Source organism: Rutidosis leptorrhynchoides, chromosome 6, assembly GCF_046630445.1.
Source record: "Rutidosis leptorrhynchoides isolate AG116_Rl617_1_P2 chromosome 6, CSIRO_AGI_Rlap_v1, whole genome shotgun sequence".
NCBI lineage: Eukaryota > Viridiplantae > Streptophyta > Magnoliopsida > Asterales > Asteraceae > Rutidosis > Rutidosis leptorrhynchoides.
The window spans coordinates 116,932,355-117,004,443 of record NC_092338.1 but is presented as its reverse complement, the minus strand read 5'-3'; the positions used below and the strand labels follow the sequence as shown (position 1 = coordinate 117,004,443).

Here is a 72,089-nt window from a genome sequence, read left to right as displayed (position 1 = left end):
TAATCAACTGTTGTGAATCATTTATAATCGATATGGACTTCGTTTGGATGGATTAGGACGGGTCTTCACAGTTGGTATCAGAGCGGTGGTCTTAGCGAACCAGGTCTTGCATTAGTGAGTCTAACTGATAGTCGTTAGAATGCATTAATGAGTCTAGACTTCGACCGTGTTTGCATGTCAAAAGTTTTGCTTATCATTTAGTATCGAAAAATTATTTGCTTATCATCCTTAAAGTCTAAGACACGTCTTACTGCCTTTATTGCATAGACAGTGTATAGTTAAATTCATATCTTAGCGTATCTGTTATTGTTACCTTTGCCTGACAGCTTCCGTAGATTCCTCCGTAGCTTATGGGATTTTAGTATTATATATGCATATGTAAATTATGTATTGCAGGATACTAATCTACATCCTATAATCTATTTCTTATCGAAAATCCTTCATCTGATCGTACGAGATGAATCCCTCAACCAGTTCGAGTCCATCAGATTTCGATAGCTATTTCGATAGTTATTCCGACAGCTATTTCGATATGGATTTCCACTCGAGCTCCGAAAGCAGAGTAATCGGAATGAATCGATCAATTAGCCATCATCTATTCTGAATGAATTGGAGATGGGTTCGTAGTCGACTTAATCAATGGAAACGCGAAGAAGGCGATCATTTCCACTAACCAAATTCACCTCTTGACAATGAACCTAAAACGTTTACCGGCGAACCTGTTCGAGACACCATTTTCTCTCTCATTTCCAAAGTATCTCATCACGATCATATACTATCTCAGATTCTAAACCTCATTCATCCGCTCGTCCGAACCGACAATCATCCCGGTGTAATAGAAGAAGTTAACGAACTTCGCGCATAAGTTGTAGTCTTGGAAAATATTGTGCAAAATGTACCAGCTTCATCCAAATCACCGGCACCAACAGTACCACCAACAACCCAAATTTCAATATCACATGCCTCAACATCTCAATCTATACCTCGAGTATAATCATCATTCTACATGACATTCTACATCAGTTATCTTCGTTCGACATGGTGATTATGTAATCTCTAATGTTTTAGAGATTATTTATTCTAGTTCCAACTGAAAACTAAATGAGTTTAATATCATGTTAACTCATTAAATTCATGATTACATTTGAAGAAAATATATATGTATATATGTTTTCATAAAGATTGTAATTAAAAATTCTTTTGTACAAACTGTTAATAATAAAAAATATTTTAACGGGTAGGTAATACCCGAGGAATATTTAAATTTCACAATAATAAGTTACACTGTATATTCTTCGAATCTGATTCAACAGTTATTCACTATCCTATTTACAACCACCGGGATACTTATCCATTCACCAAAGAATAACTATTTTCATTCAAATTCAATTTCATATTTGAATTTTGACCTATCAGAATCCAACAAGTGGCATAATGAAGAAATAATGGACACAATAAAAATTGATTAGAAACAGACTAATTAACAATATTAAATTTTATTAAGAAACCACGCTAACAAAATCCTAGCTAACTGTTCCTAGCTAACTGTTAATTCCGTATTACATTTTATTTATCGCAATTTATTTATCGCAATTTATATTCTCGCAATTTTATTTATTGTCATTTAATTTCTGTTATTTACTTTACGCACTTTATTTATCGTCATTTAATTTCTGTTATTTATTTTACGCACTTTAAATATCGGGACACGTATACAAGGTTTTGACATATCATATCGACACATCTATATATATTATTTGGAATCACCATAGACACTCTATATGCAGTAATGATCGAGTTCTCTATACAGGGTTGAGGTTGATTCTATAATAATATATATACTTTGAGTTGTGATCGAGTCTGAGACATGTACACGGGTCACGATACGTATTAATTAATTCAAATATTATATATTAAACTATATATGAATGATTGCACTGTCAACTGTGGACTATCGACTGTGGACTAATAACATTGGACAATTAAAATGAATTAAAATATTGAATATAACATATGAAACTAAACAATTCTTCAAGTTTGTCACTTGATTTCGTCTTAAACATCATTTGTATCTTAACGATTACAATCTGCGTTCAAACCTTTCATGATTCTTGAAAACACCTTAATCGATAGGATGAATCAACCGCACATCATCTACGGGAGAAAAGATTGATGCATTTAGTTATGCATCTGAAAAATTCTCGAAAACTGAGTAAACGTTTAACACATAGTTGTGCTAATTCCTTAGTGTTATTATTACCCAAAATAACTTGGTAATCCCTTTCAAAGTAGCAAATTTTGTCACAGCTCCAGCAAGATAACTTCGACTTTTCGTACGAAATAACCTTATCATAACGTTGATATATACGAGTGCTCTTTTATTGTTACCAGGGAACCTTTCATATTCCACCATATTACCATCAGCGTTTAATCATCTAAAAACACAATTTTCCTAAAATCACCTCGGATTAATAACCGATGATTCAGATATCATAGCATTAAATGCAGAGGAAACAGAAAAATGGTAGATGGTCTAAATGACCAAAAGTTTGACGATAAAGAAAGGAGTGTTAGGAACGCTCGATAGAAAATTGGGTATTAAAAAAAAACAGATTGAGCTAACCATGAAGGAGACCAAGGACAAATACAAGGACCAAACTCTATATTCAAAGAATCCAGGTAATTCTAGATCCGATGAAATCTTTAGAGAATATCCTACTCCGAAGTCATGTTAAAATCTTGCGAAAAATCTTTCTCCATCAACCATCGAACTTAGAAATTCCAAAATATCATCATCAATATCTTCGATATTTCTGAGGATAGTTTCATAAATATTCTCTTCCGAAATTATATACCTCCTCGTGCTCCCTGTGTATCATTATATTGGAAATATTCAATAGAAAATTTAGTACCGAAAAGCAGATTATGCGAAACTATGAAGAAAGCTGTGGATAAATCACAAGGACTGAATCTACCTTCAAAGAATTCAAATGATTCAGTGTCTGCGGAAATAGTTAGCAAACACATTACCCCTTAGTTTAAACCTTCACAGACAGATATTCTTCATCATCATCTTACCTTAAATATTATAAGGTATCTTCGTATCTTCCATTATACATATTCTCCATATTTCTGGAAATATTATCACAACTATTCTTATATGAGATCATTTATCTCTCCGTAATATCTGCAACATAAAAGAAACTGTGTTAGTTGCTAAATTCTGAAAAATTCAAATATGAATGTTTTTGAAGTAGTGTTGGGAACTGATGCATAGGTTAGTATAATATAATGACACTTGATCAACGTCATTATATTACGGTAATTCATGCTAAGTTTCTAATGGACGTGATGATTCACAGAATATACCGTCATCATGTACCATTTACACGATTCTTACATTCTACTTAATCTCTAAACATATCAAGGAACTATTTCTTGATGATTCGGTCTTTTTCAGGGTATTCTGGTAATTTAACAAAATCAGGATTTACCATTGCCCTTTCTTTCTTAGAACAATTACTATATTCCTTCTGAAATCCATACATACGAATTCCGGACCATTACGAGAGCTATTTAATCGCAAGAAGAAGAAACGAAAGGACAAAGCTCCGAAATAGAAATTCGGGGTATAAACCGCAGCAAATAGAAGAGAGCATTAACTATGGATGACGATGACTATAGAAGACAGAAGCAGGGACATCGAAATATAAGGGAAGGTATAAAATCTAACAACAACCCGGAAATTACAACCCGTATATATCGATGCATATAGCAATGTAAAGACATGAGAGAACTAGAAACACTATAAACCCAAGAGTATAGTAGAAGTAAATAGATTCTTCTGGTGGCAGATTAAAAAGAAGGATGACAGATATGCAAGTTAAGAGGATATCAAGGATCAGGATGGGATGAAGCATATTAACGAATACTTTAAAGTAGGAATTGAGAAAGAAAGAATAGAAGGTGTGAGTTGTAAGGAAAAGGAGAGGGTGGATTTATAGGAAAATTTTCGACAGAGCAATCGAAGCAGATTATCGCGTTTAATCAGAGAAGATCTGAATCTCCTTAATTACCGAAGAATCAAATCTTAATATGAAGATTTCTTCTAAATTCCTTAGATTTCGGAAATCAATCTTGACTACGCCACCTGTTAGGTCAAACCTGCATTTATTCATTTTCACTCTTAGGTGATAGCTTCATTCGTGCTCTTCACAAAAACAAATCGTTTTATCTATATCACTCAATTATGATAAAACTCTATTATCGATTCATATTCGTCATGAAAACATTTTATTAGTTAGCCATGACGACCTCGATCAAATTTCGGGACGAAATTTCTTTTAACGGGTAGGTAATGTGATGACCCGGAAATTTCCGATCAAATTTAAACTTTAATCTTTATATATATCCGACACGATAAGCAAAATCTGTAATGTTGAGTCTCGAAAGTTTTGAAACTATATTTCTGTAATCAAATATCCTTTAACCATGCCTAACGATTCACGAACAATTATGTGTAAATAAATATATATACATATACATGTGTGATTATTAAATGGAGATATATTAATAAAACATTGAATGGATTAGTTAATATGAATATAAGCTATGAGATCTATTTTATGAACTTGGAAATGTTATCAAGGTATTGAATAAATAATACTTTACATGAACGTATTTGTTTGATGTAAGTTTATCAACGAGATTAAAAGATAATATCAAATGATTGAATTATCAGATACATTGAATTATGATTTCGAGTCTCTGTTATGAGGTCCACTTTGAATTAGAAAACTCTTACTTTTAACGGTATTCGGAATAAATGGTAAAGTGATTTACAAGTAAGAACAAAGTATCACTTATTGGGAGTTAGACAAAAGTTAGTGGAGAATTGAATTTCATAATACTCGATTTATCATATAGAAAGAATAATTGGGATAAGATTCATTGACTAGATAAACCCATTTGATATGTTATATTAAGATATATTATTTAGAAAGTTAAGAAAATTAAACTAAACATTTACGCATAAAAGAATGAAAACAAATTAAGTTTTAAAGCATAAACGTTATAGGATTTTTGATAATGTAAATGATCTTAAAATATATAATTAGTTTTGAAAGGATAACTAGTATGTTATAAGATAAATATTTCAAAAATGTGTATAAGATTATAAAATTTTAATTTAAACTAGTCATAAAACGTTTTGATTTTAAACTAATATTAATAAATAGGCTTTGATAATTAACAAGTTTATGAATTATAAAAGGAAATGATCAAAACACTCAAAAGATTAAGTTACACTTTGAGTGAGTTAGTTTTTAATTAATTTAAGTCTAGTTATTAATAAAGGTACATGTCACAAAACGTTTAATTTAAAATAAAATATTTTGACGAACAACGAGACTTTGATTTATGGAAGTAAATGACCACAACACTCAATTTTATAAGTTATATTTTTATAAAGGTAATTTATTGATGAGTAAGTCTAATTTTTGTAAAAGGTACACGTCGCGTAACGTAAAAGGCTAGTTTTCTAAATGTACGAAAGTGCGCCCGAAAAACCGAAAGTGGTACATGAGTCGTGAGACCACGACTGTGTCATTTTTGTAAAAATTATATTTTTACCATGAGCGTAAATATAATATAATATTTAATTAATTCTAAAGATTAAATATATTATATATTAATTAATATATATAAAATTACATATCATATGTCTTAAACGAGTGATATGTAGTAGGTGAAATGAAGTGTCGGTAGTCCTTAATGGATATGTGCTGTAAAGATCGCATAGTGAAAAGTTGGTGACTACATGCTATAAAAACTGAACACATCTCACTCTGGTTCATTTGCATCTTCTTTCTATTACCGAGTATTATGTATATTAATTAAATTATTATTATTATTATTATTATTATTATTATTATTATTATTATTATTATTATTATTATTATTATTATTATTATTATTAGTAAATATACACATACATAAAATATTACGACGAGGTCATGAGCGGGTCATTTCAAGACAAGTTTTATGAGTAGGATAGGGCTAGGGAAATTATGAGTTATGGCTATGGAGGTGATGGGTATGGTTCATGGGTATGCTAGTGAGGTCAAATTTAGTGTTTGTCATCTCCGTTGCGTCTACGTACCTTTCATGCAATATTGAACCTCAATATTGATACGTGAGTACTCATAATTTAATTTTTACATACTAATAGTGTATCCCTGACTAGTGCTCGAGAATATAGGATTGTGCATGCTTGTATATTTGTTATTGCCCTTAGATAAGTTATGTTGAATCTTAAAGGTTGTTATACTAGGGATGAAATAAGGTATAAAATATGCATGTCTTTGGAAAGCTAGCGAAAAATTAAGAACTTTTCATTTAGATATCAAATGGATTCGATGAACGGTTAGAAAGTTATGAAATAAACGAATTGTATAATTAATTTCGTAATTAAAATTGCTGATGTTAATTAGTGAACTAATTTTCTGGGTAATAAAAAGTGGTTATTTGGATTCTACTCGTCGAGTAGATGAATTTTCATATAAAGCACGTCTCGTTTCGTTGAACGGTTGTCAAGTTATGGATAAAAGAAGTTTTGTAAATTTTGATGAAACGTCAATACGGAAACTGAAATTCTCGCTGATCTGCGTTTTTTCAGATTAAAACAAAAATACCACTGAATTCTTTGTTGTAAGGTCTAACAAACGACTCTGGCCGTTTGTCAATTCGAGTCTCGACGATTTTTTCTAAAAATCGTCAAAGTTGACTGTTTGGTCACATTTTAAAATTCTAAAAAGAGTTGAAACTTTTTATTAAAAATATCAGTTTTGTATCAGTTGTCATGGTCGGCCTGATGTGTGTTTACTTTTGCCAAAAATCATGTTATATCTTTGTGGTAACGAGAATTTGAAGGCTTTGACCGTTTGTCAATCCGAGTTTCGAGGAATTTTCTAAAAATCTCCAAAGTAGGCTACTCGGTCACTTTTGTAAATTTATTAAAGCTGAAAAATTAACTTTGAAACGCCGAAACCGCGTTGGCAACTACGAGTTGTCTAGGTTTAGTTTACTTCTGTAAAATTTATGCTTAATCCTTTTTGGTAATGTGTAACTTTTATCTTTGGCCGTTTATCAATCGGAGTTCCGATAATTTTTCTAAAAATCGCTGAAGTGGCCGTTTAGTCATGTTTGACCGAAAAATCTTTTTTTGTATAAGTTATTGTGTTTTTGCATGCGACCTCGTTTTTACTTTAACCTTTGACTTTTGACCTTGAACTTTGACTTTTCCGTTAACTTTTCAGTTAATATTTTTGTGTTGACTTTCTCTAAAAACTAAAATACTATTTTATGATTATGAAACCATTTGTGATACGTTGTTTCACACGTCACCTTTTACTAAAATTTTAACTAAACATGAGTAATATAACATGTTACTATACTGTTGAGTCAGACTCGAGCATTAGGATTGTGGTACACTATGACTTAACCTAATTTGTTAGACAAATATTGATCAACATAAATATATATATAATTAATATAGGTTCGTGAATCCGAGGCCAACCCTACACATATTCAATGATGATATATGTATTTTTACTACAAAATACAGTATGGTGAGTTTCATTTGCCTTTTTACCCTTTATATTTTTGGGCTGAGAATACATGCGCAACTTTTATAACTGTTTTACGAAATTGACACAAGTACGTGAAACTACATTCTATGGTTGGATTATCGAAGTCGAATATGCCCCTTTTTATTAAGTCTGGTAATCTAAGAATTAGGGAACAGACGCCCTAATTGACGCGAATCCTAAAGATAGATCTATCGGGCCCAACAAGCCCCATCCAAAGTACCGGATGTTTTAGTACTTCGAAATTTATATCATGTCCGAAGGAGGATCCCGGAATGATGGGGATATTCTTATATATGCATATTGTTAATGTCGGTTACCAGGTGTTCAATCCATATGAATGATATTTTTGTCTCTATGCATGGGACGTATGTTTATGAGAAATGGAAATCTGAAATCTTGTGGTCTATTAAAATGATGGAAACGATTGTTTAAGTTAAACTAATGAACTCACCAACCTTTTGGTTGACACTTTAAAGCATGTTTATTCTCAGGTACGAAAGAAATCTTTCGCTGTGTATTTGCTCATTTTATAGATATTACTTGGAGTCATTCATGGCATATTTCAAAAGACGTTGCATTCGAGTCGTCGAGTTCATCAAGATTATTATCAAGTCAATTATAGTTGGATATATTATGAAATGGTATGCATGCCTGTCAACTTTCGATGTAATGAAAGTTTGTCTTTTCAAAAACGAATGCAATGTTTGTAAAATGTATCATATAGAGGTCAAGTACCTCGCGATGTAATCAACTGTTGTGAATCGTTTATAATCGATATGGACTTCGTTCGGATGGATTAGGACGGGTCTTCACAAATAATGCATAACCGCCAATAAGTCTAAGACTAGGCACCTATTCCAAGGTCACCTAATTCCCTTAGACTATGCTCTGATACCACTTGTAACGACCCAACTTCGTTTTACCAAAAACACGACTTAATTTATTTATTTTTATATAGACCATCTGGACGGCGTCCAGTTATCTGGACGGCGTCCAGCAGAGAAGACCAGGACGGCGTCCAAGCCATTTGGACGGCGTCCAAATGAACTAAAAGTTCCTGATCAGTTTTACAAATTCACGCGGGCGGAAAACCCGCTTCCCGACACTTTTAAACGAAACGGTTTTCACAACATACTATAATAATTATAATTAAGAGATTTCCTCAATAGAATCGAGTTTTACATCACAAACGTTAATTAAAAGTGTTTACACCATAAATACGGGTTAAGACTCAATAACCCAACCCAATACCAAGAGCATAATCCCGGGGAATACCAAATCCCCAATCCGCGTCCATATCTCCAAAAGCTACCCCATCGAGCCCAAGCGCTCCTATGCATCTAGCCTAACAACTAGCTAGCTTCATAACACAATACCTGTAAAAAGGTAAACAACGAGAGGGGTAAGCATAAAGCTTAGTGAATGCAATAATTATATATATACATATATAATCTACTTACTTGCACACACTTACACAATTTCCTCATACACGCTAGCATTTTAATTAGCATACCATTGCAAAGTATAACGCTAAATTTCCGATAATACAAACTAGCACAACAATATCATATAACACGAGAAATACAATATGCTACACTACAACACATAAAACATTGATGTTCACAACATCTATTAGTATTCAAGTCCCAAGGCTAGCCCAACGAATGGTATCGTCAACATCGAACTTAATCCCCATTCGTCCTAATAAATGTGGTATCGTCAACATCGAACTTAAACCCACATATGAGGTATCGTCAACATCGAACTTAAACCCTCATCATACAAACGTCACTACAATAGTGGTATGGCTTCGTCAACATCGAACTTTAAATCCATACATGAGGTATCGTCAACATCGAACTTAAACCCTCATTAAAACGAACAAACAATATACTCTAGGATATGGTATCGTCAACATCGAACTTTAACCCATACCCCACAAGCAAATAAATCATGTACATAAATATATAATTATTCCACTCACCTTGGAATGCCCGCACAAGTCATGTATAACATGATCTCCGTCCTCAAATCCGAGCAAGTAACCACCTATATCACACATAGGCACAATATACACATAAATAGCCATTCTCTAAAAGAGAATCCGACACAAACATCCCTTAACCGAGGGATTACACCTTGCTCGCCAAAACCCGCCCATTTAACACATAATGGACACAAACCAACTACCACTTCGGGTGGTAATTTAAACCCACTCAACAAAGTACAATTTAACCTAAAATTATACTTGACACTAATTAGACCAACCTAGGTCTTAACACTAAATTACTACTTAGGTAGTAATCATTTCAAACGCCAATTACACCAAAAACCCCAACACGAGCAATATTGACCCATATTGCTTTTGATCACGTTTGACTTATGTTAAAATATCATTTAACACATGAACCAAGCATTTACATACTTGATTCTTCAAATCTTGACTCAAAACTTAGTTTGACAACAATTTGAGGTTAACACCCATTTTGACCAACTAACATGTTCTTATGAACATCTAATCACCAACACACATACAATCTAGTGATTAACACCCAAACCAATGAAAAATACTTATAAATCGTCATCAAACCCGAACCCACCAATAATCGGGTTCACTTACACTAACAATGCCAAAACCCCCAAATTTCACCATGAATGGGGTTTATAACCCTAACTAGCACAAACCCTAACTGTAACAACCCTGCTTTTTCCGTTACTTTCATTAACCTTTCGTTAGTTTATTTAACGGTGATTATTTAACTTTTATGCGTTTACGTGTAATAAATGCGTACTTGATCTTTGGAGGGTTATAATAATTAATATGGGTTGATATTAATTCAAATAAATATTTCGAATGATGAAATATGATTAAAACGATACGATTTTGATAACTGCTTTTTGAGCAACGAAACGCTCGGGTTTATTTTAATAATTAATTTTATTAATTATTAACTTTTTAAAATATTTAATTTATTGGGTTTTTAATAAATTAAACAATTAGTTGCGTTTAACGATCGGGTTAGGCGTTCCGGGCCTTCGGTACGACTAAACGACACTTAAAACGGACCACGATTACACGGAATTGCAAAACACGAGCCCGGAGTACCCCATGGGGCCCATTCGGCTGACCACCCCCTCCCCACCCTTTTATGTTGAATTTTGACAACTTGAGGGGCTTATGTGCTAATTGCTTAAACTAGGGTTATATAAATAGAAGTATTAACCTAAAATTAGATAAAACCCTTACAATTAAAAAGCTGCAGTCGATCCTTCTCTCCTCTCCCTCCTGGCCGTCGACCATCACCCACACACACACATTCAATTTTCAATTTTTGATCAAACCTCAAGAACAAACGTTGCAATTCTCGATCCCCTCTACGCGTTGGTATAATTCTTTTAGCGATCTAAGGTATATTTACATGAATCCTAATTTGTAAAATCTGATTTTTGATAGAGTTTCATAGTTATGTTGTCAATTGCTCCAGTCTATACGCGTACGTGTGAATTGTAATCGTTATATTGATTGTTTGATGCGCTAGGGTTTAAAAATAAATTTTTTTTGCATGATCAGAAAAATTAAGTTTTTCAAATGTTAATTACTATTTTATATTCAGATTCCTTGCGAAAAACTATTGAGTTTAGGCTTTGGATTCGCTTCGTTTCGTTTCCGTATGATTAAGTTATGTCAATTTGAATTATCGTTGTGTTTTTGTTGCTTGATCAGAAATCTTGTATTGATAGACAACAAATTGGCATGTGAGACTTATACCACTGGAAATATAATTTAAAAACACTCAATTTAGACTAGGATATCATGTCGTTTGCTTATGTATAGCCCGAGATATGATTGAATTAGTGTAAAAGTAGTTTTATACAGCACTTGCATGAAAATAACCTTGTATGATAAAATGTGGTAACTAATGTGATTAAATATTTGCATATTTGAAATGTAGACAAAAAGTACTTCACTTTTCATGTGGATATCATAGGCTAATTTGAAATATCCCGTTCTTAATGATTAAAAACGTTCCATATTAATTGATTTCGTTGCGAGGTTTTGACCTCTAAATGAGACGTTTTTTCAAAGACTGCATTCATTTTTAAAACAAACCATAACCTTTATTTCATAAATAAAGGTTTAAAAAGCTTTACGTAGATTATCAAATAATGATAATCTAAAATATCTTGTTTACACACGACCATTACATAATGGTTTACAATACAAATATGTTACATCGAAATCAGTTTCTTGAATGCAGTTTTTACACAATATCATACAAACATGGACTCCAAATCTTGTCCTTATTTTAATATGCAACAGCGGAAACTCTTAGTATTCACCTGAGAATAAACATGCTTTAAACGTCAACAAAAATGTTGGTGAGTTATAGGTTTAACCTATATATATCAAATCGTAACAATAGACCACAAGATTTCATATTTCAATACACATCCCATACATAGAGATAAAAATCATTCATATGGTGAACACCTGGTAACCGACATTAACAAGATGCATATATAAGAATATCCCCATCATTCCGGGACACCCTTCGAATATGATATAAATTTCGAAGTACTAAAGCATCCGGTACTTTGGATGGGGTTTGTTAGGCCCAATAGATCTATCTTTAGGATTCGCGTCAATTAGTAGATCGGTTTACTAATTCTTAGGTTACCAAGTAAAAAGGGGCATATTCGGCTTCTATCATTCAACCATATAATGTAGTTTTGATTACTTGTGTCTATTTCGTAAAACAGTTATAAAAGCAGCGCATGTATTCTCAGTCCCAAAAATATATATTGTCAAATGATGGTTCCCACATGTGTTAGGTGACTCACATGGGCTGCTAAGAGCTGATCATTGGAGTGTATATACCAATAGTACATACATCTAAAAGCTGTGTATTGTACGAGTACGAATACGGGTGCATACGAGTAGATTTGTTGATGAAACTGAACGAGGATGTAATTGTAAGCATTTTTGTTAAGTAGAAGTATTTTGATAAGTGTCTTGAAGTCTTTCAAAAGTGTATGAATACATATTAAAACACTACATGTATATACATTTTAACTGAGTCGTTAAGTCATCGTTAGTCGTTACATGTAAATGTTGTTTTGAAACCTTTAGGTTAACGATCTTGTTAAATGTTGTTAACCCAATGTTTATAATATCAAATGAGATTTTAAATTATTATATTATCATGATATTATGATGTACGAATATCTCTTAATATGATCTATATACATTAAATGTCGTTACAACGATAATCGTTACATATATGTCTCGTTTCAAAATCATTAAGTTAGTAGTCTTATTTTTACATATGTAGTTCATTGTTAATACACTTAATGATATATTTACTTATCATTTAATATAATTTACCAATTGTATCAATATCTTAATATGATTCATATGTACCTAGTAAAACGTTATAACGATAATCGTTATATATATCGTTTTCGAGTTTCTTAATTTAATAGTCTCATTTTTTATGTATATAACTCATTGTTAAAATACCTAATGAGATACATACTTATAATAAAATCATGTTAACTATATATATAACCATATATATGTCATCGTATAGTTTTTAAAAGTTTTAACGTTCGTGAATCACCGATCAACTTGGGTGGTCATTTGTCTATATGAAACCTATTCCAATTAATCAAGTCTTAATAAGTTTGATTGCTTAACATGTTGGAAACACTTAATCATGTAAATATCAATTTCATTTAATATATATAAACATGAAAAAGTTCGGGTCACTACAGTACTTACCCGTTAAATAAATTTTGTCCCAAAATTTTAAGCTGTTGAAAGTGTTGACGAATCTTTTAGAAATAGATGCGGGTATTTCTTCTTCATCTGATCATCACGCTACCAGGTGAACTCGGGTCCTCTACGAGCATTCCATCAAACCTTAACAATCGGTATCTTGTTTTGTTTAAGTCTCTTAACCTCACGATCCATTATTTCGACGGGTTCTTCAATGAATTGAAGTTTTTCATTGATTTGGATTTCGTCCAACGGAATAGTGAGATCTTCTTTAGCAAAACATTTCTTCAAATTTGAGACGTGGAAAGTGTTATGTACAGCCGCGAGTTGTTGAGGTAGCTCCAGTTGGTAAGCTACTGGTCCGACACGATCTATAATCTTGAATGGTCCAATGTACCTTGGATTTAGTTTCCCCCGTTTACCAAATCGAACAACGCCTTTCCAGGGTGAAACCTTAAGCATGACCATTTCTCCAATTTCAAACTCTATATCTTTTCTTTTACTGTCCGCGTAGCTCTTTTGTCGACTCTGGGCGGTTTTCAATCTTTGTTGAATTTGGATGATTTTCTCAGTAGTTTCTTGTATTATCTCCGGACCTGTAATCTGTCTATCCCCCACTTCATTCTAACAAATCGAAGACCTGCACTTTCTACCATAAAGCGCCTCAAACGGTGCCATCTCAATACTAGAATGATAATTGTTGTTGTAGGAAAATTCTGCTAATGGTAGGTGTCGATCCCAACTGTTTCCGAAATCAATAACACATGATCGTAGCATGTCTTCAAGCGTTTGTATCGTCCTTTTGCTCTGCCCATCAGTTTGTGAATGATAGGCAGTACTCATGTCTAGACGAGTTCCTAATGCTTGCTGTAATGTCTGCCAGAATCTTGAAATAAATCTGCCATCCCTATCAGAGATAATAGAGATTGGTATTCCATGTATGGAAACGACTTCCTTCAAATACAGTCGTGCTAACTTATCCATCTTGTCATCTTCTCTTATTGGCAGGAAGTGTGCTGATTTGGTGAGACGATCAACTATTACCCAAATAGTATCAAAACCACTTGCAGTCCTTGGCAATTTAGTGATGAAATCCATGGTAATGTTTTCCCATTTCCATTCCGGGATTTCGGGTTGTTGAAGTAGACCTGATGGTTTCTGATGCTCAGCTTTGACCTTAGAACACGTCAAACATTCTCCTACATATTTAGCAACATCGGCTTTCATACCCGGCCACCAAAAATGTTTCTTGAGATCCTTGTACATCTTCCCCGTTCCAGAATGTATTGAATATCTAGTTTTATGAGCTTCCCTAAGTACCATTTCTCTCATATCTCCAAATTTTGGTACCCAAATCCTTTCAGCCCTATACCGGGTTCCGTCTTCCCGAATATTAAGATGCTTCTCTGATCCTTTGGGTATTTCATCCTTTAAATTTTCCTCTTTTAAAACTCCTTGTTACGCCTCCTTTATTTGAGTAGTAAGGTTATTGTGAATCATTATATTCATAGATTTTACTTGAATGGGTTCTCTGTCCTTCCTGCTCAAGGCGTCGGCTACCACATTTGCCTTCCCCGGGTGGTAATGAATCTCAAAGTCGTAATCATTCAACAATTCAATCCACCTACGCTGCATCATATTCAGTTGTTTCTGATTAAATATGTGTTGAAGACTTTTGTGGTCGGTATATATAATACTTTTGACCCCATATAAGTAGTGCCTCCAAGTCTTTAATGCAAAAACAACCGCGCCTAATTCCAAATCATGCGTCGTATAATTTTGTTCGTGAATCTTCAATTGTCTAGACGCATAAGCAATCACCTTCGTTCGTTGCATTAATACATAACCGAGACCTTGCTTTGATGCATCACAATAAATCACAAAATCATCATTCCCTTCAGGCAATGACAATATAGGTGCCGTAGTTAGTTTTTTCTTCAATAACTGAAACGCTTTCTCTTGTTCATCCTTCCATTAAAATTTCTTCCCTTTATGCGTTAATGCAGTCAAGGGTTTTGCTATTCTGGAAAAGTCTTGGATGAACCTTCTGTAGTAACCAGCTAGTCCTAAAAACTGGCGTATGTGTTTCGGAGTTTTCATGGTTTCCCACTTTTCAACAGTTTCTATCTTTGCCGGATCCACCTTAATACCTTCTTTGTTCACTATGTGACCGAGGAATTGAACTTCTTCCAACCGAAATGCACACTTTGAAAATTTAGCGTACAATTCTTCCTTCCTCAATACTTCTAACACCTTTCTCAAATGTTCACCGTGTTCTTGGTCATTCTTTGAGTAAATAAGTATGTCATCAATGAAAAAAATGACAAACTTGTCAAGGTATGGTTCACACACTCGGTTCATAAGGTCCATGAACACAGCTGGTGCATTAGTTAAACCAAACGGCATGACCATAAACTCGTAATGACCGTAACGTGTTCTGAAAGCAGTCTTTGGAATATCATCTTCTTTCACCCGCATTTGATGATACCCGGAACGTAAGTCAATCTTTGAATAAACAGACGAGCCTTGTAGTTGATCAAATAAGTCGTCGATTCTCGGTAGTGGATAGCGGTTCTTGATGGTAAGTTTGTTCAACTCTCGGTAGTCGATACACAACCTGAATGTACCATCTTTCTTCTTGACAAACAAAACAGGAGCTCCCCACGGTGATGTGCTTGGTCGAATGAAACCACGCTCTAAAAGTTCTTGTAATTGGCTTTGCAGTTCTTTCATCTCGCTGGGTGCAAGTCTGTAAGGAGCACGAGCTATTGGTGCAGCTCCTGGTACAAGATCTATTTGAAATTCAACGGATCGATGTGGGGGTAATTCCGGTAATTCTTTCGGAAATACATCGGGAAATTCTTTTGCGACGGGAACATCATTGATGCTCTTTTCTTCAGTTTGTACTTTCTCGACGTGTGCTAGAACAGCATAGCAACCTTTTCTTATTAGTTTTTATGCCTTCAAATTACTAATAAGATGTAGCTTCGTGTTGCCCTTTTCTCCATACACCATTAAGGGTTTTCCTTTTTCTCGTATAATGCGAATTGCATTTTTGTAACAAACGATCTTTGCTTTCACTTCTTTCAACCAGTCCATACCGATTATCACATCAAAACTCCCTAACTCTACTGGTATCAAGTCAATCTTAAATGTTTCGCTAACCAGTTTAATTTCTCGATTCCGACATATATTATCTGCTGAAATTAATTTACCATTTGCTAATTCGAGTAAAAATTTACTATCCAAAGGCGTCAATGGACAACTTAATTTAGCACAAAAATCTCTACTCATATAGCTTCTATCCGCACCCGAATCAAATAAAACGTAAGCAGATTTATTGTCAATAAGAAACGTACCCGTAACAAGCTCCGGGTCTTCCTGTGCCTCTGCCGCATTAATATTGAAAACTCTTCCGCGGCCTTGTCCATTCGTGTTCTCCTGGTTTGGGCAATTTCTAATATTGTGGCCCGGTTTTCCACATTTATAACAAACTACATTGGCATAACTTGCTCCGACACTACTTGCTCCGCCATTACTCGTTCCGACACCATTTGTTCCTTTCGTTCTGTTAACCCCTGGTCCGTAGATCTCACACTTCGCCACGCTATGACCATTTCTTTTACACTTGTTGCAAAATTTGGTGCAGAACCCCGAGTGATACTTTTCACACCTTTGGCATAGCTGCTTCTGATTGTTGTTATTATTGCGGTTATTATTGTTGTTAAGATGATTGTTGTAGTTGATGTTGTTGTTGTTGTTGTTGTTGTTGTTGTTGTTGTTGTTGTTGGGCCGTTTGTTGTAGTTGTGATTGATGTTGCGATTGTTAGGATAGTTGTTGCGATTATTGTTGTAATTACTGTTGTTGTTGTATTGGTGATTCTTATCACCGTTTTCCTCACACTTTATTTTGACTTGCTTCACATTAGCCTCTTCAGCAGTCTGTTCTTTAATTCTTTCTTCAATCTGGTTCACTAGTTTGTGAGCCATTCTACATGCCTGTTGTATGGAGGCGGGCTCGTGTGAACTTATATCTTCTTGGATTCTTTCCGGTAATCCTTTCACAAACGCGTCGATCTTCTCTTCCTCATCTTCGAACACTCCCGGACATAATAGGCATAATTCTGTGAATCGTCTTTCGTACGTGGTAATATCAAATCCTTGGGTTCGTAACCCTCTAAGTTCTGCCTTGAGGTTATTGACCTCGGTTCTGGGACGGTACTTCTCGTTCATCAAGTGCTTGAATGCTGACCACGGTAGTGCGTAAGCATCATCTTGTCCTACTTGCTCTAGATAGGTATTCCACCATGTTAACGCAGAACCTGTGAAGGTATGCGTAGCATACTTCACTTTGTCCTCTTCAGTACACTTACTTATGGCAAACACCGATTCGACCTTCTCGGTCCACTGTTTCAATCCGATCGATCCTTCGGTTCCATCAAATTCCAAAGGTTTGCAGGCAGTGAATTCTTTGTAGGTGCATCCTACACGATTTCCTGTACTGCTAGATCCAAGGTTATTGTTGGTATGTAGCACGGCCTATACTGCGGCTATGTTTGAAGCAAGAAAGGCACGAAATTCCTCTTCACTCATATTCAAGGTGTGTCGAGTAGTCGGTGCCATTTCCTTCAAAATAGTCAAATGAAACGAGTTAATCATATAGAATATCAAGAGTAGTCAATAGTATTTCGTAGCGTAATATGAACTTATTTATAAAAGCTCTTTCTTCATATTAGCGTTTTATACTCTTTAATTCGGGTAATACATACCCGTTAAGTTCATACTTAGTAGCTAACATACCATTTCAACTACTACAATTCTATATGAAAAACTAATCACAAAAAATATATATCATATTCAAACCTTTATACAATAACTTGCAAACTTACAATACCGCTATTTTACATATAGCATGAAATATAGCACATAAAACTTTGATACAAAGTAGTTGCGAAGATAATTCTAGTTAATAAATAAGGCGTTCAGCAAAGGCAACAAAGACACGTAATTCATACGTCCAGAAACAAGTCATGCGTTCTGGTTTTACTAATACCACTTCCCATCCTTGGTCTTGTGGAACGTAACCGTTGTGACCGATAGTATGACAACGTGTTGTAACGTCGTCAAAAGGACGAAGGTTACGTAATGACCAACAGTCTCGTAATAACCTAAAAACCTCATTTCTTACCCCAATTACCGACTCCGTCACTTGTGGGAACATTTTGTTTAATAGTTGTAGCCCGATGTTCTTTTTCTCACTTTGGTGAGAAGCGAACATTACTAACCCGTAAGCATAACAAGCTTCTTTATGTTGCATGTTAGCCGCTTTTTCTAAATCATGAAGTCCTATATTCGGATACATTGAGTCAAAATAATTTCTTAACCCGTTGCGTAAAATAGCATTTGGGTTCCCCTCAATATATGCGTCAAAGTAAACACATCGTAACTTATGGGTTTCCCAATGTGATATCCCCCATCTTTCAAACGAAAGCCTTTTATAAACCAAGGCATTCTTGGAACGTTCTTCGAATGTCTTACAAACTGATTTTGCCATAAATAGTTGTGCTGAGGAATTCTGACCGACTCTAGACAAGATTTCATCAATCATGTCTCCGGGTAAGTCTTCTAAAATATTGGGTTGTCTATCCATTTTGTGTTTTTATACTGTAAAATAGAAAAGAGTTAGATTCATAAAAGATACTTATTAATACAAGCAATTTTTACATATATCGTAAAGCATAAGCACACTATATTACATATATTACACCGCACAAATACAACTATCTTATTCCGACTCACTCGTCTCTTCTTTTTCGAACTTGGTTCTTTTTGCTAAGTTTTTAGGGATATATAATGTTCCCCTAATACGAGCCGTCGTTTTCCACATTGGTCTAGAAAAACCTGGTGGTTTAGAGGTTCCCGGGTTATTGTTACAACTTAAGAAATACGGGTGTTGACGATACATATAAAGTTCATCGGGGTTGGAATCAGATTTCTCTATTTTTATGCCCTTTCCCTTATTGTTCTCTTTTGCCTTTTTAAATTCAGTTGGGGTAATTTCTATAACATCATCGGAATCCTCGTCGGGATCCGATTCATCGGAGAATTGGTAATCCTCCCAATATTTTGCTTCCTTGGCAGAAACACCGTTGACCATAATTAACCTTGGTCGGTTGGTTGAGGATTTTCTTTTACTTAAATGTTTTATTATTTCCCCCACCGGTTCTATTTCTTCTTCCGGTTCCTCCTCCTCCGGTTCCGATTCTTCTTCCGGTTCCGATTCTTCTTCCGGTTCCTCTTCGGGAACTTGTGAATCAGTCCACGAATCATTCCAAATTACATTTGACTCTTCATTATTATTAGGTGAGTCAATGGGACTTGTATTAGAGGTAGACATCTATCACATAATATCAAACACGTTAAGAGATTAATATATCACATAATATTCACATGTTAAAAATATATAGTTTCCAACAAAATTTGTTAAGCAATCATTTTTCAAGTAAACACGGTCGAAGTCCAGACTCACTAATGCATCCTAACAAACTCGATAAGACACACTAATGCAAAATTCTGGTTCTCTAAGACCAACGCTCGGATACCAACTGAAATGTCCCGTTCTTATTGATTAAAAACGTTCCATATTAATTGATTTCGTTGCGAGGTTTTGACCTCTATATGAGACGTTTTTTCAAAGACTGCATTCATTTTTAAAACAAACCATAACCTTTATTTCATAAATAAAGGTTTAAAAAGCTTTACGTAGATTATCAAATAATGATAATCTAAAATATCCTGTTTACACACGACCATTACATAATGGTTTACAATACAAATATGTTACATCGAAATCAGTTTCTTGAATGCAGTTTTTACACAATATCATACAAACATGGACTCCAAATCTTGTCCTTATTTTAGTATGCAACAGCGGAAGCTCTTAGTATTCATCTGAGAATAAACATGCTTTAAATGTCAACAAAAATGTTGGTGAGTTATAGGTTTAACCTATATATATCAAATTGTAGCAATAGACCACAAGATTTCATATTTCAATACACATCCCATACATAGAGATAAAAATCATTCATATGGTGAACACCTGGTAACCGACATTAACAAGATGCATATATAAGAATATCCCCATCATTCCGGGACACCCTTCGGATATAATATAAATTTCGAAGTACTAAAGCATCCGGTACTTTGGATGGGGTTTGTTAGGCCCAATAGATCTATCTTTAGGATTCGCGTCAATTAGTAGATCGGTTTACTAATTCTTAGGTTACCAAGTAAAAAGGGGCATATTCGGCTTCGATCATTCAACCATATAATGTAGTTTTGATTACTTGTGTCTATTTCGTAAAACAGTTATAAAAGCAGCGCATGTATTCTCAGTCCCAAAAATATATATTGCAAAAGCATTGAAAAAGGGAGCAAATGAAACTCACTTTCACAGATTTTTACTTCGTCGGGAAGTAAGACTTGGCCACTGGTTGATTCATGAACCTATAACAATATATACATATATATCAAAGTATGTTCAAAATATATTTACAACACTTTTAATATATTTTGATGTTTTAAGTTTATTAAGTCAGTTGTCCTCGTTAGTAACCTACAACTAGTTGTCCACAGTTATATGTACAGAAATAAATCGATAAATATTATCTTGAATCAATCCACGACCCAGTGTATACGTATCTCAGTATTGATCACAACTCAAACTATATATATATTTTGGAACCAACCTCAACCCTGTATAGCTAACTCCAACATTCACATATAGAGTGTCTATGGTTGTTCCGCAATATATATATATAGATGGGTCGACATGATAGGTCGAAACATTGTATACGTGTCTATGGTATCTCAAGATTACATAATATACAATATAAGTTGATTAGATTATGGATGGAAAAGATTTATTACTAACTTTCACGTAGGTAAAATGAGTAGTTTTTATCAATCTTGTTTTACTCGCCATTTCTTCGTTTCTAATCCGTTTTGAGTGATTCCAGTGGCCACGGTTTCGTATTGAACTTAACTTTATGAATCTAAATAGAAAAAGTATAAGTTTATAGTCGGAAATACAAGTTACAAGTCATTTTTGAAAGAGGTAGTCATTTCCGTCGAAAGAACGACATCTTGATGACCATTTTGAAAAACATACTTTCACTTTGAGTTTAACCATGATTTTTGGATATAGTTTCATGTTCATAAGAAAAATCATTTTTCCAGAAGTATAGCTTTTAAATCAAAGTTCTTCTTAGCTTTTAATTATCACAACCAAAACAGCCCCTGGTTTTACTACGACGGCGTATATCCAGTTTTATGGTGTTTATCGTGTTTTCGGGTTTTAAATCTTTAAGTTATCATATCATATAGATATAGAACATGTGTTTAGTTGATTTTAAAAGTTTAGTTAGAAGGATTAACTTTATTTGCGAACAAGTTTAGAATTAACTAAACTATGTTCTAGTGATTACAAGTTTATAACGTTGAATAAGACAGCTTTTTATGTATGAATCGAATGATGTTATGAACATCATTACTAACTCAAGTTCCTTGGATAAACCTACTGGAAATGAGAAAAATGGATCTAGCTTCAAAGGATCCTTGGATGGCTTGAAAGTTCTTGAAGCAGAATTATGACACGAAAACAATTTCAAGTAAGATTTCCACTCGAAATAAGATTGTTATAGTTATAGAAATTGAATTAAAGTTTGAATATGATTATTACCTTGTATTAGAAAGATAACCTACTGTAAGTAACAAAGGTTTCTTGATCTTGGATGATTACTTGGAATGGATTTAGAAAACTTGGAAGTAAACTTGCAATCTTGGAAGTATTCTTGATTTTATGAAACTAGAACTTTTGGAATTTATGAAGAACACTTAGAACTTGAAGATAGAACTTGAGAGAGATCAATTAGATGAAGAAAATTGAAGAATGAAAGTGTTTGTAGGTGTTTTTGGTCGTTGGTGTATGGATTAGATATAAAGGATATGAAATTTTGTTTTCATGTAAATAAGTCATGAATGATTACTCATATTTTTGTAATTTTATGAGATATTTCATGCTAGTTGTCAAATGATGGTTCCCACATGTGTTAGGTGACTCACATGGGCTGCTAAGAGCTGATCATTGGAGTGTATATACCAATAGTACATACATCTAAAAGCTGTGTATTGTACGAGTACGAATACGGGTGCATACGAGTAGATTTGTTGATGAAACTGAACGAGGATGTAATTGTAAGCATTTTTGTTAAGTAGAAGTATTTTGATAAATGTCTTGAAGTCTTTCAAAAGTGTATGAATACATATTAAAACACTACATGTATATACATTTTAACTGAGTCGTTAAGTCATCGTTAGTCGTTACATGTAAATGTTGTTTTGAAACCTTTAGGTTAACGATCTTGTTAAATGTTGTTAACCCAATGTTTATAATATCAAATGAGATTTTAAATTATTATATTATCATGATATTATGATGTACGAATATCTCTTAATATGATCTATATACATTAAATGTCGTTACAACGATAATCGTTACATATATGTCTCGTTTCAAAATCATTAAGTTAGTAGTCTTATTTTTACATATGTAGTTCATTGTTAATACACTTAATGATATATTTACTTATCATTTAACATAATTAACCAAGTGTATCAATATCTTAATATGATTCATATGTACCTAGTAAGATGTTATATATATCGTTTTCGAGTTTCTTAATTTAATAGTCTCATTTTTTATGTATATAACTCATTGTTAAAATACCTAATGAGATACATACTTATAATAAAATCATGTTAACTATATATATAACCATATATATGTCATCGTATAGTTTTTACAAGTTTTAACGTTCGTGAATCACCGGTCAACTTGGGTGGTCATTTGTCTATATGAAACCTATTCCAATTAATCAAGTCTTAATAAGTTTGATTGCTTAACATGTTGGAAACACTTAAGCATGTAAATATCAATTTCATTTAATATATATAAACATGAAAAAGTTCGGGTCACTACATAATTATATCTATATCTTCGGACAATCGCGTGCGAATGTGACTAACTAAATGGGAATCGAATCTGTAACTTGCTCACTGTTTTGTACTCTGTGGATTGTGTTTATTGCATAAGCATGTATGCTTCTGGAAAATAAAACTTAACATGATATGTGACTTATTGTTAGTTTATGTCAATCTCTGAAACCTTATGCATTGGGCACAATAGAGCCATACTTTATGTAAATTCTGATTTGAGCTGAAAACTGAATATTCAACTTGCACGAATAAACTGTACAAATTGGATAAACAAAAGTTTCTAGATTTTTTATATGTGTTACTATGACTTGTCTTTGAACTATGGCCACTGTTCTTGTATCAATTTCATGTTCCTAACTCCGGTTATAGCCGAAACGAAATCAGTGCGCGGTCAGAAACTGACTGAGCAAACCCCAAATGTACCCCTTCTGATTCCTGACTTTGAATTACCGTATGAGCCCCTGGTTGGACTTTTTGGAATTGATTTTAAGTATATTTATGATCTGGATTTTTCCATGTTTACTTGAATTTTGTGCTATGATATAATGTGCTAAGTATGCTACGTGTTCATGAACTTTGTGCACAACGATAAACTGAAATTGTGAAAATGATTATTCATGACCTGAAACGTATTGTTTGACTTAGGTTTGGCATGTTGACCAAAATTTGGCATGAACCTACTAATGTTGACTTTATTTGACCACATTGACCAAGTTTGACTTTCGGTTTGACTTTGGTTGACTTTGTTTGACTTGCATGATATAGTTGACTTTTACTTTAAAACGCGTCGAGTTGAGCAATAAGACAACGTATACTAAGAAACCACCCTTATTTAAGATACATATATTGACCAACCTAAATACGTATACTTAGGTTGCATTATTCAGCTGTAAACCGTACGAGTTTTTATCTGTTATCCAAGCTTATTCTAAGGTGAGTCTACAGTCCCGCTTTTTACATGTTTTCAGGGATGAGAATACACGCTGTTATACTTACATTATTAAATGTTTTTGTATTGACACGAGTACTATATATGTGTACTGAGTTTGTTCACAAAGCCTCTAGCTTGAATACTTTTAATATCATCGGTGTAAGCACGATTTAGATGGACGGATCCGTTAGGTTGACAACCTCACCCGCTATAAAAACTGTGGTGCATTTATTTTGAACATTAGATACACTCGAACAAGTGTATAACATTTTACGAGGTAAGGGCGGGTATAGTGGCTTCTATACTCGGGTCATTGCTAGTATTCAGGTGCTCAGATTATGCAAACGTTAAAATCTTGTGGTCAAGGAAACTAAACTATTTTTCTGATAACTGTATTTCAGATACTGCTACATTACTCTAAACCTGTAGATTCACCAACATTATTGTTGACCTGTTTTTGCGTGTTTTTATTCTCAGGTCCTTAAGAGGTAGGCTTCCGCTGTGTTTGCTGCATGTCTGGCCGTGGAGTCAGCATTTGATTTAATGAACATTATTTACTTTCGCATTTAAAACTTTTAATACTGTTTAAATACTGTTGGCTTGTGGTTACGATCACAACAGTGTTTCTATTTTGGGATTATTGACTTATGTATGTTTTTGAAAGTCAACTTTTAATAAAATTAAATGCGATTGCTTTAAACGTCTCATATAGAGGGCATAACTGACTGTGGGACCTGGATTAACGCGCCGTCAGATGGAAATTTGGCGGGGTGTTATACTAACCCCAAATCAAAATCAAAGTAATTAAATCGAATCTAGGGTTTACCTCAACTCCAAAACCGAGCTAGTAACAAGAAACATCAAGGAGAACCAAAACTCGCTTCCTATTTGGGCAAAAATCACCATCTTCATCACTAACTCAAGCTTCCTCTCTCTAGAAACTCCTCTCTCTCTCTCTCTCTCTCTCTCTCTAGAGTTTGGTTGGTGGAAAAGAGGATAAGAATGAGTTCTAGATCAGTTTTGGGGTATAAAACCCGTCCACAAGTGAAAAGACCGAAGTACCCCTTTTAATTTAGACAAATTACAACACCTGGCCCGTCAGACCATTTGGACGGCATCCAAAATGGCTGGACGGCGTCCCACCTTTTGTTAGTGGACGGCGTCCCAAATTCTGGATGGCGTACACTATAACTGAAACTGAAAACAACAACTTCTTTCAGGGACTGAAATTGTCTGAGTCTGATTCTGATGTAAATTCTGAAAATGCATAAGTGTTAGAAAGACTTTTAGTGGCGCTTTCTGATGCACACATTTACTGACACTTTCAGGAACATTTTCTGATGCACAAAACTCAAGATCTTACAATTCCACCCGAGGACGAACTGGAGGTGAGTTCGTACTAGCCATAAGTCTAAGTGCATAGCTCACTCCCAAAAGCTAACTTAGACCTTAATTAGTGCAGCGTTATCACCCCGATTTCACCACCATCACGCTTTGATGGGGCCGTAATGTAGCGCAATGGAACCCAAAATCGTCCGGCGCGATGTGAGCTTCACGGGGAAGAGCTTGGCGTGTTTGAAACGGACATCCAATAATAATGAGACACCTCACAATCAATTGAAAAGAAGAAGATAAAATCTAAATGAATTTGAGATCTGCAATTTTTTAATGAAGATGAAAAAAATGAAAATTGGGGATCAGGAAGATAAAGGAGGACGATGATATAGATTGATATATAGAAATTTTAATGTTAAGTCCCTAGCCTTCATAAATGTTTACAAATAAATCTTAAAATATTAAAATTAAAAATACATTCTAAAGTCAAAAATATATAAACATAAATAATATAAACTATAAAAATCTGTTATTATGATTTAATAAAATAATTTGAATTTAATTAATTAATAAAATAAAACTAAATAATATAATAACTTAACAAAAAAATGAAAAATAAAATAAAAATGTGGGATCAATTACCTCATCACACAACCATCACACCATACCACTACAAACTCCATCACGCTATCACCTTTGACAAATCACCACTATACCCCACAAAAACACCCATCACACCCCATCACGCCCGTCACCACTAAATAAGGTCTTAAGGGATGAGGGGACACCTTGACTTATAAGCCATCACCCAATCTCATACTTGAACGGTATGGTATCGTAAATGAAAGAGAAGGGAGTTGGATACTTCCAATTTAGAAAGAAAGAGTCGAAAGAAAAAAACACTAAAATAATCAATCCCTTTATTTTCTTTCGGGAGGTGATTCTCACACACCAATTTTTGATCAATTTACACTTTTATCTTATAAACTCACAATTATACCCTTAGATTAATTTAGGGAGGTGAACTTATATTATTATTTTTATAACTACAATTAAAGATATAATAAGTAATTAGGTGTAAATGAATAAAAAAATTACGTGTGATCATCACCTCCATTTTCTTTCCTCTCATGAACGGTCAGTTATTTTTAATTTTCCTTATTTTCACTCTTTTTTCTCCAAAACAAAAAAAAAATAAAATTAAATAAAAAATAAAAATAATGAAACAGGGGTAAAATTTTCTAGATTGTTTGCTAAACTTCCATTTACCTTCTCTTTTCAGAAACGGTATGTAACAGGATCTGTTTTAGTTGATCAACAATCATGAGCAACCACTAATATTATTACTGTATTATTACTACTGTTATTATTTGATTTGATTCGATTTGATTTGATTTGATTTGATGGAGAATGAGTATAAGCTTCTCCTTTCATGTCCATCTGGCCTCTCACCTTCACAGGTATACTTTCACACACTCACATTTATAACGTCAATTACTTTAATTAACTCTCTTATTTTCAGTCCTTAAAATCATCCATTAATTGTTACAGGTGTCAGTGATTTTGGACGAATCGTATGATAGAGTTCAACATCCGGATCTTGACTTAGAAAACTCCATTTCCGAGGTTAGTTTTCATATTGCTTTTGCTGCTTTATTGACTCATAATTTCGAATTCGATTGGTGCTAAATCTGTAGCTTTTAACCCTAATTTTGGGATCTGAATTAATGATTGTGATAGCATTCATGGTTTTTGTATTTATACAGTCATACATACCATCAATTAAATTGATAAATGATGACGCATAACCACTTTAAATCGAGTACTTTTCAGAATAATGTGAGAATTATCTTACTGTTTGAATAGCAAAACTTCGATGTTCTTGCTTCAACATATATATCGTGAGCATTACGGATTAGCAATGTTTCTTTTCCATGCTACGTCTTTCTGTTAATGCCAAATAAGATTGCATAAATTAAATTACTGCTAGTATCAATGCATCTGATGTTCTTCGGTTTTATCTTGTTTTTCCAGATATGGAATCAAAGGGTTCAACAAAGCCCATCATTGTTCAACGGGAAGAAGTTTAGGGTTCGTAGATTATCTTATAAGTCTATTTCTTATTGCACATTCAGCTGTTTTAAGTTATTGTGATTCATGCCGAGTTAATAGTTGAACCGATGATTTTGCCTAATGGAAAAGTTGATTTTTGAATGGTTTTCATAATTACGCACCCAAAGATGGTACCTGCACTGGCCCATTCATGATTGTTTTATTTTCTTATCAGAACGAGTTGGAGCCGAATGCAAACACTTAGATGCACAACAACAATCAAGCCTAAACTCTTATTAATTTATTACTTCTGACAAAAAATAATATTAAGAAGTAGCGCGGTTAAACTTGAGAACGCATATTTGTATTGTTGCATAGAGTGTTCTAACTGTTTAATGGTTGTTCTGATTTAGTATGGAGGAGTAAATGGTGGGGAGTCCCAGGTATGCCTTCACCTCGGTCTAACAGATTATAGGTACTCATTCTGTATAACCTAATGAATAATTATCATAGTTAGACTCGAAAAACAATGGCGTATCTAACTTTGTATGTCATTTTACTACTTCAGGACTTTTGTGGGGACAAACTTGAATCCTTTATGGGAAAGATTTCTGGTTCCATCTCAAGGTAAAAACTATTTGTACCACGTGCAGATAATACTCTGTATCCTATGTGGCCATGTGCTAAATTAATTTTAATAAACAGACTACATGTCAAGACTTAACTGCACAAAGTGGTATATTTACATCCTTAACATTATCTAATGACATAAGTATACATCTTCCCTTGTAATAATTTCATCGATACACATATTTAATCACATTTTGGTCAGTCTGCATCCATCTTGTTTTTATATTACATGTAATGTAATAGTCTACAGTCATTGTTTTAAGCAGAACTATATCTTACATTGTTTATGCAGATGATTGCAAACAGTGTCAACACACATCTAGTCCGTTGGGTAACGGTGCAATTGTAGAAACATCTGACAATAAGATACTCGTGCTCCAAAGAAGTAATAATGTTGGAGAGTTTCCTGGTTACCTTGTTTTTCCAGGTGGCCATCCTGAGGTGCATAATCAATGTAGTATATCTTAACTTCTGTCCGACCCAAATCACTTCTTTTTTTTGTTGAATTAATTAAATGGCAGTTGTGTAATTATAATAACAATATTGACCCTTTGTAGAAAAATCAGTGTATTTGAATTTTTGCTTCTTGCTAGTGATTAGGAAAACAGTTACTTAGATACTATATATGATGCCTGGGCCAATCATATCTTGTTTATAATTGATAGCCTGAAGAAGTTGGTATTATGTCCCATAAGTGTCAAGATGGGTTGCAGTACTCAGAAGTGAGCAATGTTTCAGTTTCTCAAGAGATGTTTGACAGCATTGTTCGTGAAGTTGTTGAAGAAATAGGAGTACCTGATGCATCCCTGGTGAGAAATAGTGCTTCAAATGTGATTATTAAAGTTATGATTTTCATAGAATCCGATTTTTTTAAGCAGTAAAAAATAATATCTTAGTTTACTTAAATGATAGTATATGAGGTTTTATGTATTAGTATTATTTTTGTAGTTTTTCGACCCAACTGACTAGTTTCCTTCTAAATGGGTCAATATTGCCACATGTAGACAAATTTCTCATGCAAGAAAAGCTCCATTCTCTTTCTAAAAGCATATAATAATTTAGAAATGGTCTACCATTATCATTCTCAAAGTTTTGAAATGAAATTTGGATATTTTATTATATGTTTTGTTGCAGAGTGACCCGTTATTGATTGGAATATCCAGAAGGGTATTGAATGTCAGACCAGCGGCTTTTTTCTTTATTAAGTGCAATCTTCAGTCAACACAAGTTCAACAATTATATTCCAGTGCACAAGATGGCTACGAGTCAACAAAACTTTATACTATCCAACCTGTGAGTAATTGTATATTATCTGCATCAAAACAAGATTTGGTTAATTAATTAAAATCACATAACTTGTTTTTACTGGCTGTAATGCTTTAGAAAATTGCTGTTTTATGTTGTTGATTAGTCTTTAATATTAATCAGAGTGAGTTGGAGTACATGGCATCCAAAATGCCTGGTTGCCACCGAGGAGGATTTGCACTTTACAAGTTTATGTTAGAAGCTGGGACGAAAGTTCACTGAATGCATTCAAGCTACCAAGTCCTGTTTATCTATTTGTTTTACTTTTTGATGTTTATCAAACTTTTATTTTGTGAAATCCTTGTAAATTACCGAAATCGTGTTAGAAAATTGCTTTCATCAAATTTAGAACATATAATACGAATGCGTGAAGAGTGAATAGCCCGCAGGGTTATAATAACTACTAACTTTATAAGGGAAGTTGCCAAGGCTTTTAGCCGGTGGTATCATGGTGGTCCTAACTACGATGTTAGGCTCAAGTCTTGAGGATGACGTCTTTGTACATATTTATGGTAATTGAGGGTGTGAGTTTTTGTTTTTCTAAAAGAATTTATAAGCAGTTGGTAAATACTGGTTACGAAAATAAATTAAAAATGTTAAAGTTTATTTACCTAGCCCGGTTTTACAAGTGATTGGTAGTCAAATAATGAGGGATATTTTTCATGAAAATTGGTTTTTAATCCAAATCTTAGATGCACATAATCCAAAGGTTTAATATAATCAATTTATATTTATATCATCTACTAAATGTGTAAATTGTTAATATCATTTTTGATGATTTGACACTTCCATATGTAGTGCTATGGTAATGTGTCACTTTGAGATCAAGTTTGATAATGACACACATTTGTCCTTAAAATCCTTTATACGTTAAGTTGAATTCTAGTTCTAATACTAATTAAATTAAATTTTATCAAATTAAAATAAAAATAATACTCGTAATACACTAACTGAATTAAGGGTATCGATGGAAATGGTCACTCGATATATCCACCCAATCCACCCGACTCATTACGGATATGGATGAATGTAAATGAATATGGACACGAATATGGATAAACCTTTATGGATATGGATGAACATGGATATATCCATTAACACCCGAAATACATATACATATACAAATACATAAATACATAAATATAGATATATGATAACACATTTACTATCACAAATGCATTTATCGTTACACGTACATTTTGTTTACCAACTATAATAAACAAGTAAAGCTAATAAAATAAACATACTAATTACATATTTGATTCTTCTTAATCTATGTTTAATGGTAACTTCAAAGAATTGTGAATAATTTTAGACAAAAATTACACGTTTTTTTTATAGATTTTAATTATGTCATGTTATATTTATTTTTGCTATATTACGTTTTCTTTTTCATCGAATATTCGAAAATATTATAACTTTTATTAAATATGCAATGAATATCATTAACCTGTTTGATCCAGTGGATATTGATATGGATTGATGACTTGAAATTAAATGGGTATTGATATGGATGAACAAAACCTAATGGGTATCATTATGGCATCACCCGATCCATATCCAATCTGTTGTCATCCCCGATTAAGGGTGTATTTGATTGCCTTTTAATAGAATAACTCAAAGTTGAATGCTGCATCGATGAACATTCAGCGTGTTTGTTGGTGACATTTGAATGACAAATGATGTTGAACCATTCATCAATCTGTGTTGAACTATTCAAAGTTTGATATGCTCTCTTAACCATTCAGCACCTCCATTTCTTTCATATCATTCTTAAACTATTTTTAGATTATGTATCAGACAGTTACCATTTATAAGATTAATAAATTGGTTTTACATTATTCATAATGATAATCAACCATGTTATTTTCGTTCATAACCTAGTTCATTCAAACATAAGAACGCGCAATCCCCACAAAACGAGAATGACTAACTTAATCAGAGCCAAAACGAGACCATAAAAAAACAAATACATATAAACATAAGAACGCACAATCTCGACAATCACAACACATCAAAAACAAACTAAACGAACCAAATACACAAAAACCAAAATAACCGAGATACAACTAGGAGGCTCCGGTACCATTCCTTTTATCCAGTCCTGACGTCATCCCCTTAACTTTGTCAATATGGATAGCTTTCCCAATTCGAGAAGAAAAATGATACCCACTAAGTTATAATGTTCGCCGAAGAACTACTAATGCGTGTACTCGAACAAGGTGCAACCCCCGATCCCCAATCTTGGAAAAAACCATTTTATTAGCAACCGAAGTACCCGCGTCATTAGCATCTGAGGTACCCGCTTTATTAGCATCTGAAGTAGTTGCTTCATCTTCGCCTCTTAAGACCAACTTTTCCTTAGACTTTTTAGCTTTCTTTTTCCTCTTTTTGGCTTCCGAATGCTTAGGACAAAATACAGAAGCAACATTAGTCGAATCTAATTTAAATCCTAGAGGTGGACAACTAACCAAATGTCCATTTGAATCCGAACATTCCACGGTGACATGATCCAAAACAGGAGGCACGTGTATTACCGAGTCTGAAGCAGGAAACATATGATTCAGAACTGAAATGAAAATTTTGTCTAAAGAAGTTGATGGGGGCAAACCCGATACATCAACCTCCCCTAAACTCGTGAATTGCAACCCGACTTTAAACCCGTTCGTATCTTCATCCACAACCTCAAGATATACATGAAGCGTAAATAGCTCCTAGAGTTATAATTTAATTACTACGATATTCAGAACTCACGTTAAGATGAAAAATAAACCCTCAATCCTTTACCGTAGCAACACAATTTCAATTTTAAACATAACTTTAGCGGTTAAAGGGTTAGATGGCATGCTTTTATGTTGGCCTTCAACTAGGGGTGTTCAATATCTAGTTTAAAACCGTTTAAACCGAATATGAAATTGAAACCAAATCGGAAAAAAATAAACCGAATATGAAAAAAGGTTTTTGAATCGAGCGAAACCGACACCGAATTTGAAATCAGTTTTTCGGCTCGGTTTACAATTTTGAAATTTTTGAATTTCGTTAATCGAAAATGAATATAAAATCCGATACAATTTTTACAATATTAAATAAATATATCAAGTTATTAATATTATTATATACACGTACGATATATGATTTGAGTAGATATCTTAATTTTTCAGGTCATATTATGTTTACCCGAATTTAAAATCCTATGTAAATCTCTAATTTCATATTTTTCCTAATTTCTTTCACTTTACATTTTTGAAACCGTAACAGTTTCAAGTAGACTTTATATTCAAGTCGATATAGGTGACTATTTATGTTGAATACCTAAAATTCATATGCAATTCTTTTGTAACATTTTATTATTAGAATAGTATATACCATTACTAAGACATCGATAGTTTTCATATTAATTATTGATTTGATTTATTTTATTGATATAATATGTATATTCTATTCTATTAATATAATATTCTATAAATGTATTATATATTAAAAATTGCATATATGTTAAATATTAGTTTAGTATGATACTATACAAAAGTTAATAATATAATGTTTGTTCATCTCATGAAAAAAAAATCGATTCGGAAGTTAGAATTCGATTTTAACCGAAACCAAAGCGAATTCAAATTCGATTTTTGGTTTGTTTTGGATTCGATTTTGATATTTAAATTTGACTTTAATTTGTTTAAGTTTAAAAATTTAAAAAACGGAATCAAATTAATCAAAAACCGAACCGATGAACACCCATACCTTCAACATATCAAACTAAAAACAACTCCCACAATTTTCAGATCATAATGAACACACTATTATTAGACACGGAATTGTAAAGAGAAAATTGGATCATTGGTCCCTGTGGTTTACATGAAATGGGGTGTTTGGTCCCTGAACTTCATTTTCGAGGTGTTTGGTCCCTATGGTTTACTAAACGCGTATGGGTGGTCCCTCCATCAAACTGACGTCAAATAAACCCGTTAAATTCAATCATGTGCAATGCACATGAGGGTATTTATGTCATTTTCAATTTGTTTATTAAATTACCAAAATATAAATGACCAATTATCTTTTATCTTCTTCTTCATCATCAAAATATTCAACTCTGCTCAAATTTTTCTTCATCTTACTTTTACAAAATCACAAAATAAACAAAACTAATTAATAAACTTAATCTTAATCTTCAAACACCCTTGCTCTTCAACACCATTGTTCGTCAACACAGAGCAGTAGATCCCAAACAAATGAGCATATCTACACATTAAAACTCTAAATTTAACATATATCGCAAATTAAAACACAAACTCTTAATGAATCAATTTTAATCATTAGTTAGTAACAAGACATCACAATAGATCTACATATAAAAAGATAGAGCTGTTTACGTACTTTGTAACTTTATTATATTAAATTGATAATTTAGGTTTACTTTATTAAAAAATGCATTTTGTTGACCTCTACATCTGATAGAGCAAAAATAAAAAATAAAAGAAGAAACAAAAATCAAGCTTTAATTAGTAGCAAAACGCAGCAAAAGCATCCTCACACTGTCATTTCAAGTGTGTTTATATATACGTACAAACAAAAATTAGTTATTGAGGTAAACAAAAAAAATACAATTAAAGGTTACCGTGATGCAAACGTACATGGTCGTCTTCTCCGGCGAGTAAACGAATTCGTTGACGTGGTGATGACTGAAGATGGCATAGATGCTTCGGGTATTTCATCAATTCATTGGTTGTTTCTTCGCAGTGGTCGTATTCTCCGAATGTTCATCACCACCAAGAACTGTAACATCGTCGTTGGATACGTATTCTTCAAGTTTTAAGTAATGGTTTTGAATTCTCATTTGGGGTTTAACGATTCCGTTAACACATCGACATGACTCGTGATATAGCCCCACAATTTTTACTTTCAAATTCAGGACTTGAAACTAAAATCACAAAATCACGAACACCCTTTTGTTCCTCTGGTGGTACCCATGACTAGAGCTGATACTCTTAAGAAGAAAGATGACGGTGGGAGTATGAACTGTGGATGGTGAGGGGAGGAGACAAGGATTCAGATTTGAAGTGACTAAATTTTTGATTTTGATTTTGATTATAGTTTTAGTTTTAGGTTTTAAATCTGATTTTGATTTTATTCGATTAGGATTAGGGATTAGGGATTTTAATGGGAAAAAAAGGTTGAATGATTGAAATAAATGAAGGGGAAAATTGGACCACGAAGTTCAGGCACCAAATGCCCCATTTCATGTAAATCACAGGGACCAATGGTTCAATTTTCTCTTAAAAGAAAAATGAAAAATGACGATTTTACCCATCATATGTTTGTCACGTGTTTTCATTTGACGAAAGAAATAAACGGCCGTCAGAAATAGGGACCATTCACCCCGGCCATATAAACCACAAGGACCAAGAACCCCGAAAATGAAGTTCAGGGACCAAATACCCCATCTCATGTAAATCACAGGGACCAATGATTCAATTTTCTCAATTGTAAAATATAAAAAAGTTCACCAAGAGTACAAAGACTCTTTTTTTATTGAACAGCCAAAACCAAGAGTACATAGACAAATTGTGCTTGGGGAATTAATCAAACAATTGAGCAAGTTTATATTCATTAGAAAATATCAAAAACCACTAAACCAGATGCATATGTTCTAAAATAACCAGATAATCTCTCCTCAAACAACCAAAAGACTCATGGTCTGTGATGTTGAAGCTTTTTCTTTGGCCTTAGCTGTAAACACATAAAAGCAAAGAAAATCAACAAATAATACAACCGGATATATAAAGAACATACAACAATGTTAAAAGCATGTCTAAAAATGAAAACTAGAAGTGATGTGGATATATAGAAAGATTACTTGGTTGGTGTGACCACACTTCTTCTTCCTGCAGTTTACAGCCCTTGGGTGTAGGCGAGCATAACACCTAAATCATCCCAAATCACTCAGAGAAGTGTAATCACAACCTAGATAGTGTGTGTGTTTGAGAGTTTTTAGAGTTTTGTAAATACTAGTGTAATCTATTCTTGTGAGTAATAGAGTTATTTTCTCTCAAATTTGTGTCTCCCAAGTCCAGGCGATCCTCTCTTCCTAACAAGTGGTATCAAGAGCTTGGTTAGAGACGTTGGTCGAGTTTTGGGTTTTCTGAAGTTTTCTCAAAATTCAATTTTGAGTGTACCATTGGATTCGTCTCGTCGAACCGAGTCCAACGTAAAAAAACGGCGACTTAAACGGAGTTATAACGAGCCCAGAAAACGCGGTCAAAGTTTGGTCAACTCGTCGGAATTTCACCGGAGAAGACGACCGGTGCCGGAATTTTCGCCGGAGAAGACGATCACTGTAGCAGTCATGTAGCAATTCATTGTAGCAGTCATGCAGCAATTCACTGTAGCAGCTGGCGGCAATGTAGCAAGTTCGTGTAGCAGTACTGTAGCAAGTTCCTGTAGCAGTACTGTAGCAATTCTGAAATTTTACAATTTAGTCCCTGAAATTTTCAGAAATTCATTTTTGGTCCCTAAAAGTTTAGAAAATTATAATTTTGCCCCATAAGTGAAATTTAAGCCGCGAAGTGTCTATTCCACCATTTTCAATCGTTCCGGACGTAACGGTGATATCTGTTTTCTAAAATTCAACCCCGTTAGTGTTGAAAAATCATTTGTAAGGTGATAATGTCCACAGAAGAGTCAACATCATCTTCCGGAGCTATGATTATGCTCACAGCCACAAACTACACGCTGTGGAAACCTCGAATGGAAGATCTCCTCAGCTGTAAGGATTTGTTCGATCCTATTGAATTGAAGGGTATAAACCCTGATTCTTCCAAAGAGAAAGAGTGGAAGAAATCAAACCGAAAAACTATTGGTCAGATCCGTCAATGGATTGATCATAGTGTCTTCCACCATGTTGCACAAGAGACAGACGCATATGTCCTCTGAAAAAAGTTGGAGGACATGTACCAGGCCAAGACTGCTCGGAATAAAGCCCTACTGATGAGGCGTTTAGTCAACATGAAGCTCAAAAGTGGAACGTCAGTTGCCGAGCATACCAGTGAGTTCCAGAGCTTGGTTAACCAGTTATCGTCTGTAGAGATGCCGTTTGGCGATGAAGTTCAGGCGCTACTGCTACTTAGTTCCCTTCCCGATAGTTAGGAAACGCTGGTAGTAACACTCAGCAACTCAGCCCCGAATGGCAAACTTACCATGTTAATGGTCAAGGATGCCCTCTTCAGTGAAGAGGCAAGGAGAAAAGATATGGGCACAGATCAGACTCATGCCTTTGTCACAGAGAATCGGGGGAGACAGTTAATGAGTAGCAAAAATAAATGGAGAGGCAGAAGCAAGAGCAGGGGCAGGTCAGCTGATGGCAGAAAATCAACATATAAATGCCATCATTGTGGATTAGAGGGACATATGAAGAAGAACTGCTATAGATTGAAAGAGGAATAAGGTCAAAGCAGTTCACAGCCGAAGAATAAGGGTGGAGAAACATTAGTGACTATCTCTGGTGATGTAGCTTATTGTTCAACCCATGATAAGACATGCCTTCACGTCTCACGGGAAGAAACAAAATGGGTGGTAGATACTGCAGCTTCCTACCACGTGACTCCATATAAGGAATACTTCACAACATACAAAGCTGGTGACTTTGGAGCTGTGAAGATGGGAAATTCCAGTTCCGCTGAGATTGTCGAAATTGGTGATGTCAAGATAAAGACAAGTTCCGGGAGCACAATCACTTTGAAGGATGTCCGCCATGTGCCGGATCTTCGGCTGAATTTACTTTCTGGGGTAGCTCTCGACAAACAGGGCTATGATAGTCATTTCAGTAGAGGCACATGGAAATTGTCAAGAGGCGCTATGATAGTCGCTCAAGGACACATTTGTGGCACACTATACAAAACTCATGTGAAGATCTGCACAGACAGCCTTAATGTTGCAGAAAAAGAGGCTTCACAAAATTTATGGCACCAGAGACTCAGTCACATGAGTGAGAAAGGGTTGTCTACCCTAATAAAGAAGGAGCTTATTAATGTAGACAAGGATGCTGCGCTAGATCCTTGCAATCATTGTTTGCTTGGTAAGCAGCATAGAGTCTCGTTTAATTCCTCTTCAACGAGAAAATCAGAGCTACTCAGTGTGGTACACTCTGATGTTTGCGGTCCCTTAGAGGTTGAATCAATTGGCAGCAATCGATACTTTCTGACGTTTATCGATGATACTTCTCGAAAGGTGTGGGTATATTTCTTGCGGACGAAGGACCAAGTGTTCGATTACTTCAAACAGTTCCATGTCATGGTAGAACGTGAGACAGGAAAGAAGTTAAAGGGTCTTCGATCCGACAACGGCGGTGAATACTCTTCCAGGCAGTTCGATGCCTATTGCAGATCATATGGCATACTACATGAGAAGACAGTTCCACGTACCCCTCAACACAATGGTATAGCAGAAAGAATGAACCGAACAATTGTGGAACGTGTTCGGAGCATGCTCAGTATGGCTAAGCTGCCAAAGCCATTCTGGGGAGAAGCAGTCAGAGTCGCATGTTACTTGATCAACCGATCTCCATCAGTACCACTTAATTTTGAAGTTCCGGAGAAACTTTGGTCTGGAAAGGATCCATCATACTCTCACTTAAGAGTATTTGGATGTTTGACGTACGCACATGTATCCAAGGAGCTCAGACATAAGCTGGATGCAAGGACCACTCCATACATATTCATAGGCTATGGAGATGAAGAATTTGGATACAGATTATGGGATCCAAAGGAGAAAAAGGTGATCAAAAGTAGGGACGTGGTGTTCCATGAAAGCCAGACAATAGAAGATATTGAAAAGCCCACAATATCTCAGAAGACAAATGTTGCTGCTCAGGTGCCAGAGGCAACACCGGAATCATTCATGAGAAATGAATTTTCAGTGCAAGAAGAAATGCCAGAAGTAGAAGATAATGAGTAAAATGACGGTGCTGAGCAGAGGGAGTCACAACCCCATCTGTCAGACGTTCCAGAACCATCACAAGGCCAAGATGATGGTGGATCTCCTCAGAATATTCTAGAAGTTTGTAGATCTGAACGAAGCCGGATTCCATCGAGTAGATATCCAGAATCCGAATACCTTCTACTTACTGAAGATGGAGAACCAGAGAGTTTTCATGAAGCATTAACTCATAAGGATAAAGAAAAATGGTTGCTCGCAATGCAGGATGAGATGAATTCTCTACAGAAAAATCAAACTTATGAGATTGTAGAACTTTCACGCGGAAAGAAGGCACTGAAAAACAAATGGGTGTTCAATCAAGAATAGAGATCGAAACAAAGGCTGACTTCATTCAGATGCTACTACCTCTATACAAATCGAAAAGATGCGTAGTCAGTGGCCATGGCTCCGTATGTGAGTCCTCCAACAACTGACCAATTTTCAGAACCAAACTCGTCTTCGTTTGATCGTGGCGACTGTTTAAGTGCGATTAGGTCAGAAATTTTAGCACAACGTTACAAAGACGTAGTGACTTTCGGAAGGCTATAAATCCTAAACCGTATATCGGATTAAGACGAGTCTTAAACGAAAAGTCATCTACTTGAACCGAAATATCTGGAAATAAACTTTTCCAGTAGCCCAGGTGACTGATCAGATCCAGAAAACAGTAAGCAAGTGCTCCGGTGGGATTCTTGGTGCTTGATGCTCATCACGGTTCTCATCCTTGATGCTTATAGCTTCAAGTGTACAACTCGTTGATGTGTTTGCATCACTTTTGACCAAGGTTCTACCATCAACACACAAAAATCAAGACTAAGAATTAAGACACAACTCATGTGAGAGTTTGAGCAAGGTGATGAACCAAAGTTGCATCACTTTTCTTAGTTTCAACACAAATACAAGTCTTATAAAGCTATAAACTTTGAATCAACTAAATAATCAAGACCTTAAGCTAGAGGGCTTAGATCTTAACTAGATGTAAAAAGTCTAGATCTCATGCTATTGGTGAAACCCTAATTCAAAACACTTAGACCTTCAACTTTACACAACCATAAGCTATGAAACTTAGATTTTGTAAAGTAAAGTGAACACAAATAAATGAATTCTTGTTTTAACAAGTTAGATGACCATAAGTTATATATCTTAGATCAATCTTACATGTGTGAAAGTTGTAAACTAGTAAGCTTAAACTTTCTTGTTCTTGAACTTTCAAAGTTAGACTTTGGTTACAAGATTTATGAGATCAAAGTTTAACAAGTAATCTTTGACCAAGCCACTTAAACAAATCGAAATCCATAAACATAAATGATAGATTTAAAGTCAAAAATAAACAAGTTCAAGTAAGGATTCTTTATATAAAAAGATATCAAGTCATAAACTTGAATCTTCATGAAATGAACTTTAAAGTTTCAATACTTGAACATGAAGAAGATCATAAAGTAATTTGATCTTAAAAGTTGTTACAAGTTCATGTAGAACCAAAAGCTACAAAGCTTTAATCATTGTTCTTGCTTCTTTATCATAAAAGAGATCAAAGATTGCAAGATAACATGAGGATTGAAGTTATAAAAACCAAAATCCAAAAATAACAATGATGATGATGATGCTACGGTTTTGAGAAGAAAAAGAAGAGAAAAAGAATCAAAACCTTCAAGTTTCTTCAAGAAAAGATGAGAGAAAAGTAGAGAGAAATTTGAGAGAATAAGTGTGTGTGTTTTTGAAATGAGAATGAGATGTTTAAAATGAAGTGGTGGTGTTGGTGGTGACCCTTAGGACGACTGTTAGCATGGGGGGTGGGGGGACCATTTGCTTGCTATTGGATGGTGGTACATGGTGGTGGTTGTACATGTTGGGTGGCATGGAACAAAAGACTAAAAAGTGTAAGTATATGGTACCAAGCATGCTTAATCTTGTCTAATTAACTAATTGGGTTTTGTCTTATGCTTAATGGGCTAAATTAGTCCATTAACTAGTCCATTAAGTGAGCCCATCAAGTAAGTAGGATGGGCCTTGGAAGTCCACTAAGATAAAGTCCATTAAGGTGACTAGTAAGCCATTAGTAAACACTAAGCTTAATTAAGGGACCATAAAACCAAGTAATTGCCATTAATAATTAACATTTACGTTTACGCAGTCATAATATTCCAATTATGACGAAAGTTTAACGTGTACCAAGTACGTATCTCATTTTAATCCTTAAGTGACACTAACGGTCGTAAATGCAATCAAGGATCACGTTAAGTAATTAAGTACTAAAAGCACGTTGCAAGGCATTAGCGAAAGTAATTAACATAATTAATGATCCCAGAATATAATCTATCACAGTACGCACAAATATGCAGTTTCGTGAAAGCAACAAGTAAAAACATAAGTCGAAAAAGGTCGGGTCGTTACAGGGTTTGAATCTCTTCACATGACTTGCGACAATTACTACCGAGACAAAGATAATTGATATTCGAGCCTGAGCTAGTTGACGCGCTTACCTTTGAAGAAAATGAGATATCATTGTTAGTAAAGGAAGGTATTTTTGGTGAAGATTTGGTTGAATTTTAGATGGGAAAGAAAGGCTTTTTTGGGGAGATTTGCTTAGGGTAGGATAATTTTTTTCATTAAAAGTAAAAGGTAATTCTTTGGGTGTGGGAGGGTCAACAGTCGAAAGTGATTGTTCCCCTATGTTAACTTTGTCACCAAGTTTATCCTTATCCTGGATTTGAAAAGTCTTTTTGATTTCCTCTACCATAAACTTGGCCCCTTGTACTTTTTCTTTTGAGGGAAAATAGCCTTTGTAACTTTTTCCATTGAAAAATGGACATCGATTGTTTTGGTTACCTTTATGGGCGTTTGGTATTTTAAATCTCCACCGGTAACGGTAACGTCACCTTCCTCCAATTGTAATTCTGGCGTAGATTGGTGGATATCAAGGATCGATGAAGCTCTCTGAGCTGATAATTCGTTTTGTTCTTCCAAAGCTTTGAGGGTAAGCTGCAGTAAGGAGTTATACTGGTCAATAACGTCATCATTCACAATCTCTAATGATTCATTATAATTAACTTCTTCAACCCATAAATTACACATTGAGATGTATGCAACATTTTCTTTTACCAATTTGTTAATAGGACCTGGGTTATAAACTTCGATCAAGGAAAACACGACGTCGGATCGTTTGAGATTATGTGATTTGTTGTCAAAATGTAAGACACTTCCGAAGCTTTTCGCTACTTCAATAGTACAATCGGGAGAGCAACAATCATGTGGATACCCGATATCGTCACTTTTACAATTCTAGAGAACTTGTTTTTCCTTTGGATCATCGGGATAACCTCAAGAAACTCAAACTCATTCATCGTAGGGCCCATTGTCATTCTCTTAAACTTGCTTTTTCTGAACATTGGACTATGTAGCCGAATAATCCCCACCCAGAAACCTATTTGATGGCGATGAATCGGATTTTAAGCCATTTAATCAGTTTCAGAGTTGTGATAGGGCATTTATCAACGATGAGTGCAGTTAGATCTAACGGATCACAAGTTTGTTGATTTTTGGGAAGATTGATGGTTGGGGTAGTGGAGGTTGAATTCTGGGGATAAAGGCGGGGTGTATATTTTGGAAGGTTTTTGATATTCAAATCATTTTTTGCATAATCAACGAAGTTTCTGCCGTTAATGATTTTACCATTCGTAGATCTCACAACATTAGTTGCGTGGGTTATATTGTCGAATTTAACGAATGTGGAAGACCGATCCTTCCGTCATGATAGACCTTGTATTGTGTCGTGTTCTTGTAGGAAATTGTTGATTGTTGTCCGGTTAGTGAAACGTGATAGATTACCTAAGAATATGGTGGATTTTTGTGGGAAAGAAGGATGATTTTTGAACTTGGTGTAATTGTTATGATAAGAGGGTTGAACTTTGTGAAGATGGTTTTGATTGGGATTGAGTTGGGGTAGGTGGGTTTGAAATTTTGAAAGTTTTTGGAAGCCATTGCTCCGCTTTTGTGAAGATGGATTTTATCAAGTTACACAGACAGCTACTGTTTTGGAGTTTTCTTGCCAATAATAATTAGATATCGACTCATTCAATATGTTCAACTTGGCTGATAATGTTTGTAGTTCCATTTGAAGTAATTAATTAATATTTAATTATAACCATGTTTCTAATATATATTTTTTTCCTGTTTTCGCGTTAAAGAATTGTTATAAAGTTTTCATTTTTTCAAAAAAAAATAAAATAAAAAGAAAATAATAATAATTATTAAAAATGTTTTATTTATTATTGTGAGTATTATCTATAATTTATTAACTTTTATACTATATATTACGATTATAATTATAATAATAATAATAATAATAATAATAATAATAATAATAATAATAATAATAATAATAATAATAATAATTTGGTTCAATAAATTAAGTTTCACGTTCCCGTTTATTTCGAAAAAAAAATTGTTTGTGATTTTACTTAATTAGATATCAAGTTGAAAAACAAGATATTAGTGATGCAATTGTTTAGGTATGAAGATCGTAAGGGATATTTTTGTTCGGCGTTTAGTTGATCTTTTTATTTTAGTACCGAAATATAACTTTCGTTCTCATTAGATCAATAATATTTATTTTATTTTGTGACACTAGTGATCGAAAATCCTCAAAAATCTTGCCTTCACCACTACCCATAATCCGTTTCAAGTTATACTTCAACCAACGTTGCAAAACTTGGTACTCGAGGAGTACTCGATCAGTACTTCTTAGGATGTACTTGGCCACTCGGAGAATACTAGTCGGGGAGTACTCATATGTTGATCAAGTTTGACTTTGACCAAATTTGACTGAGTATTGTTTGAATTTTGACCAAATATGACCGTGTATAAAATAATTTTCAAGTAATTCGAAGTATTGGACGAATTTTGACCGACTTTCTAGTAATCCCGAGTTATTTCATTCAAATTGGTGGCGTAGATAGCACTCACGGAATTGAGAATGTTATTTGCTCTTCTTTCGTGTACATGATATGTATGAAATTTGCTAAGTCAGTTTCAGCAGTATAACTTAGTTGTTGCTGTACTAGTTCTTCATAAACATTACGTCTGTTGATAAAGATTTTGTCTGTATGTTTTGTATTTCTATTCTTCGATATTCTAGTGAAAATGCTCAAACACTTCGATTTGGCCATCCTATTTCAGCAGCATAACTTAATACTATCCAACCTGTGAGTAATTTATATATTTTCCACCCCAAAACAACATTTGGATTTTTTTTATTATTAAGTTTATAACTTGATCCCACTGGCTGTTTAGAAAGTTGCTATGTTCGCTTTGTTGATTAGTCTTTTTTATATTAAATCAGAGCTGAGTGAGTTGGAGAACATGTCATTCAAAATGTCCGGCTGCCACCGAGGAGGATCTACATTTTACAAGTTAATGTTAGAAGCTGGGAAGAATTTTCATTGAATGCATTCAAGCTACCAAGTCCTGTTTATTTATTTGTTTTGCGTTTCGATGTTCCACATGTCATACCCCGTCCAAAATCTTCCTAAACGAATACAATAACATCTGATACCATTGCGATGAACAGACCTCTATATGCCATGAACGACTCCATGTAATATCTTTAAAATGAGCAAACGCACAGCGGAAGACTTCTTTCAAACCTGAGAATAAACATGCTTTAAAGTGTCAACCAAAAGGTTGGTGAGTTCATTAGTTTATCATAAATAATCATATCATAATTTTAATAGACCACAAGATTTCATATTTCCATTTCTCATAAACATACATCCCATGCATAGAGACAAAAATATCATTCATATGGATTGAACACCTGGTAACCGACATTCACAATATGCATATAAGAATATCCCCATCATTCCGGGATCCTCCTTCGGACATGATATAAATTTTGAAGTACTAAAGCATCCGGTACTTTGGATGGGGCTTGTTGGGCCCGATAGATCTATCTTTAGAGTTCGCGTCAATTAGGGTGTCTGTTCCCTAATTCTTAGATTACCAGACTAAAAAAGGGCATATTCGATTTCGATCATTCAACCATATAATGTAGTTTCAATTACTTGTGTCTATTTCGTAAAACAGTTATAAAAGCAGCGCATGTATTCTCAGTCCCAAAAATATATATTGCAAAAGCATTTAAAAAGGGATTAATGAAACTCACGCATATAAATATTGTAAAACAGTTAATAAAGAATTTGCATGTATTCTCAGCCCAAAAACTTAAAGAGTAAAAGGGGATCAAATGAAACTCACGCATATAATTATTGTAAAACAGTTAATAAAGCATTTGCATGTATTCTCAGTCCCAAAAATATAAAGAGTAAAAGGGAATCAAATAAACTCACCAAATGTATTTTGTAGTAAAAATACATATGACTATATTGAACAATGCAGGGTTGGCTTCGGATTCACGAACCTATATCAAGTATTTATATTAACACAAAGTAGTAATCGAACAAGTTTATATATGTTATTATTAATAATATACTTGTTATATTATAAGTTATATAGATAAATTTTTACTTAATCTATATATTTTACATAGCTAATACTTATCTCATTAAATTTAAAATATAGAAATTACTCATTTAAAATATTATTTAATATATAATATTGATATTAATGTAGTTAAGTCTTATGTCATAAATATATTTTTATATAAAAAATCTTTAGTTGATATATTAATAATACTAATAATAATAGTGATAAAGATAATACTAATTTTAACAAAAATGATAAAAAAAACAAATAATGATAATAATAATAATAATAACTATAAAATAATGATTTTTCTAATAACAATAATACTAATACTTATATTAATAACTATAATGATAATAATACTACTAATAATAATACTACTATTTATGATAATAATAATAAAACTAATGATGATAATAATATAATTCGTATTAATGATAATAATAATAATCATGTTATTAGTATTAGTAATAATAATAAGTAACTTAAAATAATAACAATATTAATAATTATTAATAATGATAATAATAAGAATAATAATACTACCTTATAAGTAAAGGCTTCAAAAAATTTTGAAACTGCCACTGCCGTGACTCGAACCCAAGACTTCTCGCTAACCCAATAACACCCAAACCATGTGCTCTATCCAGTTTTTTTTTTTTCTTTCTAAATTATATCTTAACTAAATCTATATATCTCTTTCTTCCTGATTCTAGCCTGCTAATAGCCCAACCAGAATTCGACCCAATTTTCAATAGAGTAATAATAGAAGCCCAATTTAAAGCCCATTTCGATTTTTAAATTTTGATAAAAATATATGCAGTTGCCTAGATTCGAACTCAGGACCTCTTGTTCAAAGACCACTCCCATAACCACTCATCCGTTCCCTTCATTTCTGTTTATCTCCTAACTAAAAATTTATATAACCCGTTTTTATTTTCTTCTTCTTCACAATCAATTCATCACCACTTGTCATTTTATCTTTATTAATATACATCATAATCATTACAATTATCACGTAATTTCCATCATCAAATCATCTTTATGCATCCTTTGCCATCATGTATCCATTTAAAAAAAAAATCAAGTGGGTTATATGTTTAAAAAGTGGTCGGCCATAAAGGAAAAAGTGTATGCACAATAACATCATCTTTTTAATCTCCACTTTACATCACCTTACTTAATATTAAGTCGGCATGTTCATTGTAACAGGAAGCCGAAGCAGCTGTAGCACATCAAGAAAAAAAATAACAATGGTGAATGTGTGTGGTTTTCGAAGGGAACCAGAACACATACGGTAGCAGCATTTTAATGATGATTTGGTGGTGATTTTTGATGGTAGTTTAAGATCCAAGTAGCGGTAGCAGCGACAAAATAATTGCCACATGGTTGTTGGTTTATTTGGACAGGAAACAGTAAACGCAAGCTGTAGGAGTAATAGTTTACGGGCTGTTTGGTTCGTTACTTGGGTCTGATTGAAACAGAAATAATAAAGAGTAGCAGCAGTTTTTGGTGGGCTGTTTTGGGTGGTTGTGGGTGACGGATAAAGATAGTGATGGATGTGGTTGTCGGTGTTGGAGGATGGTGATCCATGGAGAATTAGTGAGCGTGGTGTGTGTTCTATCAATCAAAGGTGTTGTTCGATGGTGGTTAATGGCATATGATATTCGAATGAAAACAGAAAAATTAAATGTGAAATGGTGAGGCGTGTTCATGGGTTCGGAGCAGGAGACAAACAACCGATGATGTAGTGGTCATGGGTAATGTGATGAAGGTGATGGCGAATATTAATGGTGTTTGGCCTTCGGCCATAGCATGGTGATAATGCTAAAAACGAACATATATTTCATAGCATTATTCCTCAAGAAAGACAAGCTTTTAGTTTCAATTGTTCTATTTACAAGTGATATTCGTTTAAATAATAAAAGGTGAAGACAAAAGACAGATTCGACGAATTGAAGACGCAAACGACCAAAAAGCTCAAAAGTACAAAATACAATCAAAGAGGTTCCAATTATTGATAAGAAACGTCTCGAAATTACAAGAGTACAAGATTCAAAACGCAAAGTACAAGATATTAAATTGTACGCAAGGACGTTCGAAAATCCGGAACCGGGACCAGAGTCAACTCTCAACGCTCGACGCAGCGGACTAAAAATTACAAGTCAACTATGCACATAAATATAATATAATATTTAAATAATTCTTATAATTATTTAATATATTATATTTATTTATAAAACCGTCGGTAAATAAAGGGCCAAACTTGTGTGAGCTGTATTTACAAACTCCGCGACTCGCTGAGTTTGAAGGCCAAAAGGGCCGCGAGTCGCGGAGGCCCAAATTCTGAAAGTCCCTATAAAGCCAACCGAATTCTGATCATTTTTCACACTCTTAATCTATCTCTCTTTCAATATATACGTAAAAATATATATATAATTTATATTTTAATTTTAATTTTAATTTTAAATCCTAATAATAAGGGTATGTTAGCAAATGTTGTAAGGGTGTAAGTCGAAATTCTGTCCGTGTAACGCTACGCTATTTTTAATCATTGTAAGTTATGTTCAACCTTTTTAATTTAATGTCTCGTAGCTAAGTTATTATTATGCTTATTTAAAACGAAGTAATCATGATGTTGGGCTAATTACTAAAATTGGGTAATTGGGCTTTGTACCATAATTGGGGTTTGGACAAAAGAACGACACTTGTGGAAATTAGACTATGAGCTATTAATGGGCTTTATATTTGTTTAACTAAATGATAGTTTGTTAATGTTAATATAAAGATTTACAATTGGGCGTCCCTATAAATTACCATATACACTCGATCGGACACGATGGGCGGGGTATTTATATGTACGAATAATCGTTCATTTAACCGGATACGGGAATGGATTAATAGCCACTAGAATAATTAAAACAGGAGTGAAATTATGTACAAGGACACTTGGTATAATTGATAACAAAATATTAAAACCTTGGGTTACATTCAGTCGACATCCTGGTGTAATTATTAAACAAAGTATTAAAATCTTGTTACAGTTTAAGTCCCCAATTAGTTGGAATATTTAACTTCGGGTATAAGAATAATTTGACGAGGACACTCGCACTTTATATTTATGACTGATGGACTGTTATGGACAAAAACCAGACGGACATATTAAATAATCCAGGACAAAGGACAATTAACCCATGGGCATAAAACTAAAATCAACACGTCAAACATCATGATTACGGAAGTTTAAATAAGCATAATTCTTTTATTTCATATTTAATTTCCTTTATTTTATATTTAATTGCACTTCTAATTATCGCATTTTTATTGTTATTGTATTTAATTGCACTTTTAATTATCGTACTTTTTAATTATCGCAAGTTTATTTTATCGCACTTTTATTATTTGCAATTTCATTATTGTTATTTACTTTACGCTTTAATTTAAGTCTTGTATTTATATTTATTATTTTACATTTGGTTTTAACTGCGACTAAAGTTTTAAAATCGACAAACCGGTCATTAAACGGTAAAACCCCCCCCTTTATAATAATAATATTACTTACATATATATTTGTATTTTTATAAAAGTAAACTAATATAACGTTAAGCTTTGATTAAAAGATTCCCTGTGGAACGAACCGGACTTACTAAAAACTACACTACTGTACGATTAGGTACACTGCCTATAAGTGTTGTAGCAAGGTTTAAGTATATCCATTCTCTAAATAAATAAATATCTTGTGTAAAATTGTATCGTATTTAATAGTTTTTCCTGTAAAAATATAAGCTATTTTATATACTACTCTGCTAAAACATCAAGTATTTTTGGCGCCGCTGCCGGGGAACAATCTAGCTTAAAAGCCGGAAGCGCAACGCTAATATAAAAAAAAAAATTTAGTTTACTTTTATTAAAATTCGTTTTTATAAAAATACGTTTTAAATATTCGAAAGTATAAAAAGAAAAACAAAAATTTATATTTTTAAGATTTTGTTAAATATTTAAGTTTTATAAAGTTTCTTTATTTTTATTTTGTAAAAATATAAGTTTTATTTAATTTATTTTATAAATATATTTTATAAATATAAAATTGAAAAAAAAAATTTAATATATATAAATCTATTTTAATCAACCAAAAATATGAGTATTCACCAGATTACAACTTTAGAAAATAAGAACTCACTCAAGAAACAATAACCGAAATCAAAACACTCTTGCACTACACAATAATCTGAACCACAATCTACACATCAAGATGATGATGCAGAAGAAGAAAATTAGATGAAAACCCTAATTGAGAATATTTGAGAGAGAATAATCGAATGAGGCTACAGTGTCTTAACCCTAACATGGAATTAGGAGCTTATATACCCACTCAACATAAGCCGGATCATATCATCAAGTGGAGTGGGCTGGATCAAAACTTAAGTAGGCTTGAAAAGCCCAATAATAATAGTTTAAAGAATAAATTAAGAAGCAGCCCAATAAGTCTTGAAGCCCAGTGAATCAGTCCAGTCCAATAGAAATATGACAATAGCACTCCAAACCCTTGAACTTTATCAACTCAGCTACAAAACCTGTAAAGTGCTAGAATTACCACAAATGAGTGTATAGGATATTAAAAGATAAACATTCCAAACTAAACTTGTGTTATGAATATAACCTTTTAACACCCCTCCTCAAGTTTAGTATGGAACAAATCTATAAGCCCTAAATCATCAGACAACAATTGATGCTGTTTTATTGAAAGACCTTTTGTTAAAATATCACTTAAATTGTTAAGTGATTGAACTTTTAAGACTTTTAACAATTCCAGTTGAGATTTTTTCCCTTAAATAATGTAAATCAATATCAAAATGTCTTGTTTTTTCATGAAACATAGGATTGGCACTAATTTGAATTGCAGAACTGTTATCACAAAAAAGTTCAACACGTAAATCAACTTTTATATTAAAATCAGATAACAAGTTCATAATCCATATTATTTCACAAGTTGCAACAGCCATAGCTCTAAATTCTGCTTCAGCAGAAGATCTAGAGACTACAGACTGTTTTTTGCTTTTCCATGAAACTAAAGAACCACATAAATAAACAAGATAGCCAGAAACAGATTTCCTATTCATTTTACATTTTGCCCAATCTGAGTCACAATAAGCATGAAGATTGAAATTATTACTTCTGACAAGATGAAGACCTTTACCTGGTTCCCTTTTCAAGTATATAAGAGTTCTAAAAGCTAAATTTAGATGTGAATGCAAAGGAGCATGCATATACTGACTCAAAACATGCACAGTAAATGAAATGTCTGGTCTTGTCAAAGTCAAGTAAATTAATCTTCCTACTAATTTCTGGTATTCAGTAACATTAACTAATAAAGGATCTTTATCAGTTGGATCACAATTGATAGACACATTAGGTTCAATTGGTGTGCTCATAGGTTTACAACCTAACAGACCATAATCATTTAAAAGTTCCAAACAATATTTCCTTTGAGATAAACATATTCCTTTATTAGTTTTAAGCACTTCAATTCCAAGAAAATATTTTAATTCACCCAAGTCTTTTATTAAAAACTTTGATATAAGAAAAACTTTAAACTCATTGATTTTATCAACATCATTTCCTGTAATAACAATATCATCAACATACACAAGCAAAGCTATAAACACACCATCTATATTTTTAATATAAAGAGAGTAGTCAGACCTACTCTGAACAAAACCATTTTCAACAAGAGCTTCATTAAGTTAAGCATTCCATTGCCTTGGAGCTTGTTTAAGACCATATAAAGATTTGATTAATTTACAAACTTTGTTATTTTCATATGCATCTTTATAGTAGCCTTCTGGAAAATTCATGTAAATTTATTCATTTAAGTCACCATAGAGAAATGCATTATTAATATCAAGTTGGAATAAAGGCAAGTTATATTGGACTGCAAGAGTTATAAAACATCTTACAGTAACATGTTTAACAACAGGACTAAAGGTTTCTTCATAGTCAATGCCTTCTTTTTTACTGTAACCCTTAGTCACAAGTCTGGCTTTAAACCATTCTATATCACCATTTGCTTTGTATTTTATTCTATAAATCCATTTACATCCAACAGGCTTTCTATCATCAGGTAAATCAGTGATTTCCCAAGTGTTATTTCTGTTTAAAGCCTCAATTTCAAGATTCATTGCTTCAACCCAAGTAGGGTCTTTACAAGCTTGTGGATAAGTTCTAGGTTCAAGAGTTTTATCCAAGTTGGAAACAAAACATAAGTTTTCATAACTTAAATTTGAATAGTTAACAACTCTTTCAATACCATATTTGACCTTTCCTTCTATAAAATAATCATCAAATTTTTTTGGAAGAACAGTACTTCTGGAAGTTCTCCTTACATTACTAGTGTGATCATTATTAGTAGATGACAAGGATTGCCCTCAGGGATTAAAGTTTGTTCTTCATTATGTGTTGCTGTAGGACTATTCTCATCTTGCGAATCATCACTACTGCCATCACATGTTTCATTCACTCTCCATTCATCATTGGGACTTGGAGCATTTACAGTGTGATTTTTAAAAATATCATCAAAAAATATTGTGTTTTATTAAAAACATTTTCTGAAAAATCATTTGAAGAATCATTTAAAATATTTTTGTTTAAGAATTGATTTGTAGCAGACTTTGGTTTTAAAGGGAAAACAGTTTCATAAAATTTTACATCTCTAGAATAAAAAATGCTTCTGTCTTCAAGACTAAGAAGTTTGTAACCCTTTTTGACACTTGAGAAGCCTATTAAAATACATTTGATTGATCTGCTACTAAATTTATCTTTTGGATTTAAATCAACAGAAAAACACAAACACCCAAAACACTTTAAATGGGAAAGATTTGGCTCAATTTTATACACCATTTCATAATGAGACTTTCCATCAAGCACAGCAGTTGGATTCCTATTGATCAAATAACAAACAGTTAAAATACATTCAGACCACATATTGAGAGGTAATCCCCCCTGAAACATAAGTGATCTTGCTACATTTAGCAAGTGCCCGTGTTTCCTTTCAACAATACCATTTTGTTGTGGTGTGTAAGCACAAGTGGTTTGATGTATGATTCCTTTACTGTTTATGAAGTTAGTAAGTTTATGATTTATAAATTCTGTCCCATTATCACTTCTAAAAACTTTAACCTTTTTGTGGAATTGAGTTTCAATAAGTTGAACAAAATATGTAATGTTATCATAAACCTCATCTTTTGTTTTAATTAAAAATACCCAAACAGCTCTTGAATAATCATCAACCACAGTAAAAAAAGATTTAAATCCTTCTCTGGTTTGAACTTTAAAAGGACCCCACAAATCTAAGTGAACAAGTTCACCTAAATCTGAGATTTTATGATCACTTAAAGGAAAAGAACTTCTGCTTTGTTTAGCTTTGTGAAAAATATCACAAGGCTCGTTATTAATTTTGTTCACAAGATTAAGTTTATTTTTAGAACATTTAAAACTTGATCAGAAGGATGGCCAAGCCTCATGTGCCACAAATTAGATGATGCAGCACAATTAACAGAATTGTCATTGATTTTATTCTTACACTCATTTTCAAAATTATTGAAGATGTATAAATTACCTTCTTCTTTACCAATACCTTTTATTTTCATGTCCCTCAAATCCTGAACAAAGCATTTTGAATCATCAAAACTGACAATTAATTTATTATGCTTGGATAGTTTGTTAACAGACATAAGACTCACATAGTATTCTACAACAACAAGAACATCAATTAATGTTATGAAATTGTTTAACACAAGATTTCCAGTTTCTTTTATCAAGGCTTTAGTGCCATTAGGATGTCCAACAGTTAAGTTCAAATTAGAGATGTCAACAACATTAACTAAACCCTTACTGGATGTAGTCAGGTGTTGATTTGCTCCAGAATCAATAATCCAACCATTATGAACATGTTTGGACTGTGTAAGATTATAATTGAAGAATTTGTTAAAGTGCAAATTAAATTTTGAACTGCCATTGAAGAAGATACCTTCCATGGAAGACATAGAGCTTGTAGGAGCAGAACTTGGAACATCATTGATCAAACTAAGAAGCTTAAGCATTTGTTCATTAGAGAAAGAAATGGGAGAAGTACCACTTGTGCTTGCTTCATTAGAAGCAGCATGGTTGTTAGACAAAGATTTAAAAATGTTTTGATTTTGGTTGAAGGTCTTATTCTGATTGTTGTTATTGAAGTTTCTTTTAAAATTAGGTGGATAACCAACAATTTCAAAACATCTTTCAATAGTATGACCAATTTTATTGCACTTTTTAAACTTTAAGTTTGGATTTGGACCTCTGTTATTATTGTTGTTAAAATTGGACATATTATTGTTGTGGTTATTATTGTTTAACTTGTTTGAAGCTTGAACTGCAAAAGCAGAAGTTTGAGTTTTATTATTAACATCTTTTAAAGAATTGAGTCTGTGTGATTCTTCTCTAGAAATAATAGCATATGCAACTTTTACATCAAGCAGTGGATCTCTTAAGAGTATATTACTTCTTATTGGCATATAAACATCATTTAATCCAATTAAAAATTGCATTAACTTTAACATTTTGTTATTACTTTCCATAGATACATCATTTAATCCAATTAAAAATTGCATTAACTTTAACATTTTGTTATTACTTTCCACAGATACAGATGCTGCACAAGTACAAGCATCTGCACCACAAGTGCAGGGTGGTGAGGACACCATTGAATCATATTGTTTCCACAAGCTGTTAAGATTATGATAATATTCAGATAGAGGACTATCATTTTTTTTGAAGAATTTATCTTATGATGCAAATTAAAAATAACAGAACCATCCTTTTTATCATAAGTTTCTTTCAGATCATTCTAAACATTCAAAGCAAGATTATTAAAAATTTGACCTGAATAAAGTTCATCAGTCAAAGTCCCCAAAATCCAAGATAATACAACTGTATTACACCTATCCCATTGTGCACTTAATGCATTATCTGTTGTACTTTTAACACATGTTCCATTAATAAAACCAATTTTATTTTTAATACCCAATGCAAGAAGCATTGATCTACTCCAGATATTGTAATTTTCAGTCCCTTTAAGCTTTACTGAAATAATAGGTGTACCAGAAATTGTATCACTTAGATGAAGATACAAAGGGTCACTAAAATCAAGTTTATTGATTAAGGTTACAGTCGAGGTAGCATCCCCACTATCCCCCATGATAACAATAAAGTCAAATAACAAACAAGATCAGATATGTAAATAGATAGCAGATAATACGAACAAATAGCAGATAATAACAAAACATATAGCAAATAATATGTAAACATATATGAATTAAAATCTACAACTTAAACCGTGCTTGATCAGATTTTCACCAATCTCAAAGGATTGGGATCAAGAATTAGGCACAGTGTTGTAAATCTTAACAAACTAACAGATTAAACACACAAATAAAAAATAAAAGAAAGGTTTAGATGTAACCAATCAGTCACAAGTGATTGATGATGCAGCGGAAGTCAGATGAAAAGTAGAAGAACACCAAACCCTAATTTGAGAGAAATTAGGGTTTTCAGTAACAACCAGTAGATCCAACGAATAATCACCCACACGATCACAATCGAACCCAAACAGACATAAACCAGTAGATAAAACCACCAAGAACCAGAAGAATCAGACGGATTGAAGAAACCCTAAATTTATTCTTCACCAACCGATCAACACGAGAATAATCAACACGAATCGAGCCTTACAGTTCTGATACCATGTGAAAATATGCAAGACAAACACCAATAACCTTCAATTACAGAAGTTAAACTACTTTAATCAACAAAAAATATGAGTATTCACCAGATTACAACTTTAGAAAATAAGAACTCTCTCAAGAAACAATAACAGAAATCAAAATACTCTTGCACTACACAATAATCTGAACCACAATCTACACATCAAGATGATGATGCAGAAGAAGAAAATTAGATGAAAACCCTAATTGAGAATATTTGAGAGAGAATAATCGAATGAGGCTACAATGTCTTAACCCTAACAAGGACTTAGGAGCTTATATACCCACTCAACATAAGCCGGATCATATCATCAAGTGGAGTGGGCTGGATCAAAACTTAAGTAGGCTTGAAAAGCCCAATAATAATAATTTAAAGAATAAATTAAGAAGCAGCTCAGTAAGTCTTGAAGCCCAGTGAATCAGTCCAGTCCAATAGAAATATGACAATAGCACTCCAAACCCTTGAACTTTATCAACTCAGCTACAAAACCTGCAAAGTGCTAGAATTACCACAAATGAGTGTATAGGATATTTAAAGATAAACATTCTAAACTAAACTTGTGTTATGAATATAACCTTTTAACATATTCTTGGTTTTAAAAAGTAGGAGTAAATTTGCTCTCTCTTGAAATATTTGGCTATGTAATCCTTTGTAAACTTTTGTAACTCAATCTAGTAATTACAGTTATGGTATCGTTTCTTTTGGCCTACGTATCCAGTGCCTCTTTCGGTGTTTCAACATCTCAAATATGTTCGAGCACATCTTATTCTAATGTTGTCTTTAATACGGTCATTGCTTTCCCTGCTTTCACCTTCCCCTTTCTAAGTCCACCACTGTTATCTTCTACCACATGTTGGCGAACTTCATTTCCATTCACCACATCCAACAAATCTCGTCCTTGCATAAATGGCATTATCCAAGTCGAAGCTGTATTATAGTTTTGATTGTTAATTTCTTGATCCCATCAGCAACTTGTAGGTCATAGTGGTTTGACTCTCATATCATATATTGAATGTAGAAATATATCACACACTTTGACAATGGTATGTTTTAGGTAGAAAGGAAATAACACATAGAGACGTGCACATAAAATTGTGCCTTTTTCTTATATTGAACTAAAGGAAACTAATGCCTAGCTTATATAAAGGCTTACAACGAAAAATAAAAGCGTAAGAATACGAACAACTTACTACCAACTTAACTATTCAAATTAAAGCATAAATAACGGATAGTGTGATGGGACTAATTTGTTGGGAAATTACGGTCTCAATAATTTCCACCACCCAGCCCAACAATAATAGTAAAGAAATAAAAATAATACACAACACAAGATTTAACGTGAAAACTCCAAAACAGGAGAAAAACCACCGGCCCCCAAAGAGAGAAATACACTATATCACAAATTGTTACAATGATATAGACGAGTCTCTTAAGCCAACTACACTATCCAAAATATTTAACTAATACATCTCTCAAACAATGGTAAGAAAGAAAGAAAGAAATAATCAAATACTTAAAGTGTATTGATTTGTGCAATTTGAAAATGAGGCTTAACACTCCTTTTATAACTAAGTCACCCCCTCCCACTTCTTCCTCCCACCTATGTGGGATAACATCCATTCACAAATACAAAGCAACCATATTCATTTCTTCTAACCAAAAGTTCCCAACACTCTAAACAGAATTATCATACTCCACCATAAAGAGTATAGCACTTAGAATATCACATTCCAAGCATTTTATATCGGCACATGTTGTATACCCAGCTGAACTGTTATGGTGCAACTTCCTGTTTGACTTTCCCTGGAAGTTTCATCAGCTACAACATCCGTTTTCACCACACAACCTGCATAAACGCCAAACCAATGCCCATGTGCAATTGTGGAACAGCTAACGAATATCTTTTTCCATGGTGGCGCGGACACACCATGAGGATGATGTGACTTCAGAAGAATTCATCACTCTCCGTAACGACGGAGACAATGTTAGAATCTTTGGAGCCATTTGCCGAATTAGTTCCACCGGGACAATTAACCCTTACATGTCCAGTCTTCCCTCACTTCCAGCATGTCAGATTCTTTCTAGAGTTTCTCTTCTGCCTATCCGAACACAACAGTACCGTAGCTTCTGATGACGAGACCCCGTTACCTTCCAATCTTTTTTTCTCGGATAGGAGCTTTGATGATGTGCGAGGTGGTACGCGAAATACTATTATTGTTTACTACGAAATACGACGAAATATTACACAAGTTTTATAATTTACGGATGGGATATACCTAAACCATGCTACAACACTATAGGCAGTGTACCTAATCGTAGAGTAATGTAGTTTTTAGTAAGTCCGGTTCGTTCCACAGGGAGCTACTTGAAAACGTACTATATTTTTATAGAACTATATATATATATATATATATATATATCTATATATATATATATATATATATATATATATATATATATATATATATATATATATAAGTAGTATTATTATTATTATTATAAAAAGGGGGGTTTTACCATTTAATGACCGGTTTGCCGATTTTAAATAAAGCGTAAAGATAAATGACAATAATTAAAGTGCATAAAATAAATTGCGATAAATAAAATGACAGTAAATAAAATTGCGAGTAAATGAAAGTACGATGAGGAATACAATAAAATAATTATGCTTATTTAAACTTCCGTAATCATGATGTTTGACATGTTGATTTTAATTAATTGTCCTGGGTTAATTATCATTTGTCCTGGTTTATTTGATACCTATCTGGTTTTTGTCCATAATAGTCCATCGGTCATAATTATAAAATGCTCGGCAAATTTAACCTTATACCCGAAGTCAAATAGTCCAACTAATTAGGGATTCGAACTGTAACAAGGTCTTAATACTTTGTTTAATGAATACACCAGGTTATCGACTGTGTGTAATCCAAGGTTTTAATACTTTGTTAACAATTACACTAATTACCCTTGAATGTAATCCACCCCTGTTTTAATTAGTCCATGATACGTTAATTTATTCACTTGGCCATAATGAATAATAAATTACCCAATCCAATTGATTAAATTAAATGATTTGTAAAAGATGTCGTATAAACGTCACTAAATAGGACATGCATGATCATTTAACAATTATTAGATTAACTAATTTGAAGATAGGTTCGACAGGCTCCAAAGAATTGTCATTCGATTAGAGAATACCCCCCATCTATTAATGGTCCATGGTCCAATGTCCACAAGTGTCGGTCTTTTTTCCATACCCTAATTATGGTACAAAGTTTAATAACCCAATCTTAATTTTTTAGTCCAACATCACGATTACTTTGGCTCAAATAAGCATAATAATAACTTAGTTACGAGATATTAATTTAAAAAGTAAAAACATAGCTTACAGTGATTATTTATCGCGTAGCGTTACACGGACAGAGTTCCGACTTAAAACCCGTAAAACATTCTTACAATAGCCCAACTAAACCATAATTTATTATTAATCTTAAATTAAAATTAAAATTATAATATAAAAATATAAATTGAGAGAGATAGATAGATATGGTGCCATGGATTCGGCAGAGGGCTCGGCCTTTTATACGCCATTTCTGAAATAGTGTGCTCCGCGAGTGTGGAGGTATTGGTCTTCAAAGCTTCGCGAGTGCGGAGGTCAGTTTTCCAGCTCATCTAATTTTGGATCCTAGCTTGTCGACGTTTAATATATAAATATAATATATATATAATTTATATAATTAATTATATATTATATTATATTTATGTGCATAGTTGATTTGTAATTTTAGCTTTGTTGCGTCGCGCGTTGATAGTTGGTTCATGTCTTGGTTTCGGATTTTCGAATGTCTTTCCGTACGCGTAGATATCTTGTACTTTGTGTTTCGCAACTTGTACTCTTGTCATTTTTAGACGTTTCTTATCAATAAATTGAACCACTTGAATTGTTTCTTGTACATTTGAGCTTTTTGGACGTTTGCGTCTTCAAATCTTCGTTTTCGCCTTTTGTCTTCGCACTTATTTATTTAAACGAATATTACTTGAAAATGGAACAATTGCAACTGAAAACTTTACATATTGGAAGGATATTGCTACTAAATATATGTTCATTTAGAGCACTATCAAATATCCCCACACTTGAACGTTGCTTGTCCTCAAGTAATACAGAACTTGAAATAAAATCACACTTCACTCGAATTACTTTTTTTATTCTCACACTTTATACATCAGTGATTTTGATACGGCGGTATGAACAATGATAGTAACGATGTGGTTTACAGTCCCACATGACTATGAAAATTTAGATCCTTAAGGAAATTGGATCTTTATGAAAACATTTGATCTTTTGAAAATTCATTCTAGTTTTTACCCTAGATAAGTTTTCCGAAATAACCCTTCACCGGTGTTTGCAAAATATTTTTGTGGGTTTGGTGGGTTTCAGATTTGAAAATTTTAGTTTAAAACTTGCGGTTTTGTGTCACCCACTTGCTAACCTTGTATTAGGAAAGCAACACGTCCAGTATACTTGCTCCGTATATTACCTTTCGGTAAACTACCGTCCGGTTGTAAAGGAAAGCGTTGAACAAGCAACTGTTAAGGCAATGTCCCGTGACATGCTTTTAATTATGGTCTATATCGTGTCGGATGCAATTACTATCCTTTGTAGGAGCAATAGTAAAGATCACCCTATAGTTTTTCAGTCTGGCACAAGGTCCTGTCTTCGACCATGCTATGCAACCACCATTCTTACGATTGACACCCGATTTGGTTCAGGTGACCTAATGAATTCCAGTGAATTCTTAGGATTTTACGTTCAATGATAATGAACGCATTGAAAATAGGTTTTCAGAAAACAAATCGGTTTTAATTTGATCAAAATATTTTCTCGTTCAAGCTCGAGTTTAGATATCATCGAATTCCATGAGTTTGTAATTCTCAATCTTTAAGGTCAATCTCAAGGATTGAGTAATATCAGGCTTAAAAGCTGATTTTTAATCTTTAAGGAGATTATCCTTTCTGGGGATCTGATTCATTAGTCTTATCAAGCTAATTTGCACGGTGTCCCCCCATTGTACGAGATAAATCCTTCTCTTGGTTAGGATAAATCTGACCACTTGGCGACCCTGTTTGATGCTGAGGTCCGTGGATTTCCTGCTGATTTTAGTGATGACTTTTCTAGATTTTTCGTCAACCTACAGCTGGTCTGGACGACAATTTCTTGACCTAAATCAAGAAGCGCGTGTCTTTTTTGGAAGACTTTACTTCCTTTAAATGATGGAATTGATTCATTGTAGATCCATCTTTCTTTAAAAATTATTACAATAAATCGGGTAAAACTGATTATTATTGTTCAAAATAAAAGTTTCTTCAATTATTTGTACAAAAATATGTGATATATGTTCTAAATAACTTGGTATATTTTTCCCACACTTGGCTTTTATTTTTCTTTTCTTTGCCTTTTTATTCTCCTTTATTCCATTTTAAATGAATTAAAGCATTTTGGGTTGTTTCTCCATTTATGTTCTCTCCGAGGTAACAATAATTTCGGTATTATAACCTAGTTTTATCGTTCATAAATATGTATAAACATGATTTTGAGTTCATTTAATTGATTTTTTTTTCAAATTTTCACAAAATTTGGCAATTAAACTATGTGTAAACCCGAGAGAATTTATAACCCTTCACCACACTTAAGATCATGCAATGCCCTCATTTGCATGAAATCAGACTATAATTATAAATTCATGAGGGTGATTAGTGTAGAAAAGTGATTAAAAATACCGAGTTTGCAAACATATTATTTTATATCACATTTGATATTTTGCGTCTTGTCGTCAAAATTAGTAGCTTTTGCTGAACTTAATGTCAGTCTTTGAAAGTGCGATGTTTTACCCTGTTTTGTACATAAGATAAACTACAAACATATATATATATATATATATATATATATATATATATATATATATATATATATATATATATATATATATATATATATATATATATATTTTATAAAACCTTTATTTATTAAAACAATTTAAATGAATAATTTTTTAAAATTTTGTTTCCTTTTACTTTAGGTAGTTTCGGTATGTTTACCTAGTCCGTCCCTCGACAAAATTTAAAATTTGTCATTTTTAAAGCGATTGTTTTAAAAGCAAAGATTTTTGGGTTTTTTAATTTTTTTTAGTATACTTTAGATCAATAATATTAAAAATAATGATAACAAAATTTTTCGCCCCGCCATCGGGTAAAGCAATTTCGGTTCCATGACCTAGTCTTCAACTTCCGATGAATTTTAGAAATCATTTTTTTAAACTTAATGAAATAAAGTAAATTTTTTTTAAATTCACACAAAACTTAAATTTAAAAATGCATATTAATTTTATTCAAAACCTACAAAACAAAAATTCAGAATGGGGGGATAAAACTAGTTCTTTAGTATCTGTTAGTGGAAAAGACCAATCGAATTCCATTCTCGGAACTACACGAGAACAGAACAACTAACCCTAGACAGCATTATTTCTTAGAACATTTGAATCTCCCACACTTAGGTAACTGTGGTGTCGAATTTATGATTAACTTCATTGTCAATTTCTCTTGGACCATAATCAACTTGCATATCTGTGACTTTTGCTTTAAGCCATTGGTCGAATTCCTGTGTAATATCCACAAATTCAACTAGTTTCGCCTTTTCTTTAGACGATAGATTGGATACTAATCAATTACATAACTTAAAGTTTCCCTTGGTTCTAGCATCGCAAATCCGTTTAATAAGTTTCTTCATTGAACTATTAATAACGGAGTCATTTAATTTCGTATCAACAACGAGGTTCTTTGTTATCAAGTTATCATTAGGTTTTACTTCATCTTCCCCACACTTAGGCATTTTCTTATTGTTAAGCACTACAGTTGGAGTTGGTAAAACAATATGCTTCTCATCGATCGTTTTTATTGGTTCAACGATTTTGGTTGGTGGAGATTTAGACTTTCGACTCATAAAGATGATCGATTTGTCACCATCACTAAGTGTCATTCTACCCTCTCTTACATCAAATAACGCCCTGGTGGACGCTAAGAATGGTCGACCTAAAATTAGAGGTATGTTTGGGTCGTCTTCTATATCAGTGACAATAAATTCGACTAAAAAGGTTAAATTACCCACTTGAACGGGTAGGTTGTCAGCAATTCCAACTGGGTGCCTAATGGTTTGATCAAAGAGTCGAACACTCATTTTCGTTGGACTTAACTCACCTACTCCTAATCTCTTATATAATGAAAGAGGCATAACACTTATACTCGCACCTAAATCTGCTAGTGCATCATACATGACACAATCACTAAGTAGATAAGGAACAATAAATTCACCCGGATCACCCAACCTGGGTGTAACTTTTGGTGGAACTGTCTTCACTGGGTTTATCTTTACAGTTTTTGTTTCTTGTACTTTCTTATTCTTCTTCTTCTTTCCAGAGGTATCACAAACTTTATTACCTATTACTTGCTCATACTCAACTCCTTTTCTTGGAAACGGGATGGGTGGTCTGTATGGTGCCACCACTGGATTTACATACTCGGGTGGTGGTGGTGGTGTTGTAACTTCTTCATTGTTACTCACATCGAAAACCTTCCCATCTTCTGATGATGGTTTTTCAGAATTTGTTGACACCATATTAACATTCCCATTCCGTAGATTTACTTCAGTATTACTCGGTAGCTTTTCTTGTTCCTTCTCACTCATCATGCTAGCAAGAGTACCTACGTGTTTTTCTAGATTCAAAATGGAAGCTTGTTGAGTTCTTAATGACTGATCAAACCTCTCATTTGTTTGGGTTTGAGATGTAATAAATTGTGTTTGAGATTCCATTAGCTTTGCCATCATTTCTTCTAGATTTGGCTTTTTCTCTTCGATTTATTGTGGTGGTTTATACAAGCTAGGTCTTTGTTGATTGAAAGTGTTGTTTTGAGTTGGTTGATTATTCGGACCTTGTTGGTTGTACGAGTTATTGTTAGGTCCATTTAGATTGTAAAGAATGTTTTGATTTCGATTGAAGTTTGGCCTTGGCGGTTGATAATTATTTCCCGGCCTTTGGTTCATGTAGGAAATATTCTCACGTTGTTCCATCGTTTGTTCAATGTGACAATCTTTCGTTAAGTGTGGTCCACCGCATTGCTCACAACTGATTCGTATTGCGTGAATATCTTTATTCATCTTTTCCATTCGTCTCTCGAAAGCATCTATTTTTGCGAAAACAGAATCAAAGTCATGGCTAGAATCGGCTCTAGCCACTTTAGATGAACGAAAAATATCTTTTTCTTGGTGCCACTCATGCGAGTGGGAGGCTGTGTTATCAATGATTTTGTGAGCTTCAGTTGCGGTTTTCTTCATAATGGAACCACCAGCTGCTATGTCGATGTCTTTTCGTGTAGCAATATTGCATCCTTGGTAGAATATTTGTACTATTTGATAAGTGTCTAAATCATGTTGCGGACACCCTCTCAACAACTTTTCAAATCTTGTCCACGCCTCATATAATGTTTCATTTGGCTTTTGCGTGAACGTAACAATTTCTCCTTGAATTCTCACGGCTTTAGATGCCGGAAAGAATCTTTTAAGAAATTTCTCTACTAAAACATCCCATGTATCAATTGTCCCTTCTGGTAACGATTCTAACCAATCTTTGGCTTCTCTCTTTAATGTTCAGGGGAACAACATAAGATAAATAGTTTCATCCTCAACTTCTCAGATTTTAAATAGATTACAAATCCTATTAAAAGTTCGAAGATGTTCGTTTGGATCTTCTTTTGCTGTACCACCGAATTGGCATTGATTAGTGACCATGTGTAGGATTTGTCCTTTGATTTGAAAATCTGGCACATTAATATCTGGCTTAATAATGGCGTGACCTTGGCCCGTGCGTGTGGCTCTTATTCGATCTTCCATACTTAGAGGTTCCGTTACTTCCATAATTGAATTTGTTGAATACGAATCACTAGAGGATTCTGATTTAACGGTTTGTGGTTCAGGAGGAATGATTAGTGGTCCAGGATCTTGGAATTGTCTTTGAATATCCTCCGGGTTTTCAATTTTGAATTCGGGTTCAAAAAATGGATTATCAGGATTTTGAGTTGGAGTACTTGGATTACTAGGTGACGATTCTAAAGAAAAATCAACGGCGACAATATTGGCTAGATGTCTTGATCGAGTTACAGGTGGTGAACGTATGAAAGGTGGTGAACGTTTTGCTCGGTGCATTCACTGAATACCCTATTAGTTATAAAAAAATTAAAAAAAAATTATATAAGTTATCAAATTAATAGACTTTTCTGATTTTGCCCACGTTTCGAATAGCCAATAGATGCAGCAGGTAGCCAGGACCCTTTAAATCGGAAGCCCACAACTCGCCACTAACAAATTCAACTATTACTACGAACAAGAAAATTTTGGATGTCTATCAATTTAACCGCTTAAAATAATTTTTCGTTTTGAAATTTTAGAGAAGAAATAGAAAATTCTATGTCCTAAAAACTAGAGCGGCGAGAAAAGAGTAGCGTCAAAAAACGTCGAAAAATAAAAAATTGAAAAATAAAATAAGAAAGTAGCGCGTCGAAACTTAAAATTCTAAAAATTAAATATTAAAACTTGCGTCTAAAGGTATTAAAGCTTAAAGGAATTCTAAACGGAAAACGGCAATTACTTAAAAGGCATTAAAATCTATTAAATATTAAAGCGATAAGCGACGTCGTAAAATTCTAAAGCGCCTAAATCTTAATCTAAAGAAAAAGCACTTAGGGCATTTTAAGCCAAAGCCTAAAAACTAGAAATATAAAAATAACTACGGCACAAACTAAGTTTAAAACTAATTACAAACGATAAATATACAAATTACGAATTAAATGATAAAAAAATACAATTTATAAAAAGAAAATAAAAAAATGATAAAATTATTTAGTTTTATAAAAATATTATTTTTGTATTATTATTTATAAAAGTATTAATTTTATAATTAATAAAACTAATTAAAACTTAAAAATACAAAATTAATTAAAATTAAAACTAATTAATATTTAATTAAACCCTAATTATAATTAATAATAATTAAATTATAACCCTAATTTCGTAATAAATGCAGGCTGAGTGTTTGACATGTCAGACGGCTCCGCGAGTGCGGTGCCACGTGCCAGAAAAGCTCCGCGAGTGCGGAGTTACGCAGTCTCAGATTGATACAGGCCAAAATATGCAGGTTCAGCGTATTTTTTTTAACTCTATTTCTGATTTTAATATATTTAAAATATAATTTAAATAAAACTTATATTTTAAAAATTACTTATTAGTTTTATAACTAAAAAAAAATTACACTTTTTAATTTCGTACTTAGAAATATATTTTTCTTTTTTACGTTTTTATATTTTTTAAAAACTTATATATTTTTACAAAAATAGCTTAAAAACTTATTTTTTTTATATATAGCGTTTCGCTTTTTGCTCCCCGGCAGCGGCGCCAAAAACTTGATGATGTGCGAGGTGGTACGTGAAATACTATTATTGTTTACTACGAAATACGACGAAATATTACACAAGTTTTATTAATTTACGAATGGGATATACCTAAACCTTGCTACAACACTATAGGCAGTGTACCTAATCGTAGAGTAGTGTAGTTTTTAGTAAGTCCGGTTCGTTCCACAGGGAGCTACTTGAAAACGTACTATATTTTTATAGAACTATATATATATATATATATATATATATATATATATATATATATATATATATATATATATATATATATATATATATATATATATATATATATATATATATATATATATATATATATAAGTAGTATTATTATTATTATAAAAAGGGGGGTTTTACCGTTTAATGACCGGTTTGTCAATTTTAAATAAAGCGTAAAGATAAATGACAATAATTAAAGTGCGTAAAATAAATTGCGATAAATAAAATGACAGTAAATAAAATTGCGAGTAAATGAAAGTACGATGAGGAATACAATAAAACAATTATGCATATTTAAACTTCCGTAATCATAATATTTGACATGTTGATTTTAATTAATTGTCCTGGGTTAATTGTCCTTTGTCCTGGTTTATTTGATACCTATCTGGTTTTTGTCCATAATAGTCCATCGGTCATAATTATATAATGCTCGGCAAATTTAACCTTATACCCGAAGTTAAATAGTCCAACTAATTAGGGATTCGAACTGTAACAAGGTCTTAATACTTTGTTTAATGAATACACCAGGTTATCGACTGTGTGTAATCCAAGGTTTTAATACTTTGTTAACAATTACACCAATTACCCTTGAATGTAATCTACCCCTGTTTTAATTAGTCCATGATACGTTAATTTATTCACTTAGCCATAATGAATAATAAATTACCCAATCCAATTGATTAAATTAAATGATTTGTAAAAGATGTCGTATAAACGTCACTAAATAGGACATGCATGATCATTTAACAATTATTAGATTAAATAATTTGAAGATAGGTTCGACAGGCTCCAAAGAATTGTCATTCGATTAGACAATACCCCCCATCTATTAATGGTCCATGGTCCAATGTCCACAAGTGTCGGTCTTTTGTCCATACCCTAATTATGGTACAAAGTTTAATAACTCAATCTTAATTTTTTAGTCCAACATCACGATTACTTTGGCTCAAATAAGCATAATAATAACTTAGTTACGAGACATTAATTTAAAAAGGAAAAACAAAGCTTACAGTGATTATTTATCGCATAGCGTTACACGGACAGAGTTCCGACTTAAAACCCGTAAAACATTCTTACAATAACCCAACTAAACCATAATTTATTATTAATCTTAAATTAAAATTATAATTATAATATAAATATATAAATTGAGAGAGATAGATAGATATGGTGCCATGGATTCGGCAGAGGGCTCAGCCTTTTATAGGCCATTTCTGAAATAGTGTGCTCCGCGAGTGCGGAGGTATTGGTCTTCAAAGCTCCGCTAGTGCGGAGGTCAGTTTTCCAGCTCATCTAATTTTGGATCCTAGCTTGTCGACGTTTAATATATAAATATAATATATATATATATAATTTATATAATTAATTATATATTATATTATATTTATGTGCATAGTTGATTTGTAATTTTAGCTCCGTTGCGTCGTGCGTTGATAGTTGGTTCATGTCTTGGTTCCGAATTTTCGAACGTCTTTTCGTACGTGTAGATATCTTGTACTTTGTGTTTCGCAACTTGTACTCTTGTCATTTTTAGACGTTTCTTATCAATAAATTGAACCACTTGAATTGTATCTTGTACATTTGAGCTTTTTGGACGTTTGAGCCTTCAAATCTTTGTTTTCGCCTTTTGTCTTCGCACTTATTTATTTAAACGAATATTACTTGAAAATGGAACAATTGCAACTGAAAACATTACATATTGGAAGGATATTGCTACTAAATATATGTTCATTTGGAGCACTATAAAGCTTGCTAGTTACATCTTCAAACTTCAACGTTTCTTTCCCGTACATTAGAATAGGTTTCATGTGATCATAGGACGATGATAAAGATAATATCAACCTCAAAGCTTTATCTTCATCATCTATTTTAACTCCAATAGCCTCCAATTCCGAAACAATACCGTTAAGAATACTTAGATGATCTGAAATCTTTGAACCCCCATCCATACACAGAGTATGAAATTGTTCTCTAAGACACAACCGATTTGAGATGCCCTTGCCCTGGTACAACTGCTCTAGTTTAACACAAACCTCATTTGCCGTTAATAACCCGTGCACATTTGCAAGCACGTTCTTTGCAAGACACAAACGAATCGCACTTGCTGCCCTCAAATCCATATCATCCCATTCTTCTTCATCGAACTTACTGCTAGAATCACTGCCGGGAACAAAGGTGGGTTTACCTTTCAATGCCTTGTGTAACCCGGACTGAATCAACACATCCTTGACTTGAACCTGCCATAAGCCAAAATTGATCCTCCCATCAAATTTCTCTACATCAAACCTCATTGGACTGAACTTCGACATCGTATCCGTATCCTATAAACAACACTTTCTCTGATTTTGCTCACGTTTCGACTGGCCGACAGATGTAGTGGAGTGGTGCACCGGATCCGTTAAATTGGAAAATCCAACACCCGGTCCACTACAAATTCTAGACACCACTTACTCCGAATCAGAAAAAATATTGTCTAACTAGATACCCTATACGATCAATAGAACTCGTTTCTGATGTGGACGATCTACTCCCGTAGCAACCACAGAGCATACTCCGACTCCTATAACCGAGACCTCCGTCACCTGACGCTCTGATACCAGTTGTTAGGAAATTACGGTCTCACTAATTCCCACCACCCAGCCCAACAATAATAGTAAAGAAATAAAAATAATACACAACACAAGATTTAACGTGGAAACTCTAAAACCGAAGAAAAACCACCGGCTCCCAAAGAGAGAAATACACTATATCACAAATTGTTACAATGATATAGATGACTCTCTTAAGCCAACTACACTCTCCAAAATATTTAACTAATACAACTCTCAAACAAGGGTAAGAAAGAAAGAAATAATCAAATACTTAAAGTGTATTGATTGGTGCAATTTGGAAGTGATGCTTAACACTCCTTTTATAACTAAGTTACCCCCTCCCACTTCTTCCTCCCACCTATGTGAGATAACATCCATTTACAAATACAAAGCAACCATATCCATTTCTTCTAACCAAAACTATAACCAACATAATTAAGTATAATGACTCGGTCATCTTGATTTCTTGGTGTTGCACTTGTAGTTTAGCCTTTAGTTGATACACAATCATTTTGATCTACTTCACCATAAACATACCTACCCTGATAAACTCGATTCGTGCTCACTCCAACAAACAAAACATTGTACTACAATGTTGGGTTTAACATGACCTTTAGAAACTCTTACAGCCAAGTTGAGATAAATTTTTATAAGATTGACACCGAGTTGACGTATCAAGACCAACGGTTAGGGACTAAAGAGATCCCCGAGTTTTATTTAAGCCATAAGAAGGAGAAACGTATTATGAATATGGTATTTAGAGGTGAACGTGTATTGCAACTAATTAATGGTGATGAGAAGTTCGTTTATGCATATGAGAACGATGGTGTTTATAACATAGGTGTGAAGGTGAGACTTGTGATTAGGTTTGAAATGATGTAGATGTACTTGGTAAATTTGCATATGATTTAATTTGCAATTATTTAAAGGTTCCATTCTGTTCTGAAGGACAGGTTTCTGTTGGGAAAATGAAAATAATAATCTGATGAGTCAAAAGTATTTTGCAGATTTTAGAGTCTGGAGATTTAGAGTCTGAAGTTGCAGACTCTGGAATTGCTGAAGTCAGCGTTTAAAGATTTCTTGAAGCCAAAGCTAAAAATTATTCTGGAGATATGTTTGCAGATTAAGAAGATTTGTTTTGAAGATTCAGTTTTATCTCCAGAGTTGACTTTCGATTTATTAGCAAATTAGTTTGGTTTTTTAGTTTATCTTTTCTATTTTTATGGCTAAGTAGTTTTGGAAGCCAAATCTCCAGATTTGGTATTTATCTGTATAAATAGGGACGTATGGTTCATTTGAAAGATGTACTTGACATGATTAATATTATCAATCCTTTATTCCAATATCGTGTTCTCTCATTTTCTGCACTTAAATTCTTATTTATTGTATAAATTGAGAGTCTGGTGTTCATAGTTGTATTACTGTGAACTAGAAATTGGTATCAGAGCGGGTAAGGTGTAAATCCTATTACGGTGATCTTTACAAACGATCCATATTTTTATCAAAACGTCTACCAGTACCATTCCTACCCAAGTTATGGCTGGAAAAGGTGTGCCAATATTCGATGGCACAGACTTCGCAACTTGGAAATTGAAAGTCCTATGGTTTTTAGGATCTATTCATGAAGAAGCTGAGCATGTTCTTACAACAGGATCCATTATTCCTGGTTCAATGATAGCTGCTGTTCCTGCCACAGATACTGTTGCTGCACAACCTGCCTATTTTCGTGAAACACCAAGAGAAAGGTGGACCGAAGCAGTAGCCATAAAGTTCAAACTGGATAGCAAGATAAGGAGTATTATTGGAAATGCTGTTACTGTTCCAATTCTCAAAAAGATCAGTCATGCCAAGACTGCTAAAGCTATGTGGGATCTGTTACTTAATGACTATGAACGAGTCACTGTTGTTAAGACTCAGAAGAAGAAGAATCTGATTAGATGCTATGAAAATTTTGCTGCTGAGCCTAAAGAATCTTTAAGTGATCTTCATTCAAGATTTCAGGTTCTGATAAATGATCTTGAAAGTGTTGGCATAGAGAAAACACAACAAGTGTTGTGTCAAAAGTTCATTGAACTGCTACCTTCAAATTTTGAATCTGTGATTACCTCTATGATAATTAGTGAAAAGATAGATGCTTATGAGTTGAGTGAATTGTTTGGTATATTATCAAACTTTGAGGAAACACAACTGAAGAACAAGATCAATGCTAAGAAAACTGCTAAAGATCCAGAAGCTGCATTGGTGGCTACCACAAAGAAGAATAAGCAGTTATTCTCAAGTTACTCTAGCAAGGTTGAATCTGAGAGTGATGAAACTTCTGATGATGATAGTGAATCTGATGACGATGAGGAGATCAAAGATCTGGAAGTCCAGATGGCTCTTTTGACTCAAAGGATTGAGCATAAAAAGTTTGGTTATAAGAAGGGTAAAGGCAAGGGTACTTTTGATCCAAAGAAAACTAAATGCTTTAAGTGTGGCAAGTTAGGACACATAGCTGCTGACTGCTGGTCTAAAGGTGAAGGAGGTGCTAACTTCAACAAGTCTGTTGACAAAGCAAGAAAGTACAAACTTAAGTACATGAAGTTAAAGAGTGAAGCAGAAAGATCTAAGAACAAAGAACAAGAGAAAGCTTTGTACATAGAAGCATGGGAAAATGAAGACTCATCATCTGATGAGGAGGAGGATAAGTGTCTTATGGCTATAATTGATGGTGGTTCTAGCAAGTTTGAGGAAGATCTGAAAGCTATTGAGAAGATGGATAAAGACTCTACTTGTAATAAAGTTTCTGCTTATAAGGTACAAAACTTTGTGAACTATGTTGATAATGAAAAAGTGAAAATATTTCAGTACTTGCTACTTGACTTTCAATGGTGTTTAGATGATATTGATAGGTTAAGAACACAAAATTTTGATCTTAAAAACACTATCAAAGACAAAGATGCTGAAATTAAAGTCTTGAAAAAATGTGAGGTAGAACTTGACACATATAAAATGGCATACACAGAAGAAACTAAAAGGTTAAATATTGAATTAGGAAGATCAATTAAAAGGTCAAAACATTATGAATCAATTTGTAAATCTTGGTGTGTATCTTCCAAAAAGAATTCTGATGCTATTGCCAAACAAATTCCAAATGATGTCAAAGCTATACTAGGTGAAAACTACATATTAGACAATAATGTGGAAGTTGATCCAAGTGTATTCAAACCTGACATTCTACCAAACACATTTGTAAAATTTGATGGTGACAAAAAGATTTTAACCAATGCTTTTGTAAGGTCATTAGATCCTATTGAACCTTCTGAGACTATAATACTTGAAAGTAAAAATCCTTTAGAGTCTGAACTTTTGAAACCTTCAGACTCTAACATTTTAGTCTCTCAAAATAATAGTGTATGTTCTGACCTAGAGTCTGACACCTAAGAGTCAAGTTGCAAGAACAACTCTGAATCATCCTCTGACACTGTAACACTTGTCCAGATCCAAAAGGGTTAACTAAAAGAAGGTCAAAGTCAAAACAAGCTAAGACTATTCAAAAACTCAAAAAGAAAATTTCTAAGCTCAATGAAAAAATCAAGAGTCAAGAAAAACCTTCAGTTAAAAGAACATCTTGTTTTCCTAAGAAAATTAAGAAGGTATGGAAACCCAAAGTTTGTGAAAATAAAAGTGTCTTAAAATCTGTTAAGGACAAGTTGATCTGGATTGGAAACAAAGCTTTTGTCTGGAAAGTGAAGAGCACTCCAATTGAACCCACTGAAAAGTGGGTTCCC

At 33.5% G+C, this 72,089-nt stretch overlaps 3 protein-coding genes across 3 annotated transcripts; 1 reads left to right on the top strand and 2 right to left on the bottom strand.

The window, feature by feature from the left end:
• The first annotated feature begins 27,032 nt into the window (after positions 1–27,032).
• LOC139852937 (nudix hydrolase 9) lies at positions 27,033–30,248 on the top strand. Its single transcript, XM_071842282.1, has 9 exons — positions 27,033–27,213; positions 27,305–27,379; positions 27,788–27,844; positions 28,219–28,280; positions 28,374–28,432; positions 28,728–28,876; positions 29,101–29,244; positions 29,570–29,728; positions 29,864–30,248. The coding sequence occupies exons 1-9, from the start codon at positions 27,157–27,159 to the stop codon at positions 29,960–29,962; spliced, it is 861 nt and encodes a 286-aa protein (XP_071698383.1). The 5' UTR covers positions 27,033–27,156; the 3' UTR covers positions 29,963–30,248.
• A 19,720-nt stretch (positions 30,249–49,968) lies between these two features.
• On the bottom strand, positions 49,969–51,372 carry LOC139854003 (uncharacterized mitochondrial protein AtMg00810-like). Its single transcript, XM_071843337.1, has 2 exons — positions 51,151–51,372; positions 49,969–50,901 (listed from the first exon to the last, which is right to left on the bottom strand). Exons 1-2 carry the CDS (start codon positions 51,370–51,372, stop codon positions 49,969–49,971), a joined length of 1,155 nt encoding a protein of 384 aa, XP_071699438.1.
• Positions 51,373–52,109: 737 nt separating this feature from the next.
• LOC139854002 (uncharacterized) lies at positions 52,110–54,425 on the bottom strand. The gene is made up of 4 exons (XM_071843336.1): positions 54,110–54,425; positions 52,933–54,011; positions 52,687–52,851; positions 52,110–52,130 (listed from the first exon to the last, which is right to left on the bottom strand). The coding sequence occupies exons 1-4, from the start codon at positions 54,423–54,425 to the stop codon at positions 52,110–52,112; spliced, it is 1,581 nt and encodes a 526-aa protein (XP_071699437.1).
• Positions 54,426–72,089: the final 17,664 nt, after the last annotated feature.

Bases quoted from the DNA above. Each gene is read 5' to 3' on its own strand.
- LOC139854003 (XM_071843337.1), bottom strand. From the start codon at position 51,372: ATGAATCTTGAAATTGAGGCTTTAAACAGAAATAACACTTGGGAAATC. The intron at 50,902-51,150 runs GTAAGATGTTTT...GGTTTTGTTCAG, and splicing joins CTGTTGTTAAACATGTTACT to AGTAGGTCTGACTACTCTCT.
- LOC139854002 (XM_071843336.1), bottom strand. From the start codon at position 54,425: ATGGGGGATAGTGGGGATGCTACCTCGACTGTAACCTTAATCAATAAA. The intron at 54,012-54,109 runs GTCAAATTTTTA...TTGCATCATAAG, and splicing joins GACTGATGAACTTTATTCAG to ATAAATTCTTCAAAAAAAAT. The intron at 52,131-52,686 runs GTTTTAAATGTT...TTTGATCAATAG, and splicing joins TTGGCCATCCTTCTGATCAA to GAATCCAACTGCTGTGCTTG.
- LOC139852937 (XM_071842282.1), top strand. From the start codon at position 27,157: ATGGAGAATGAGTATAAGCTTCTCCTTTCATGTCCATCTGGCCTCTCA. The intron at 28,433-28,727 runs GTAAAAACTATT...TTGTTTATGCAG, and splicing joins ATTTCTGGTTCCATCTCAAG to ATGATTGCAAACAGTGTCAA. The intron at 28,877-29,100 runs GTGCATAATCAA...TATAATTGATAG, and splicing joins TTCCAGGTGGCCATCCTGAG to CCTGAAGAAGTTGGTATTAT.